Source organism: Lolium rigidum, chromosome 2 (assembly GCF_022539505.1).
Source record: "Lolium rigidum isolate FL_2022 chromosome 2, APGP_CSIRO_Lrig_0.1, whole genome shotgun sequence".
NCBI classification, from domain to species: Eukaryota; Viridiplantae; Streptophyta; class Magnoliopsida; order Poales; family Poaceae; genus Lolium; species Lolium rigidum.
In genome coordinates, this window is record NC_061509.1 from 183,452,014 (window position 1) to 183,523,704 (window position 71,691).

The 71,691-nt window shown below is 46.4% G+C and overlaps 4 protein-coding genes and 1 pseudogene across 8 annotated transcripts in view; 2 read left to right on the forward strand and 3 right to left on the reverse strand.

Moving 5' to 3' along the window:
- Positions 1–10,524: 10,524 nt before the first annotated feature.
- Positions 10,525–16,920, reverse strand: LOC124692686. Of its 5 annotated transcripts, none has more exons than XM_047226110.1 (8): positions 16,472–16,920; positions 15,495–15,594; positions 14,938–15,014; positions 12,949–13,071; positions 12,557–12,867; positions 12,396–12,471; positions 11,708–12,292; positions 10,525–10,774 (listed from the first exon to the last, which is right to left on the reverse strand). In XM_047226110.1, the coding sequence occupies exons 4-7, from the start codon at positions 13,067–13,069 to the stop codon at positions 11,709–11,711; spliced, it is 1,092 nt and encodes a 363-aa protein (XP_047082066.1). In that variant the 5' UTR covers positions 13,070–13,071; positions 14,938–15,014; positions 15,495–15,594; positions 16,472–16,920; the 3' UTR covers positions 10,525–10,774; position 11,708. The 5 variants fall into 5 exon arrangements, with proteins under 5 accessions (XP_047082066.1, XP_047082065.1, XP_047082067.1 ...); XM_047226109.1 differs by having other exon boundaries at positions 14,938–15,020; XM_047226111.1 differs by lacking the exons at positions 15,495–15,594; positions 16,472–16,920 and having other exon boundaries at positions 14,938–15,488.
- A 99-nt stretch (positions 16,921–17,019) lies between these two features.
- Positions 17,020–19,212, forward strand: LOC124690365 (leucine-rich repeat receptor-like protein FASCIATED EAR2). Its single transcript, XM_047223754.1, has one exon. The coding sequence runs from the start codon at positions 17,020–17,022 to the stop codon at positions 18,850–18,852; it is 1,833 nt and encodes a 610-aa protein (XP_047079710.1). The 3' UTR covers positions 18,853–19,212.
- A 1,965-nt stretch (positions 19,213–21,177) lies between these two features.
- LOC124687810 lies at positions 21,178–48,644 on the forward strand (annotated as a pseudogene).
- Positions 48,645–49,516: 872 nt separating this feature from the next.
- Positions 49,517–50,527, reverse strand: LOC124690366 (putative cyclin-dependent kinase F-2). The gene has a single exon (XM_047223756.1). The coding sequence runs from the start codon at positions 50,525–50,527 to the stop codon at positions 49,517–49,519; it is 1,011 nt and encodes a 336-aa protein (XP_047079712.1).
- A 17,326-nt stretch (positions 50,528–67,853) lies between these two features.
- The window catches only part of LOC124687811 (vesicle transport protein GOT1-like), a 7,247-nt gene continuing 3,409 nt past the window's right edge, over positions 67,854–71,691 (reverse strand). Inside the window, exons 3-7 of the mRNA XM_047221549.1 lie at positions 69,210–69,301; positions 69,032–69,112; positions 68,388–68,485; positions 68,237–68,312; positions 67,854–68,066 (exon numbers count right to left, since the gene is read on the reverse strand). Of these exons, the coding sequence (XP_047077505.1) occupies positions 68,037–68,066; positions 68,237–68,312; positions 68,388–68,485; positions 69,032–69,112; positions 69,210–69,301 (377 nt within the window). The 3' untranslated portion in view covers positions 67,854–68,036. The remainder of the gene's footprint in view (positions 68,067–68,236; positions 68,313–68,387; positions 68,486–69,031; positions 69,113–69,209; positions 69,302–71,691) is intronic.

Consider the following 71,691-nt stretch of genomic DNA (forward strand, 5'->3'; position numbering starts at 1 on the left):
GAAGAACTCACCCTGAGCCAGCGCACCCACCTCGAACAGGCTGTCTCTGATCCCCATCAGCATGCCCCCAGAACGACCAGAGGCAGGAGTCCAATGCCAGACGAACTGTTCCCCCTCAACCAGATTCCTCAGTTCCTGATCTGTAAAGTCCTGGCGCATAGTTTCCTGCAAGAAGATGATGTCGATCTTTTCTTTCTTAATGTATTCTTTAAGCTGGGTTTTTCGGCCACTCCGGCCAAAACCCCGAAAATTCCAACCAAGAGCCTTCATTTGGACACCCCAGCAGAGGCCCGTGCTTGGCGAGCTGGTGTATCCCTCAGATTAGGGCGAGGACCAGCGAAGGCCTCCCCTTTCTTCCTCCTCGTGGCTCTTGAGGAGTTGGCAATATCTGCGAGGGTGATCCGCTCCGGGTCAGTCCCTGTCGTGTTTGCAGAGCCATCCGTGGTCAGATCCTGAGCAGCACTTGCTGGATTGGCCACGTTTTCCGCTAGCTTTTGTTTCTGCCCTTCTTCCTCTTTTGACTTAGCCTTCACAGAAGCTTCGGAAAGCCGGGCTTGGGCTAGCTCCTTGGCACGGATCAGAGATAAAAGAGGGGAAAGCGAACCAGCAGAGACATCCAACCCCAAACCCGCATCCCGCGCAACCCCCCAAAGATGTGTGTCTGAGACCGAGGGAAGAACCAAGAAGGGGTCGATAGTCGATGGAGCGATAGGCGTACCTTGATCTTTTTCAGCCGCGCGCTTGGAGGCCGAAAGCAGCACATGCTCCGGATTGGCGCCCTTGCCCCTGGTGCTGCGGCGGGTCGCAGTGATTGGCGAGGAAGTCACTACGGCACGCTTGGGCTTGACGCCAGGCTTCTTCTTGTTGCGTGACGGAGGGTTGTCCACCTCGCCATCTTGTTTGCGCTTGAGCTTGGCAATCTTCTCCGCGAGAGTCTCCTGGTCGTTTTCCCAGTCCTCCGGGCTCTCCCACCCCACCTCCATCCTGACCTCCTCCGACAACTTCTGGCGCTTAAGAATGTCAGGAGAGATGGGCTCCTCCGACTTTGACTCACTGGAGGTTTGTGCCAGATTCTCCGATGGTGGCTCTTCGTCTTGAGGGACCGGGGAAAGGCACGCCTTAGCAGTGGGGAACAGCTCCGATTCAGTCAAGTTAGAGCCATATTGGTTGAACGGGATCGGCTTCAGGTTGGACTTGGGCGGGGCAGATGCAGGTTTCGTGGCGGAGTGGTCCTTGAGCGAGGGGAGAGGAACGCTGCTGCTGCCGACCGAAGACTTGGAGCCAGGGGGCTTGGAGGCAAAAGCCAGTGACTGGAAGAGCAGGGGTTTCTGTGGCTGTTCTTTCAGGGGCGGGCTCTTGTCAGCAAACCCATCCTTGCCTACATCAGCTCCGCCAGCTTTGCTGCTTGTAACATCGCGCATTGGCCCCTTGTCCTTGCCCTTCATGTTGCTCCTCTTCCAGTGGGGAGCAGAGCGGCTCTGATCCTCCGTCTCCTCTTCTTCCTCATCATCCTCTCCATTGCTCGGGCCTGGTGGCGGAGGCTTGGGGTCACTGGCGCTGGCCTTGGAACACTCCACCGATACCCCCAGCCGGAAACCTTGCATGTTGACGAAGACCAGGATCGAAGGAGGGATCTTGTCCGGGGCGTGGGAGTGGAAGAGCATCCTTACTGGGCCATCCAGGACCGCCAGAGAGTCCTCGTCCACCACGCGCGGGCGACCCAGCATCTTGGTGCCCTCCAGCAGTAGATCAACAGAGCGTAGCACCTCGGGGACTCCGGAGAGGTGGACCCAGATCTTGGTGAGAGCCAAAGAGGCCTGAGGAGTCGCAGTGGCGTCCGCAAATAGCACCGAAATCTTGCTGACCGGGAGGGCGATGCCCCCAGCGTTCTTGCATAAGTTCTTGCAGAGGTTGAGGCTCGCCTTGGTTGGGAAAACCACTGCGAAGTCTGTATCACTGATGCGCCTGACCCTCCAATCCCAGTTGTCTTCAACCAGTGCCTTCAGATCTTGAGTCAGCAGATCGCAGGTCATGGTGTTCTCCACTGCAATGACCAGAGCCGCATGGTCAGTGCCACCGCCAGCTCCCACCGGCAGCGCCTCCTCGTCCACCTCCAGGCAGTGGAAGCCAACTCCATCAATCGCATACCCATACCACTGCAAGGAGGCCTTCTTGGAGTTCTTGGGGCACATGCCCGTGGTGTGCCCGTCCAGATCACAGACGCCGCAGTGCGCTGGGAAGTGGCAGCCTGACTGGTAGTGGCCATCTCTACTGCAGTTGAAGCACTTGATGTTTGCCTTCTTTCCGGCCGGCACCACCTCAGCCGCATCAGAGAGGGTGACCGGCGGCGGTGTCGGAGCCGATGGCGCCTGCGGCGTCGAGTGCGACACCGATTTGGCCTTGGGCGGTTGGACCCCCTGCCGGTTGTTCCCCCACTTCTTCTTCTGCTGTTCCCGCACGCCGGACGACCCCGCGGCGGGCCGGTCCTCCTCCTCGCGCCACCGACCACCGTCCCTCCGCCACTCTGGCTCTCGGGCACAGTCACGGACCCAGTCACGGTCGCGGTCACGGCGGCGGCCCTCGTCCGCAAAGCTCCTCCTTTCACGAACCTCCCGCTCGTAGCCGCGCCCCTCCTCGGAGTTGAACTCATCAAAGCTTCTCTTGTTACTCCCCACCCTTGAATCACCACGCCCACGCTCCATATCTACCGACGGCGACCCTACGACAGAGGCGGAGGGGAGGCGGCGGGGGATTTGGCCGGTGGATCTGGTGGATCTGAGCCAGTTGCGCACGTCCGAGAGAGTGGCGGCGTGGCTGAGAGTGAGATCTAGGGTTCCCACGGGAATCCAACACCACTTAAGTAGTGGAGCGGGTCCGCCGTCCACTCTTGGGCTGGGCTGAGTAGCTGGGCTGGGCCTTTGGGAGGCCACAAGCCCTGCCTGTCCACGGCCCACCTCCAGGAGAGAGACGTCTACGGGCCCACGAACGGCCCCAGCGCCAGAAACATTGGGAGTGGGGACAATGGGGTCCACCAGTCTCGGGCCCGCCACGCTGGCGACCAACGGCACTGACCCACCCTCACCGTTGACTGGAGGCCCTGACGGCGCCGCCCGCTCCTCGCCGGCGCACGCCGATGACAGATCAGCCGCGCCTGGTGCCACACCGGAGATCCCCACAGGCTGCGACTGGATCTGCGGATCCTTGGCCACCTCCGTGCCGCCCCGAATCCCTGGAGGTCGAGCGGTAGCTGCTCCGGCCGCCGCCCGGAACCGCGAGCCGCGGCCGCCCGGCGCCCACGCTCTGCGGCGACCTCCCCGCAGCCTCGCGCTACCCACCCTGGTCCACGCGGAGTCAAGAAAATCACCTAGGCACGCCGAAGTTGGGCCAGATCTGGAGGGCACTGGCGACTCCGGCACCTCCAGCTGCGCCAGACCTTCCTCCTCCTCGTCGGAACTTTCCCCTGCCAAGGCCCAGAACCGCGACCGACCTTGGGGCGCCGCCGCCGACGGCGGGGAACACACAGGGGGGCCTCGCCGGCGCTCGGCGAGGGAGGGGGCCGCGAAATCGCCCGCCGCGTCGCCCTTCCAGTCGAAGGAGCTCGTTCCAACGGTCATTTTTCAGCTCTGTATCCTCTCACAATCAATCCTCTAACTTTGATTCTCAGTATGGAATGAACCCAAATCTCCGTTGGTTAGTCCAGCAACGATCCAGGGAGGCGAGCCAGGCAAAGACCTTGCACTTAAGAGGTGCCCAGCAGTCCCAAATCGTGCTGTGGTGGGGTGAGGTCACAGTTCCTTCGAAGAGATCTCTGTAAGCAGATTTGGAAGAGTATTCTCCAGAAGCAGATAGGTGCCAGACCATCTCATCATCGTTGTCTGAACTGAGTTGCTGGGCTTCAAGCAGATCGACCAAGTGTAGGAACTGAATGACGCCGTCGGCAGAAAGGGCGCCAGAGATGTCTTGGATCGAAGCATTTCCAGGGAGGGCAGTAGCGACCTTGCGGGTTTTGAGGGCACGTAGGTTGACAGCAGCGAGGACCTCAGGTGCAATCCCGGAGATGCTTTGCCTTGCAATCCATCTGTCAGACCAGAACAGGGCCCTGTTGCCATTGCCAACGTTCACTGAAGTTGCAGCGTGAACCAGGGAGTCTATGAACCAGGGAGTGTATTAGTTATAAGTAACCAACTCAACCTTGGACTAGGGTAGCAACTATTTTGACTTCAAATCTTTCCTACAACTTCCTTGTCACTGTTATGATGTTACTGACACGTTGCACCTTGTTGTACCCTAGTTACTCTTTTAACTCTCAAATTTAAGGAAAATAAAAATAGTTACCAAATACAGTATTGAAAAAAATGAACACGTTTAGAGCTATCCCAAAAATAAAAACTCAGCAATATCTGGCGATTAAAAAAGAAAGAGACAAGATATTCATGTTATCGCAAACTTTCCCTCATGAACATTGTATGGACAATAGATCTCGATTCTCATATTTCAGAATCTTTATGCCTATTGATCTAATAAAAGTGAGGCATACCTCACAATTTCTTGAAAAGCAGGAACACAAAAAGAGCACTAGAGTGGTGAGAAGGCACATGCTTCACTCGTGCTTGAATAGGATGCTTACAATGCTGACACTACCCTTATCTTTATAATCACAATAATATTCCAATAAACTTTATGTCAACTGCATTCCAATAACAAATACCATTTGTCATAGAAAGTAACAAATAAATAGAAACTACAAACCTGTTGATAGAAAAGGTGTTCCTAATATTTGCTAGTGGATAGTCATGAAAGAAATGCCACCCACTAGAGCACCGGTCGGTACAACAATACTGAAGGCCTACCAAAACAACTATTTATGTGTATCACTAGCCACACCATAAGCTGGGATGCACCGGATACAGACTTGTTAACACCAAATGCAGCAGGCATGCAAATCCAGTTCCTAGCATGCAACTGGCATGGGAAAGCGAAAACCTGAGGCAACTCAACACACATTTTGGACCGACAACACAACACCAAACCCCTGAACTTAGGAGCAATTTGTGTGTACTATTGAAGTGGGGACTAAGTTAGAACCTCTAATGGTCATGAGAAGATTGAATACATTAAACAACATATAAAATGCATCTAAACTGCAAACACTGTCTGAATTCCATGTACCATTGAGAACCAAAAGACAAATTTGAATTTGCTACTACACGTAGAGGGGTCTGCCTTGTTTCTTCCACGACTTAGGGACCGAAATTGGATTTATTATTATTTGGAGAAGTTTTGATTGGTACATAGCCTTATTTCCCATTGTTATCAGTGTGGAATTGCTTTATTTAGCGGTTTGACTTTGTGCTGAATAATCCCCCAGGTAGGGCTATGTACCATAGGCTGTGACCTCTCAGTGTGTTTGTCCTGTTCCAAGCATGTGTGCTCATGATCCTGCAACAGCAGTCTCGGTCTCATTATCTGAGTGGCATCCCTTGCCCTTGCTCCCATCCCCATATCACAATCAGGCTGCTAGTTTCACAGAGCAATTAGCACAAGATGCAGAGAATAGCTTGAAAATTAGAACTGGTCCAGATTTAGGTAACTCCTCCACTTCAGAAGCTACGTAACATATTGCTAATTTACGTAGATTATTGTGAATATAAGACTAACATATATCTTTATGGGCCAGGACTGGACATCAATGCTACACAACGAGGGGCTTGCTAAACCAATAGGTATCAAGGTCAAGTAGAAGACTGTCGAGAAGATCAAGAAGACCCGTTGGTGGCTTCGAGAAAGCAATGAGAAGGGAAGAAAAGGAGCACATATGCTACAGCACCACAACATCCTCAAAGCACCTCAACGGTATAAAACTGTCTCGCTTGTTTCGCACAGAAAGTTTAATTATACTAAGTTACTAACATTTATATATCATGTTTACAGGGTCATTTGGAGTATATGAAAAATCAAATGGCACATATCAAATGGAGTAGAACCCGTTCATAAATGCTTCTACGAAGCCATCGCTAGGTGATACCATTTCTATGTTACCACCGAACCAAAGAATGTTGGTAGGATTCCAACCATATAATAGACTAATGGTATGAGTATTCTAAATTGCGAAGTTCTATCATTTTGAAACTTCAGTGACATTGAACTTTGCCATTTTGCTATATAGGGTCATCCGACAAACAACTCAGCTCTAAATTGCTCGCAGCAACAGCTGGGACCTCTACCTCTACTATGATGACAGGACAAAATCAAGGCTTCTTCCATCAACTGAAGCCAGCTTACTCAATGTTATATAGAATTTTGTCATGTACCAAAGCAAATCTTAATCAACTTGTTATATAGAGCTGTATGTCAAGTAACAAAGGCACCTTGATAAATTTGTTATATAGAGCTTCATGTCATGTACCGAATCAAACTTAACAAAATTGTTATATGGAGGTTTATGTGATGTACCGAAGCTAACGCAATCAATTTCATAGCTACAAGTAAAGTTTATTATAACTTGGAGCTACTGATCATGGATTGAATTGGCCTGCCATATCAATCAAATTAGCCCAAGCATACTACTTAGTCCTTTTCAGCAAGGAAGAAATCGAAGCTCAGCGAAAGCAACACAAGAACTTTACCTGTGCACGCCTATGCAGGTGGAGCCGAACTGCAACGGTCGCCGAGCAGCTCACTTGCTGCCGGAGGAAGGCACCGCGCGACATATCCATGCGCGTCTGAAACCTTCAGATCAGCCGCCTCCGGGCTCCGGCTACAGGCTGCCGCCCTCGAGCCGGTGGAATTGGTTGCGCCACCCGTGATCTGCCGCCGGCACGCTGCGGACGAGCCAGTCGAAGGAGCGGCGCCACCAAGCACCGCCTCCTCCAGGACCAGGAGTCCAGGTCCGGGCTTTCGCGCTGTACCCACACGGGAAGGGCATGCCTGGGCCTGGCTCGGCGACTATACTCTTACGACCTGTACCCGAAAATTGAGTATGGGCCTCTTCGGACCTGCTCGGCACGGAAATCCGGGAGCTGCTTTACACCGACCACCGACCACCCCGCAGGTTTTTGTTGGGTCGGCCCACGATTTGCTGAGACTGGTTTGCTGTGGATTCGGTGCGACGAGCCGGCCCAAGTTTATTTTTCTTTTTTCCTTTCTCATTTTTTCTCGGTTTTAAATCTAAACGGTTTCAAATTTGAACAAAATTCGAATTGAATGATTTCGAATTTGAACAAATTTCAAAAATTGAACGATTTTTCGAAGTTGAACAAATTTTGAAATTGAACGATTTTCGAATTTGAACGAATTTCGAAAATTGAACGATTTTTCGAATTTGAATAAATTTTGAAATTGAACGATTTTCAAATTTGAATAAATTTCAAAAATTGAACGATTTTCGAATTTGAACAAATTTCGAAAATTTAACGATTTTTGAATTTGCACAAATTTCGAATTTGAACAATTTTCGAATTTGAACATTTTCGAATTTGCACACTTTTTGACTTTGAACATTTTTTTAATTTGAAAATTTTCAGTTTGAACAAAAAGAAGAAAGAAAAACAAAATAAGAAAGAAAACAGAAAAGAAAAAGGAAAAATATGAAAAACGAAAAAAGAAACAGAAAACCGAAAAGATACAGCGAACTGGGCCTGGCCCATACCCGACCAGGGGGTGTGCGGTGGCCGGCATCCACCGACCTAGTCGGTGTATAGGTTTCCCCCGGAAATCCTATACACCGACCAGGTCGGTGCCTACCACGCACCGCACAGCCTGGTCGGGTATTGGGCCGGACCCAGTTTCACTTTTTCTTTATTTTTTCGTTTTCTGTTCTGTTTCTATTTCTGTTTTTTTCTTTCTATTTTATTTTTTGTTTCCTTTTATTTTTCTTTTCTATTTATTTTTATTTTTGTTCAAAACCGAAAAAGTTCAAATTTGAAAATAGTTCAAATTCGAAAAAATTCAAATTTTGAAAAGTGTTCAAAACGAAAAATTGTCCAAAGCTAAAAATTGTTCATATACAAAAAAACATTCATAATCGAAAAATGTTCACATTTAAAATATGTTCATTTTCGAAAAATGTTCAAATTTTGAAAAAATCGATTTTTTGTAAAAATGTTCAAAATTTATTCAAATTTAAAATTTGTTCCAATTTGAAAATTGTTCCAATCTGAAAAATGTTCCAATCTGAAAAATGTTCAAATTTTGAAAAACTCAAGTTTGAAAAAAGATCAGAATTTAAAAATATTCAAAACTTAAAAACACGAAGAAGCAGAAAAGAAACAGCAGGAAAAAAAACGAAAATTCAAAATAGGCAAAAAAAATCGTTGGGCCCGCCCAATACCTACCAAAGGCTATGCGGCAACCGGTATCCACCGATCGGGTCGGTGTACAACACCTCCCTGCTCGGCCGACGTGGGAAGGGCACGCCTGGGCCTGGCTCCGCGAGTATGGGCCAGGCTGTATACTCTTAGCTATTGTCCTAAATAAATAAAAAAACCTTAGAAAAAATGAAAGATTTAATATTTCACCAACTTCATATAAAAATATCAAAATATTTGACACCAAATTAGTATATTCAAGATGCAGTGATACTAATTTAGACTAATATCATAAATATTGCTATTTTTCTTAGAAGTTGGTCAAATGTAATTAAAATATAACTTAGAACAAAAGTTAGCATATACTCCGTACTTTTTCCTAGATTGATGTAGTATGTGAATTCCTACAATCAAGAAAGCAGGTGAATTTTAAAGCTTAAATCATATCACGATGTTATAAATGAAATTACAACAAATTTAGCATGAAAAGTTAATTTGGTGGTCAATCGCTCTGCCACTGCATACGTCTATGCAATCACCCCTCCACGCTGCAGCTAGGCATGGGCAGCCCGGCCCGGCCCCAGGTCGGGCCAACATTGTATGTTGGGCCGTGCTTGGACCAAGATTTTAAGCCCGATGGTCGGGCCAGACCGGGCTTTAGGCGTAGGGAAAACACGATTTTAGCCGTAGCTGGCCGGGCCAAGATTTTGAGCCTGATGGTCGGACCAGGCCGGGCTTCAGACGTAGGGAAAACACGATTTTAGCCGTAGTCGGGCCGGGCCACTCAGGCCAAGTATACTACACGCATATCCTACCCTATGAGCACCTTCGAGAGCTTAAGTCCGGAGAGCTGATTCGGCGGGTCTTAAAATCACCATAGACGCCTCACTGTCAACGAAACACTTACTCCCACTGAAAAATATTCCATCTTTATGAGATACTAAAGTGATAAAACTAGGTTTTGAACTCTGGTTTGGCTAGTGACAGGAAGAGTGGATTAGTGACGGTGAGGCGATTGCCGACATGTCATGCATGATACTACTTATAATAATACCATTTAATCATATCCTATGCTTAGTTTTTCACATGCCATTTATTTGCACATGAGACTAATTTGACTAGAAATGCATGTACAATGAGGTAACGTCAACCTTCACTTAACCTAGGCACGTAGGATTTTTACTTAGTTGGAGGAGAGAGAAATAAAAAAGAGAAGGATGCATTCTCTTAGCTACGAGGTCATCTCTTTAAAAAATAAGAGAATGCTATTTTATGCGTTGTACGATATGTCTTCCCTTAGCAAGTTAATATCTTACTAAAAATTAATTATATATTATTAATTGTTAAAGATGACAATAAGAGATAATGCATTGCATGACTTATCTCTATGGCTCTCTCTAAATGACCCGAAGACTAAGAGAAAGAATGCCTTCTCTACCATTATACATGCGTCGACCAGTTTTGCAGAATTTTTAGTTTTTTATTTAAAAAATTGCGGAAATATTTTACTCAACGCTGAAAGTATCCCCGCATCCGAGCCACACACATTGGCCGATCACCCTCCCCCTCCCGTATACCTGACCATGTGTCGGGCCGGGCCGAGGAAAGCCCGACGCTGAAAAATCGGGTGTAGGCCCGTCCCGGCCCGACCAAATACCTACCAAACATGTTGGAACGCAGGCCGGACCGTAGTGTTAAACTGCGTTTTCGGGCTACCCAGACCCGGCAGTTGGGCCAACAATTCTCGGCTCAGGCCCGAGTTTTTTGGGCTGGGCTTCAGGCCGGGCTGCCCATGACCAGGTATCTCCCGTGCAGCCCGCGGACGAGCCGTCCATTCCGTCTCGAGAAAACCACGAAATTGACTTCGTCTCCGTCGCCACCAATTACCGCACGCACAAGCACAATCACCTGCGCTGCGCAGCTTCCTCCTCGCTCCACTCTCAGGCCTTGTTTGGTAGTGGAGTATTAGTGGGGATTAGTGGGGATAATCCCCTAGGGGATTGGGTTAATCCCCACCTGTCACTCAATCCCCACAAGGCCTTGTTTGGTAGTGGAGTATTAGTGGGGATAATCCCCTAGGGGATTGGGTTAATCCCCACCTGTCACTCAATCCCCACAAATATTATCCCCTGCCAATCCCCAATCCCCTGTTTTGAAAAACACGCATTTGGTACTCAGGGTTTGTGCAATTCAGGGTTTGTGCACAAGCTCAAGCTCATAACAGCAAGACAAGAAACAATGAAGATATTTCAGCGTAAGTTACAAAAGATTCAATTTTTATGGCAACAATTTAACCCAAGTCTGTATAGTAAACATCCAACATGCATCAGGAATTAAAACACAAATTTTCAGTCATGTAATGCGCAACGGTTCGGCATAAATTAGGAGACTCTGTTCATTTTGGAAACTCTTGGAAACTCTGTTCATTTTGTTCATGTGATCTTCAAAAAACATCCATGTATCGTCAGCTGAAATAGCAAAAACAGTGAAGCGGAATTAGATCAATCCAACAGCAAGATCAAGAAGACAGCTGCTGTATAAAACTTGAAAATAGAAAAAATAATGAAACACTGGCTTCAAGTTTCACTAGCAGCAACTGGTTTTACATTGAAGTGCAGGATAAACACATGGCAAGCTCAGTCATAGAAAAGAAGATGCATATGCGTTAAACAAATTGAGCAAGCTACTCTATGCGTGCTTGTTTGGACATCAAAATCACAGGTTATAGCGCCCAAAAAGATCTGCAGATTTACTACTCGGCATATCGTGCTAATTTCTTAGCCAATGCAGTCTTATCGTGCCTCCGCAGCGAGAACTAGGCAAACAACAGACCGGTTTCTGCAGCGAAAACAATAGATGCTGAATATACCACTGCCTTGTCTACGTGCCATCAGAGTTACTGAATATACCACTGCCTTGTCTACGCAATGTTGGACAGAAGACACACATGCACTTACTATAAACCATTGGCACTTTCAGGTCTTTCTATGAAACAAAATTTCATGGATGCAGTCTCCACTGATTTTGCACACAATTTTCATCATAAAACTATTTTAGGAACGGTAAATACTCCAGGAAAGTGAGCTACATACTCCAGGAATAAAAGGACCATGTATTGTGATTAAAATGACCATGTATTGTGACTTCCCATCATTCTAAGCATCCAGTATGGTTATAGTACAACAGCAAAGCATGCATTTTTCTGGTACCGTGAAGTAGCAATGTTAGTTGTTGACTAGCAGGAGAAATTAAAAACAACATACTAGGGCGACATATATATAAACACTGGTTCCAACATGTATACTCAAAAGTCTCAAGATGCCTAGCAATGAAATGAGAATAAAGCTATTGAATTGTTAAGTGCCTTTGTAATAAAGGGAGAGAGACAATGAGGCTATTACCTCATGGTAACATGGCCATCTCACCATTAAGCCAAGCTAGTGCACTGCCATCATTATCCTCGACGGAGCTGAGAAATATCTCGCGATTATCGACACTTTTGAAGACCACAAAGGCTTTTGGTTTTTTAGCAGGATCAAAACCTTCCAAGGTTCTCAAGGCAGCGATGCATTTGCTTATGGTGAATTGTTGAGCAGCTTCATTGTTGACTTCTTTCTCTTTGATGTTGACAAACCGGTCAATGACTCCAACTAATGCATCTCCGGTACTCTTAGGTTTCATCTTGGGGCTGCTCTTGCGTTTTCTTGGCTTGTTTGTTGAGGGACCAGCACCATTTCTTTGATTCGCCTCTACACTTGTCACACTAGCTTGTGTTTGAGTAGCCAGTACATGCTCCAACCCAGCCTCCAACCCAACCTGTCTTTGGTTGACCTGATTATCCTGTACATGCTCCACATGTGGTTGCTCTAAGATCTCGAAATCAGCATCCCTATTTTCATCATCATCATCAGAATCAGTTTCGATATCCATGTGTGGTTTTTGGTCAGCGGTAGAGGTAAAGTTGAAGTTTCCCTCAGCGGTGTGTTCTGTAAATCCATCAAAAAGAAAATGATGTTAGTTTGCAAAATATCAAGAGGACAAAGGAAAAGCAACAGAGAAGAAACCGACAGGAAAGAGGAAAGGGCTTACTATGGTAGAGATTTGCAAGTGTCTCATAAAGAGGAAAGGGCTTTTTCTTAAACTTCAAGATTCTTGGACCAAATGACTGCAATATATAAATGAAGCATTAAACTTGGACCAAAATATTGCAAGTAGAATTCTAGTAGAACAACAATTGCACAATAACTTACAATTGCCAGATTATCCCATAGATGAGGTTCAGCATCCAACATGAACTTGCTCTCATTCCACCCAACTCCACTTTGCCCAAGGGCATCTTTCAGCATTCTATAATCCCTTTTGAGCTCCTTCTCCTTGTCATGAACCTGGGACTTGTCAAACCTCACATGTGGATTTCGTCGGTGGAACATATCCACCATTGCTGACCATGATTCACCGCTCCAACCATTCTGGCCTCTATGATACGGAGTGTCATGCTCATGGAGTATCTCAACAAGTGACTTCTCAAGCAAAATATTCCATTGTGCTCTTGGCTTTGCACCTGCACAAACATACACAAAATGATCTATCAGTAAGCCATGAATGAAGCCATGAATGGTCAGTAGAAATATATTTTTACTACCTTGTGGAGATTTCATTTTTCTTTGCTTAGGAGACTTCTTTTTCCCTTGCTTAGGAGATTTCCTTTTCTTACACACCGTGCTGGAGCTGGACTGAACCGTGTTGGACCCTTTTGTTTCCATATCTAGTTTAGGTAAAGTATAAAAAATTGAATACACAAAACTGAATACAAAATATGTTATAAAAAAAAGCGTATCACCAAGTTCATTATTAGAAGAAATTAAACACAAATAGTGCACCATTACAACATAAGACTAGAACATGAATAGTGTATCATTACAACACAAGACTAGAAGATTAAGAAACACACAACTAGCTATTCCACATTTGCATTGTTTCCTGCTTGGTAGTCATTCCACATTTGCATAGCGATCTGATCCCTCAAATTGTTGCCTAACACGTGGTTGCCCGGGAGCTGTACAACATCTTCCTGTTGTACCTCATCATCACCGTCAGGGAGATCCACAAAATTTTCTGGGTTTATGTTATCCTCTTGGTCTTCAAGCCAGTCTTCATCACCATTGTGTTGTCTGATGATATTGTGGAATATGGCTGCAGCGGCTGGTATCCTAACTTGATTCCATATTTTGTGGAATGTACCAACTTTAAGGATAGGAAAACGTTTTTTCAGAATTCCCAAAAGCCTCTCAATACAGTTTCTAAGGACAGCATGGCGATGGTTAAACAACTCCATATAGTTTTGTGGACGCCGACGACCACGTCCAAATTCCTTCAGATGGTACCTAACCCCTCGGTAAGGTGCAAGAAAGAATTGGGTGTTGCCATAGCCACCATCAACTAGATAAAATTTTCCAGCAGGGACAGTGAAACCTCTTTGAATGGCAGAATTCAGCACCCTAGCATCACTAGCCGACCCTTCCCAGCCGCAGGAAATATAGGTTACATTGAGGTCAAAGTCACATGTGAACATTGAATTCTGGCTGAGGGTGCCTTTTCTATTTCTCCATGGAGAAGCACGGCTAGGTGTTCTTGTAACTGGCACATGGGACCCATCGATAGCACCAATGCAATTCTGCATATGGGAAGTTTGGGAAAAACATAAGAAATAGATAAGAGAAAAGCTTTGGTAGAAAAATAAGGTTTCAAGTCTAGACCTGGAAGTATGGGAAGAAGCGGCGGTCTGTAGCTATCCTTGGATGAGTTTCATAGAGATTGAGAGGCTTGACGATTCTTGTTGTCAAGGTTGGAATAATATCGAAAAACTCCGTGACATACTTGCTGAAACTCCAACCACTATGCTTAAACTCTAATTGCATTTTTTCATATGAAGCATTGTGGGAGAGCATGTACAAGAAAAACGCGAGCTTCTCTTCCACCTTGATCCTAGAATCTAAAATCAATCCCTCCTCTCTAAGATATGATGCCAACCACATGAAAATGTTCGGCTCCATCCTAAAGGCAGCTAAGCAGTTCTTGAGGTGTCCTCCAAGCAATTCTCTGACATGCTCCTTGCCATATACAAACGAAAGGTGTCTTTGCTGTCTTTGATTTTGCCATGTCAAGTGGAAGTACAATGCAGGCAAAATGACAAACATAAACTCTTCATCTTCGTTTTTCCTCTTCCTAACACGTTCTACACTCCGCAAGTCCATGACAACCTATATTAATACACAGAAAATACACTTCGCAAGTTAACTGAGTTGTCATGGTTTAGTTTAAAGGAATTCCTTATGTTCCAGGGAGTAACAATAGTACATTATTCAAAACAGGGAGCAAAAGCATCTACTTTGCACATACATTATTCAAAACAGGGAGCAAATGGCATACAATAAATATTAAATGGAGCAGCTCGATAGTGAACCAGAGCAATACATCAGATACAAACTGAGATAACTTATATACCGAGAGATGAAAATTGAGGAAACATGAATAAACAGAAAATTATTTAACAAACCAGCAAGCACTCAAACCAGCACTCAAAACAGTTAAACTAAATCCAATAATAGAGTACTACTTAGCAGGTACATACCGAATTTTGGTGTTGTTACACGATCCCAAGAAGGTGGGAGCTCTCCACTGAATGAATTAGTCGGAGAGAATGCCAGACTGTTCCTGTCAATAATAAGGAGGTGATTAATCTATTGCGGTTAAGCATTGCTCATGTAAATGAGAAATGCAGCTAACTAGTTGCAGTTTAGCATATTAGATTAGCAAAGCTAGTACGGATAATATTTAGGGGCATATAGTACCTGTTAGTCAAGTTCATTTTCTTGACATACTGTAGCTAGATTTAGTAACTGAGGTAACTATCATGTTAATTTCTATGTACAGAACTGCAACTAACTTGCAACTAACTAGTCAGAAAACTGGAAAATGTTACTGCTACATATTTGGAGTAGCTACATACAGTCAACATTGAATCACATATCTGGAGCAGCTACATACAGTCAACATTAATACTGCAATGATAAATACATACTAATTAATTCAGTGCTCATGACTTCCAATCTTACAACACCGTGATGATGATAATTAGTTGCCTCGCCGTAACAAGCGAGAAAATAACAGCATGGAGGTAGAGAAGACCTGTCTCGAACCAGGTGCGTGCTCCTGTCGCCCAGCTCAAGCCCAACCCTTGCTCGAGACGGTGGCGCCAACTCCAAACCCAAGCTTGCTGACCTGCTCCCTGCACATCACCACCAGTGTTGTGACTAATTTTACTACATGAAGATGAAAATGTCTTATAATTAATATCAAGACTGACAAAGGGTGTTTTGTGTATTTGAAATACATGAAGTAGGAATAATGACAAATATAACAGTTACAATAACCAGTATTTTAGAATAAATTGAGTGCAAAAGCACAAGGATTATAAAGTAGTGTAGACAGTGAAAAGCCATTGAAGCACCTAGAAGCTAAAGTTCACAGTTATACTGAGTTGCTATGAAGCAATGATACATCTTCAAACAAATATAATTCCGGGAGTTCGATTAAGTAAGCTGGTACGGCAGGTTCAGTATGGAATGTGGCACTAATCGTTACAGAAATTCAGTTGTTTGGTGCTTATTATTGGGGAAAGAATTGTGTGTCGATTCCTGTGAGACGTCTCAGTTTTACAGTTCAGAATGGTTGAGACTCATCAGCTTTGGTGCAGCTCCAAGCGAAGTACTGCAGCAAGAGCATCTGGTCTAATCTTGGCATGGAGGTTTTGAAAAGATTATCAAAGTGTTCGTAAAATGGTGCATTATACTCCGTATATGACATAGAAACCTGCAAAATTTCTTTAAAAAATACTATCAGTTTGCCTGTGCATTTTCTTCAGTCAGTTTCGACTCTGAACTCCCGCGTGCTGTGCTACAGACTACAGCGTCAGGTCAGGAAATATGGCTCACGACGAGGCGGAAGGAGCGAACGGCTACAGACACTCAGATCGGGAGCCGGCCTGGCTGTGCCGCGCGTAGACCACGCCATAACGCACACCAGGCCTCTACAATGGCGAACGGCTACAGGCACTCAGATCGGGAGCCATGGAAGAAAAAAGAGCGAGAGAGAAGGGGGCTTACCGGAGATCGAAACAGCAGTAGTGGCGGCGCCGGTCAGACTGCAAGAACGGCGGCGACCTGATGTGGGAGCGGCTAGGCGGGATCCATCCTCTCCCGCCGCGAAGATGCTCCGCCCCTCTCGCCGGCAAGATGCTCCGCCTCTCCCGCAGCGGCTCCGCTCGCCTCCGGTCGCTCGCCGCCGGTCGCTTGCCTCCGGTCGCTCGCCGCCGGTCGTTCGATAGGGTTTGGAGACGAAGACTTGGAGTCGGGGACGGGGATAATACGCGAGGTCCAGGTCCGGGATTCGGCCCAAGGCAAAAAATAGGTCGGGGACGGGGTTAATCGGGGATAGGCGGGGATTTTTCGGCCCAAAACTCCTCTACCAAATGGGCTTTCGGGGATTAGCGGGGTTTGGGAAATGGGCCGGGATAATACTCTCCCATCCCTGCAAATACCCTGGTACCAAACAAGGCCTCACTCGGACATCCACTCTCCCTTCCACACTCCCTACCCACCACCTCCCACGCCGGCCGCGCCCAAACCCCGCAAAACCCTAGCCGCCCACCACCATGCCGCCCCTCCTCGCCCTCTTCCTCCTGCTCCTCGCCGCCGCCGCGCCGCGCCCCGCGGCATCCGCCTCCACCGACCGCGCGGCGCTCCTCGCCTTCCGCGCGGCCCTCCCGCCGCCCTCCCGCGCCGCGCTCTCCTCCTGGCACGGCCCGCTCTCCGCGTCCTGGCTCGGCGTCTCGCTCCACCCACCCGCCGCAGCCGCCGGCCCGCCCTCCGTCGCGGCGCTCGCTCTCCCGGGCCTCAACCTCACCGGCCCGCTCCCATCCCCGCCGCTCTCCCTCCTGCGCCGCCTCCACGAGCTCGACCTCTCCGCCAACGCCCTCTCCGGCTCGCTCCCCTGCACGCTCCCGCGCTCGCTCCTCACCCTCGACCTCTCCCGCAACGCGCTCTCGGGGGCCGTCCCGACCTGCCTCCCGGCCTCGCTCCAGTCCCTCCGCGCCCTCAACCTCTCCGCCAACTCCCTCCGCGCCCCGCTCTCCCCGTGGTTCTCCTTCTCCGCACACCTCACCACCCTCGACCTCTCCCGCAACGCCCTCTCCGGCGCCATCCCTCCCCTCATCATCGCCGACGCCACCACATCCGGCCTCCTCCTGCTCGACCTCTCCCACAACCGCTTCTCCGGCGAGATCCCCGCGGGCTTAACCGCGCTACGCACCCTGCAGGGCCTCTTCCTCGCGGGCAACCGCCTCTCGGGTGAGATCCCGTGCGGGATCGGGAACCTCACCTACCTGCAGGCGCTGGATCTGTCCAACAACCGGCTCTCCGGCGCGGTGCCCGCGGGGCTCGCCGGCTGCTTCCAGCTCCTGTACCTGCGCCTCGGGGGCAACCGGCTCTCCGGGGCGCTGCGGCCGGAGCTCGACGCGCTCGACAGCCTCAAGGTGCTGGATTTGTCCGACAACCGGATATCCGGCGACATCCCGCTGCCGCTGGCTGGGTGCCGGTCTCTCGAGGTCGTCATCTTGTCGGGAAACCAGATCGCCGGGGAGCTCAGCGGGGCTGTGGCGAAGTGGCAGAGCCTGCGGTCCCTGTCGCTGGCGCATAACCAGCTCTCCGGCCAGCTCCCGGACTGGATGTTCTCCTTCCCGCTTCTCCAGTGGCTTGATTTGTCTGGCAACAGGTTTGAGGGCTTCATCCCTGATGGCGGTTTCAATGCGAGCTCAGTGCTTAATGGCGCAGGAGGTGTTCCTCAGGGGATTCCATCGGGTGGTGTGATTTCACCTCAGTTGTTTGTGTCAGCCTCTGTAGATGCCACGGGCCAGCAGCTGGAGCTGGGTTATGATCTTCGGGCAGCTCCTGGGATTGATTTGTCCACAAACATGCTCCGTGGAGAGATACCTGAAGGGCTGGTTGCAATGAAGGGACTGGAGTATTTGAACCTCTCTTGCAATTACTTAGCTGGGCAGATCCCTGCAGGTCTTGGGGGGATGGGGAGGCTGCGGACGCTGGACTTCTCACACAATGGGCTGTCAGGGGAGGTGCCTCCTGCAATTGCTGCCATGACCGAGCTCGAGGCGCTTAACCTCTCTTACAATAGCCTATCTGGGCCTATGCCGACAACCGGTGGGCTGCGGAAATTCCCAGGAGCACTGGCAGGAAACCCTGGAATATGCAATGGGGAAGGGTGCGCTGCAGATGCAGGAACGACGGAAGGGGAAATGTCAGGTGGTAATCGTCATGGCTGGCTCGGTGGCTGGCATGGAGAGGATGGATGGGTGTCACCTGGGGCATTCTGTATCAGCACGATGACCAGCTTCTTTGTCTCGTTGGTAACCTTGCTATCCTCCCCCAAGGCTAGGAGCTTCGTGTTTCGGCCTGTGAGGATAGAGTATTAACATTTGGAGGGAGGTTCGTGCAATAAGTTATGTAAATACCACAATCTGTGTTAAGTTTGAGTGGTTTAGTGTGCAGCTAATCTTGACTGAAGGACGTTTGCTAGCTTGTTCTACTGATCAGGCATTACGTCGAGTGTTGGCCTAGTGTTGTTGTGTAGGGGCATCTAAATCTGTTTTCAGTGTATTTGCATCCTTGGGAAGCATTTGCTGGCTGTAATCTTGCCATTTCAGAGGGTTGGGTGCCAGTTTCTAGTCGAGATCAACAAGTCCTGTTATGGAGGATGTACATGATTAGGTGGTGACAGCCACAAATGGAAGAATGTTGTCCATAATCAGTTTCAGATGTAAATACCATGTATTGATTTTCTCATGTCCGGTGCAGCTCTGAGTAGTAAATTATGAATTCCTGTCCAGATCATAATTGCTCTTTACTTTAATCTTGTGGCAACCTTTATATGCTTCGTCAATTTGACTGCAGATCATTGATATATATGTATCTGTCGACCTTAGACCTGAATGCATTGTACAGTAGTAGTATTTGTATTTTGACTATCATGTGATAGTTACCAGGGAGGCAGCAACCATTCTATATCAGCTGGCATGGTAAGCGATCCTACTTTTAGAGCAATAGAGGTAAAAGCAAATTAACTTGACTGTGTATCTGCAATTGCAGCTTATGGATTATTACTGCAGTCGTCACTCGGATTCTTCATTCTTAAAGGAGCAGAATCCTGGAATCAGCATCATCCACCTTTTCTAAAGAATGAGAAAAATCCTGGATAGAGTCAATAAGTGCTTGTATGGAATCAGGTTCTTTTTTCATCCACATCTACTTTGGCTGAACTTGCTGCCACCACTGTCGCAGTGTAAACCACAGAATTTTCTTGTGGTGCGACCTTTCCTTGCAAATTCTTCATTCATTGCTTCTTATACACACCTGGACTGGGATGTATACCTGGAATAAAAAGAGGTATGTGGTTTTTGTACTCTTACTTTTTGTTCCTTTTGGTAGAATTCTTCAGGGCTCATGCAACCGTTAAAACATGCACGGTTTCATCTTTCAAGTCCCGTTTTCTCATCCTAGTATTGTGTGACACTGACAATTGCTGTTCTGATATCTGAACAATTATTCGCGCTATTAGCACCACTTGCCATGAGCCAGTTCTGATGCCGCTTTTTCCTTTTTTCTGTGAAAAAAATTCTTTACCTGAAGAAATAAGCAACGCACAGCAATCTATATATTCTTGCGCTTGAAAACTGATTACAGCTTCTGTTCATGATTTGTTGCAGATTGCTAAGCTTGTTTATCAACTGATGTAGGGATCGTAAAATAGACCGGCTGTGGCTGCTCTGATTTCTGAACATACTATGTTTTCGCCGCAACTGATTTCTGAATTATTGACCCGACGCTGTGATGAACCAATGCTGATTCTTGCTCGCGTCCGGGGGGTCGGAACCAGCAAACAGCAGCCATCCACTTGCCACTTGCGCCGACGAGATTGTGCTGAAATAGGTTTGGGAAGAATCCAGTTCGAAACTAGCTTTGAGGAAGCCCCTTGGAAAGAACAGAGTGGATATCAGCAAATTGAGTCGATGATGGGTTTCACAAATTAGGTATACAAAGGTGTTTGCACACGGGCAGGGCATGCCGCGTTGCTCTTTACTGACGCAGACGGAAGAAAGGAGGGTGGTGGTGGTGGCTAATTTTGGAGGAGTTGGCGGCCACAGGCCGGTGTGGCGGGCAAAAACAACGCCAAAGTTTTCTGGTAAGAAAATGTGGCGGGAGGGCGGCAAGGCTATTGCGAGCCAATCCTCTTTCTTAATGATCCAAACACTTGCCAAATGACCTATGGCGAGCCAAATTTTGGCTTGGCAATCTATGGCTGGGAACCAAACAGCCCCCTACATCGTTCACTATAGTATGAGCTTGGGTAAAAAGGAGTAGTTCATGACAGATAGTTCATCACTGTAATATTTATCTTCACTGTTGTGAACATCTGAGTTGATGTCGGGCTGGCCGGCCGGCGAAGCACAGATCACGCGTGACCGAGCGGGCCGCGCTGGCGTGTTCTGCTTGCCACCTCGTACGGAAGGGAGGACGCTCGGAGATAGAGCTCCGAAAGCGATCAGAAATCTTCATCAGGGTCTCATCGCTCATGAACTGAAGCTACGGATTTTCTAGAGGGTACGCCACACGGCCACAGCACTGATCTTGTTTAACTGCAGAAGCGCAAACCCGGACACTAACATCTCCGTCGCGTCGCGCCCCTGTCCCATGAATGCCCACGCTTCTTGATTCAGCTCTGCTCCTCGCCGCCGACTGCCATGGTGAGCACGGCGCCCTTGCCCTCCCCACTGGCACCGCAGCTGAGCCTGCCAGACCTCAAGGCCCTCTCGGTACTTGGCCACGGCGCCAGAGGCGTGGTCTTCGACGTCGTGCCCGTCGCCTCAGCCACGGGCAAGGGCTGCTCTGGCGACCAGCACATGGCACTCAAGGTGATGTCCCGCGCCGGCGGCGACGGCCTCCGGAGGGTCTGCTTCGAGCACGACGTTCTGCTCGCGCTCTGCCACCCGCTCCTCCCCTCGCTCCGCGGCGTCGTGGCCACCGACGCCGTCATTGGCTTCGCCATCGACTGCTGCGCCGGCGGGGACCTGAACTCCCTTTACCGGCGCCAGTCCGGGCAGGCGTTCTCCGACCTTGCCATCCGCTTCTATGCAGCCGAGCTGGTGTTGGTTCTCGAGCACCTCCATGGCCTCGGTGTCGTGTACCGCGACGTCAAACCGGACAACGTCCCCATCCAGGGCTCTGGCCACATCATGCTCGTTGACTTCGACCTCCACCAGCCTCACCCGCCACCCCATGACACTGCTTCTCCATCTCCCGCTAGCTCGCTTTTGCCCAATTCCTCACACCGCTGAAAGCACAAGAACAACAGCCCACGGGTCATCGAACACTTGATCTCCTCCTGCTGCGTAGCCTCGCTGGAGTCATCCCCTCCACCTCTAGGAGGGCCTCTCCCGCCTCGTCGTCCTCCTGCTGCTCGTCTCCTGGTCCCGGCGTGCGAACGACGATGTGCCATGTACCTAGCCCAAGACATTGACAATCCAAGCCCAGAACGAAGAAAGGCCCAGCTGAAGCCCAGGTGTCTCCAGCTCGTGACGGAAGGATGCGGTACTAAGCGAGTAGAGAGAGACGAGGGGAATATGCTGAATGACTATTGTAAACTCGAACACGGCTTTTGCCTGTGCTCTTCTCTTCTTCCTCCCAACTCTAGCCAGATCTTGAATCTGTAGATTATCCGACGTTTCTACGCTATCTGGTGTGGTGCCATTAGCTAGGTTCCATCTGGTATCAGAGCCGTTCGTTCCAGCGGATCGGTGATATTCTCCACAAAAACTCCACAGAAATTTTTCTATCAAATTGGGTGTGTTGAGGATTTGGAGGCGAATCAAGTCATCGGCAGGCAGGTCGGGATCTCTCAGTAATCCCTGTCTGTACGAGTGAATTGCGACGGTGGTGTGCGGTTGCTACCTCTTGAGCAGCGCGGGTGGCGTTCGTCTTCGGAGGAGGGGAAATTCGGCCACGGATCCAGTGAAATCGGAGGTTGCCGCGCCATACTCTGGGCCGGTGGTCAAATCCCTGTCGATTGCTGGTTCGGCGTGGTTCAGGAGGCGTGTACTGGTTGATTGCAGAGGAAAGCCTTTGGCTAGTACTCGTCGACCACGGTGGCGGTAGACCAAGGTGCAGCAACGGCGAGAGGATCTACTCTCACGGTACAGATGGGGTCTGTTGAGCAAGGCGTCGCTAATCAGGCCAAGGCGATCGCGGACCATGAGGCGCAACTGCGCCAACTGGTGATTGGCCTTACCAAATCGGCAGAGACGGCCGCGCGGAACACAGAATCCTGTCAGGCCCTTTCAGTCACCACGGAGAGGCTACTCAAGCAACAGGATGTGATCAACAACAAAATTGATGCAGTTGATTCACATGTGGAAAGCATCAACAAGCGCCTTGCTTCCTTGGAGGAGACGATCCACACAACGCTCGAGCACTCCTCCGGCCCAGATGGGCACCGTGAAGAATTAGAAACCCAGGGTGCTGCTGCAAAGCGTACACTGGAAAATGGTCAGTATTCGACTATCAAATCTCGTTATGATGCTGGTCCATCTCGTGATAATTCTCCCAGGCGTAGTAGATACCCTAGAGATACTAGCAACAATGAGTTTCCTATGCCTAAAACTAATTTCCCTAGATTTGATGGCACACACCCAAAAATGTGGAAGGAGCAAGCCGAGAAATACTTCCACATGTTCCATGTACCAGAGGAGTACAAAGTAGATAATGCCACTCTCCATTTTAAGGGCAATGCTGCCTTATGGTTACAGACATATGAGGCACAACATGACATAGATAGTTGGGCTCAGTTGTGTGTAGCTATATGTCACAAATTTGCTAAGGATCTTTATTATACTGATATGAGCAGAGCTTTAGACATAAGGCAAACTAGTGATGTAGCTACCTATCAGTAAGAATTTGAGAATCTTATGCATCAATTGTTAGCACATAACTCTGCAATAGATGAAACCTTCTTTGTAGCCAAATTTGTTAAAGGGCTCAAGCGTGATATTAGAGCTGTAGTAGTTATACATCAGCCTAGAACTGTTGATGCTGCGATATCCTTGGCATTATTACAGGAAGCTCAATTGCAAGATGATAGAAGGGGTCGTTATGAAGTAAAGAAATGGCATAACAGAGCCGGTCCTGGCCAGTTGGGTGTTCATCCAGCAGAGAAGGAAGCACCACCAGACAAACCAGCTGCAGCTCCTGTGCCTAATAAGTTTGCTGAATTAAGAAGACAAATGAGAGAAATGAATGAATGTTTTAAGTGTGGAGGAAAATTTGTTCCAGGTCACAAGTGTCCTAAGCAAGTGGAATTATCTGTAATTGCTGAAATCTGTGAAGCTCTTGATGTCAGCAGCGACTACGAATCTGAGGGAACGGATACTTCTTCTGAATCAAGCGGGGACACAAGCCCTTGTGAAGCTATGAGTCTTTCTCCTGCAGCCATTCACGAAACTACTAGTAAGAGAACCATGAGGTTGTTGGGTCACATTGGAAAACAACAAATTCTTATACTTATTGATTCTGGCAGCTCAGGCAATTTCATCAGCCAAGAATTAGTGAACTCTCTCCAGCTACCAGTTCAAGAGGCTTCTCCAGTGCAAGTCACTATTGCTGATGGAAAGCAATTGCTCAGCAATCAGGGTTTACCTCAACTGAAGTGGGGAGTGCAGCAACATAAGTTCACAACTCCTGTAAGAGTTTTACTATTGAAGTGCTACGACATGATACTGGGGATGGAATGGTTGGAATCTTGTAATAAGGGCAAGATGTTTGTGGACTGGACAAGAAAGAAAATGCGTTTCAAGCATGAAGGACAGAGAATTACCTTGAGAGGGATAAATGCCAACAACAACTACTGCCCTACAATTTCCTCAGCTGAATTACATCAGATGGTTCAAAGTGGTGCAGTGGCTCAGTTGATAGCCTTGGACATGCTCTCTGATCCAGTGGTACAACAAGAACTTCGTGCACAAGTCAAGCAATTGTTGGAAGATAATGCGCAGTTGTTCCAAGAATCAACATAATTACCTCCCTCAAGGTCATTTGATCATGCAATTCCGTTGGTGCCTGGAGCTGTTCCGGTGCAGAAGAAACCATAGAGATATGCGCCATCACAGAAAGATGAATTGGAGAAACAAATCAATGAAATGATCAGGAAAGGAGTAATTCAACCTAGTCACAGTCCCTTTGCTTCTCCAGTTATTCTTGTAAAATAGAAAGATGGTGGATGGAGGATGTGTGTGGACTATCGATACTTGAATGCATTGACAGTAAAGAACAAATATCCCCTACCTATAGTGGATGAACTATTAGATGAGTTGGCAGGGGCTCAGTTCTTTACAAAGCTGGATTTGCGAAGTGGCTATCATCAAATAAGATTGGTGGAAGGTGAAGAGTATAAGACTGCCTTCAAGACACATAATGGTCACTGGGAATTCAAAGTGATGCCATTTGGGCTAACAAATGCACCTGCAACCTTTCAAGCAGCGATGAATACCTTATTTGCATCCTTGCTAAGGAAAGGGGTGTTAATTTTCATGGATGACATTCTGATTTACACACCAACTTTGGATGAACATATCCGGCTGTTACAGCAAGTGTTTACAATATTGCAACAACACAAGTTGTTTGTCAAGCAGTCTAAATGCTCATTTGCTCAGTCACAACTAGAGTATTTAGGGCATGTGATCAGTGCTAAAGGAGTCGCCACGGACCCATCAAAAATCCAAGCTATCAAGAATTGGTCGATACCAAAAACAGTCAAGCAAGTTCGGGCATTTCTGGGAATTGCGGGTTATTACAGGAAATTCATTGAGCACTATGGTAGTATCAGTAAGCCATTGACCGAGTTGTTGAAAAAGGATGTTCAGTTTGTTTGGTCCTCTGTTGCACAAACAGCTTTTGACACATTGAAGCAGGCCTTGATAGCAGCCCCAGTTTTGGCTTTACCTAATTTCAAATTACCGTTTGAAGTTCACACTGATGCATCTGGGGTGGGTATTGGAGCAGTGTTGAGTCAGCAAGGGCACCCTATTGCCTACTTAAGCAAAGCATTAAGCTCAATGGCAAAGGCTTTATCAACATATGAGAAAGAGTGTTTGGCACTAATTCTAGCAGTGGAGAAATGGAAGTCTTACTTGTAGCATAAGGAGTTCATTATATACACTGACCATAAAAGCCTCACTCATCTCGAATCTCAACATCTCACCAACTCTATTCAACACAAACCCTTCTGCAAGTTGTTGGGTCTAAATTACAAGGTGAAATACAAAGAGGGAACCAGCAACAAAGTGGCCGATGCATTGTCTCGCTGTGTAGAGACAGCTGAAGTTGCAGCCATGTTTGTGAATAAACCAAGGTGGTTGGAAATTATTGTGGAAAGTTACAATACAGACCCTCAAGCCAAAGAACTATTGACACAGCTCAGTGTTAGCAGTCCAAATGCTCATGGCTATGCACTCTACGATGGAGTTATCAAGTATAACAACAGGATTTGGCTAGGAAACCATAAAGAAGCCAAAGATGCTATTATGTTAGCACTACATAACAGTGGAATTGGGGGCCACAGTGGGTTCACAGCAACATATAACAAGATTCGTGCTCTGTTTGCTTGGAACCATATGAAACAGGACATCAAGACATATGTGGCACATTGTACAGTTTGTCAGCAAGCAAAATCTGAACATGTTGGCAGCCCAGGACTGCTACAGCCTCTCCCAATACCACACAAGGCATGGGAGATCATTAGCCTTGACTTTGTGGAAGGGTTGCCCAAGTCCAGCAAGTATGACACAATTCTTGTGATAATTGATAAATTTACAAAATATGGTCACTTCATTCCTCTATCTCACCCGTACACAGCTCTCAGAGTGGCTCAAGCATATGTTGACCATGTTTACAAGTTGCATGGGTTACCAAAAGTCATCATATCAGATAGAGATAAGGTTTTCACAAGTTTGTTCTGGCAGCAACTATTCAAGATCACTGACACCACATTAAACATGAGCTCCAGCTACCATCCGCAAACGGATGGACAAACCGAGAGGTTAAATCAATGCATGGAGACTTACCTGCGGTGCATGACTCAAGCTTGTCCACAGAAATGGGCCAAGTGGCTACCATTAGCCGAGTTTTGGTATAACACAACGTTTCATTCAGCTCACGGGAAATCGCCTTTTGAAGTGTTATACGGCTATAAACCAACACACTTTGGGTTGCAAGATATATCTGTGCATGATGCAACAGTGGTACCTGATCTAGAATCTTGGCTCAAGGACAGGGATGATATGCAACGTCTAGTACAGAAAAATTTGCTTCGTGCTCAGCAGAGAATGAAAAGTCAGGCTGACAAACACAGGGTGGAAAGACAATTCAAAGAAGGTGATCAAGTTTACCTCAAACTGCAGCCGTATGTGCAGACATCCTTGGGCAACAGGTCAAATCAAAAGCTGAGTTATAAATACTTTGGGCCGTACACTGTATTACAGCGAGTTGGAGCTGTTGCCTATAAACTGCAATTACCTGTTGGCAGCAAAATACACCCAGTGGTGCATGTGTCACTACTGAAGCAAGCCCTACCCAGTAACACAGTGGTTTAACCGGATTTGCCGTCTCAGTGTCATTCAATGAGTGAAAAAACCACACCGCTTCAGGTACTGGATACTAACATCATAACATCTGGGCATAAACAAGTATGTTTGGTGCAGGTTCAGTGGTCAGGATTTCCAACTTCCTGGGCGACCTGGGAGAATGAACAGCGGCTTCACCAAGAGTATCCAAATGCACCTGCCTGGGGACAAGCAGGTCCTAAGGAGGGGGGAATGCCATGTACCTAGCCCAAGACATTGACAAGCCAAGCCCCGAACGAAGAAAGGCCCAGCTGAAGCCCAGGCACTAGTGGAAAACAGGGCTTCCGTGGGAGCCTTTTGTCGCGGGCGCGCCTGCACCCGCGACAAATGGCCTGGCCACGTCGCCCCGAAACCATGTGGAGCGGGCAGGGCCTTTTGTCGCGCCCTTTTGTCGCGGGCCGTATTACGACCCGCGACAAAAGGGGTCCGAGGGCTGGCGCCTCCTCGTCGGCACCCCTTTTGTCGCGGGTCGTAATACGGCCCGCGACAAAAGGGCCATGCCTATATATATAGAAGCAGCCAGCCACCCCCCACCTCATTTTTTCCTTGGTGGTGAAGGTGGAGATGTATGCTAGCTCATTTTTTCTACATGTGCACAAGAGGTGTTTGATGGAATGCTTGTGAGAGGGATGCCACTTGGTTTTATTTGATAAGATTTCTCCTCTTTTTGATCCTAAAAGGTTAGCAACTATTTTCTCGACTATATATATATGCATAGTCCGTACAATACTAATTTTAGCAAGGTGATTGCATCCGATACATATATAATTGTACTTATGATGCGAGATGAGTCATCCATGGATGTACGGTAACCGATGTGCTCCCGCTTTCAGAGAGGGCGTGAATTCTTTCCTGCTTGTGGCCGAGGCCAACAAGTCGAAGCAAGGTTTTATGTGCTGTCCATGTCTAAAATGTAAGAACGAGAAGGATGTCTCTTGCTCAAGAGACATTAACAGCCACCTGCTTCGGTTTGGATTCATGTCCAGCTATAATGTTTGGACCAAGCACGGAGAAGAAGGGGTTATGATGGAAGACGGCGATGAGGAAGAAGATAATGATGACCAGTACCGATCTATGTTCTCTCGAATGCTTTGATACCGCAATGGACGACAATGAAGAAGAAGGAGGTGAAGAACGAGGCATCGGATGATCCCGTTGATGATGATCTTCGTCGGGCCATTTCTAATGCAAGAAGAGAGCTGTGGCACGGATAAGGAGAGGTTGCGGTTCGACAAGATGTTAGAGGACCACCACAAATTGTTGTACCCGAGGTTGTGAAGATGGGCATAGAAAGCGCGGTAGCATATTGGAATTGCTGAAATGGAAGGCGAGAGGTCGGTGTGACTGACTCGGGATTTGAGAAATTGATGATAATATTAAGGAAGTCTGTTTCCAAGAAATAATGAATTGCCCGTCGGTACATATGAAGCAAAGAAGCTTGTCCGCCCTCTAGGATTAGATGTGCGGAAGATACATGCATGCATTAATGATCGTATCCTCTACCGCGGTGAGAAGTACGAGAATTTGAATAAATGTCCGATATGTGGTGCATTACGGTATAAGATCAGAAAAGATGACCCTGGTGATGTTGAGGGCGAGGCACCCAGGAAGAGGGTTCCTGCGAAGGTGATGTGGTATGCTCCAATAATACCACGGTTGAAACGTTTGTTCGGAAACAAAGATCATGCCAAGTTGTTGCGATGGCACATGGAAGAACGTAAGAAAGACGCGATGTTGAGGCACCCCGCTGATGATCGGCAGTGGAGAAACATCGGGAGAGAGTTCCCGGATTTTGCAGGTGAGGCAAGGAACTTATACTTTGGTCTAAGTACAGATGACATGAATCCTTTTGGGGAGCAGAGCTGCAGCCACGGCACCCGGCTCGTGACTCTATGTATCTACAACCTTCCTCCTTGGTTGTGCATGAAGCGGAAGTTCATTATGATGCCGAGTGCTTATCCAAGGCCCAAAGCAACCGGGCAACGACATTGATGTGTACCTAAGGCCATTAGTCGATGAACTTTTGGAGTTGTGGGCCAAACCAGGTGTACGTGTGTGGGATGAGCACACGGAGCAAGAATTTGACCTACGAGCGTTGCTATTCGTAACCATCAATGATTGGCCTCGCTCTCGGTAACATTTTAGGACAGACGAACAAAGGTTACAATGCATGCACACACTGTTTAGATGAGACCGAAAGTAAATATTTGGGAAAAAGCGAGAAAAGTTGTGTACCCGTTCAATCGTCGTTTCTTTCCGCGCAAGCATCCCTTAAGGAAAAAAGGCAAGCATTTCGATGGCGAGGCGGACCGCCGTCCGAAGCTTCGTCCCCGTAGTGGTGCTGATATATTTGACATGGTCAAGGATTTAAATGTTATCTTTGGAAAGGGTCCAGGCAGTCGACCTGTTCCGAAAGACGATGACGGACACGCGCCCATGTGGAAGAAGAAATCTATTTTTTGGGAGCTAGAATATTGGAAAGTCCTGGAAGTCCGCTCCGCAATCGACGTGATGCACCCGACCAAGAATCTTTGTGTGAATATTCTAGGTTTTCCGGGCGTGTATGGAAAGACAAAAGATACACAGAAGCACGGGAGGACCAGGAACTTCATAAAGGACGAAACGGCAATCATCCAGGGCAGTTTGTAGGGCCTGCCAGCTACGCTCTTACCAAACATGAGAAGGAGATCTTTTTTGAAGCCCTATTCAGTATCAAGGTTCCGTCTGGTTTCTCGTCGAATATAAAGGGGATAGTAAATATGAAGGAGAAAAAATTCCAGAACCTGAAGTCCCATGACTGTCACGTGCTTATGACACAATTGCTTCCGATTGCATTGAGGGGACTTCTACCAGAAAATGTTCGACTAGCCATTGTGAAGATATGTGCATTCCTCAACGCAATTTCTCAGAAGGTAATTGATCCAGAAACTTTGTCAGGATTACAGGAAGATGTGGTCCAATGTCTTGTCAGCTTCGAGTTGTTGTTCCCACCATCCTTCTTCAATATTATGACGCACCTCCTCGTTCACCTAGTTGAAGAGATTAGAATTCTCGGTCCGTATTTCTACACAATATGTTCCCCTTCGAGAGGTTCATGGGAGTCTTAAAGAAATATGTTCATAACCGAGCTAGGCCGGAAGGAAGTATCTCAAAGGGCTACGGAACTGAGGAGGTCATTGAGTTTTGTGTTGACTTTCTTCCTGACCTTAAGCCGATTGGTGTTCCTGAATCTCGGTATGAGGGAGGCTGACTGGAAAAGGCACACTAGGAAGGAAAGCAACGGTGTGGAGGGACAAGATTTCTTTCAATCAAGCACACTACACAGTTCTATACAATTCCAGCTTGGTGGCTCCGTACATCGAGAAACATAAGAATGTTTTACGAGAAATAAACCCGGGCCAGCCCGAGTCCTTGATTACACGTCAACACATGAATACCTTCGGCAGTTGGTTGCAAAGACATCTCATTAATGACCCATCTGTTGTGGAGCAGCTGTACTTGTTGGCCAGGTTACCATCTTCAAACATATGTACATTCCAAGGGTACGAGATAAATGGGAATACATTTTACACGATCGACCAAGATAAAAAGAGCACCAACCAAAACAGCGGTGTCCGCTTCGATGCAAAAGACGAGAATGGGCGGACCACCACATATTATGGATACATAGAGGAGATATGGGAACTTGACTATGGTCCCACTTTTAAGGCCCCTTTGTTTCGGTGCAAATGGGTGAAGCTCAGCGCTATACATATTGACGATAAGTACGGTATGATAACAAGTGGATCCCAACAATCTTGCGTACTGGACGAGCCTTTTGTCCTAGCCAGCGAGGTGGCTCAAGTTTTCTACGTGAAGGACATGTCTAGCAAATCAAGAAAAAGAAATCAACAAAAGAATACATCAACCGAGGAGCCAAAGCGCCACATAGTTCTTTCGGGGAAAAGAAACATCGTGGGAGTGGATGACAAGACAGACATGTCGGAAGATTATAATAAGTTTAAAGAAATTCCGCCCTTCACGGTGAAAATTGACCCAAGCATCTTGCTAAATGATGAAGATTCTCCATGGCTACGGCGTAGAAGATCACAACACTAGATGGCGATGTAATAATGTATTCTTCATATATAGTTCCCAAGACAATCTCTACATTTATGTAATAATGAGAACCCTTTCCCCAACACTCGTTAGAGGAGACGGAGTCTTTCACGGGCTTGCATGGAAATTTTTCGAGGAGCAGCTTCCGAAGATGCCGTAGGGCGTGTGCACCAACGACATCTTCGAGAAGCTGCGCCACGGGAGGTTTCCCAACCCTTTCCTTCATCCATGGGAATGAAACTGTTCTTGGCTTGTTGATCCGCTTGGCAAGGCGTATCGATGCTCCTTTTATAGGAACGGCACCGCTTCTACTTTGTCTTATTCCTTCGACAGGCCGTCGTGCGCTACATGCTTTATCTCATCGAGCAGTGCATCCACCCACGCATCCTTATCCTGCCGACACCTTTAGTCGCGGTTGCAGCCACCAACCGTGACAAAAGGTTACTGACACATCCTTATCCTGCCGACACCTTTAGTCGCGGTTGCAGCCACCAGCCGTGACAAAAGGTTACCGACACATCCTTATCCTGCCGACAGCTTTAGTCGCGGCTGCAGCCACCAACCGTGACAAAAGGCCCTCCTAGATAAGCCTCCCCCAGTCTTTTGTCGCGGTTTGAGCCTCCACCCGGGATGAAAGTTTCGCGCGCCACTTCGTTCCCGCCTATTTTCTTCCCGCATTCCCGCCATTTTTCCACTATATATATGTAGGCTTGGACTCATATCCGCAAACCTCATCACTCTCTCCCATGGCTTCCATCGTATGTCTAACACCCCGGGAGGCGGAGGCGCTTTGCGCCTCGAACTACCCCCGCCCGCCCGGCTACCGCGTCCCGACCGGCTGGTTGCTTGAGCGTCGGAGGCGTACCGGTCCCTCCTATCCCTCTTGGTGTGCCACGCGAGATGGCCATCATGAACCACTACTATTTCGAGCTCACGCCCGAGCAGGCGGAGGAATCCCCGGTGGCATCCCGACTACAGCCCGACTTGGGACAGCTTCTTCATCAATCGGCGTGAGAGGGCGGTTGCCGAGTACGAGGAGGACGGCCCGCCTCCTTCGAACTTCAACGAGGCCGGCCGTCGGATGTGGTGGCGCAGCCGGACTCTCCGAGCGTCCCGGCCTATCGTGGCCCCCGCCTGCGCTACCCTCAATCCCAGCCCCACGCGTGCTCACCCGCCGAGGTTGGACAACCGCGACCCCGATGCTAGCGACGATGACGTCGGCGACTATGATGACTACAGTGGCGAGTATTATAGGGCTAGGCACGACTATGATTGAATGGCTCCAACATTCGAATCTGGCCATGTATCTTAATTTTCAGTTGAGCTCTGTAGTTTAATTTCAGTTCAATCGTAATAAATTTCGTGTCAACCACTTTATTGAACAAAACCAACCGACATCGACTTTATAAACTAAATTTAAACTAATAGAACCGACAACGACTTTATTGAAATTACAATAAAATAGATAAATTACTAGTCTAGTCTCTACTCGTCGTCGGAGGTTGTCTCCGTCCAAATGTCCTCCCACCGAGGGTCGTTTTCGGTCCAAGTTGTATTCGAGTTCTCGAGCTCGAAGGCGGCGACGGCCCGACGGTGGCGCCTGTCGGACCTGCGTTGTGCCATAAGGTTAGCAAAGAACGCGTCGGTGTTGTCGGCATCGTTGGGGAACTGCGCCCTCCACTGGCGCATCAACTGCTCGTCGCGCTCGGCGATGGCGATCATGCGCTGCACCTGGCGGTGCCGGCGACGGTCCTCGTCGTCGACGAGGCACGGCGGCGGCGCGAGGAACTCCGCCTCCTCTAGCGATTCAACATCCGGGAAGTTCATGTCTCGCCCTGGCCGCCGAAAGCGCCACGCCGCCGCGTCGTAAGCACGCGCCGCCAGCTCCGGCGTGTTGTACGTGCCGAGGGTGAGGCGGAAGCCAGCGGCGCGTATCTCGGCGGTGAACCTACCGCTCGGACGCACTCGAACGCCACGGAAACCGGACGCCCCTCAACGACGTGGAGGCATGCTGGAGATAAATGAGCGGAGGCGGTGGAGACGTGTGGTTGCGCCCGCACTCGTCGCTCTATATAGCGCACGCGGGCAGCGACGGGGCGAGGCACGTGGAAGCGGCGGCGACACGTGGCGAGGCACGTGTAAGCTACGGCTACACACGTCGCACGCGGGCAGCGACGGGGCGAGGCACGTGGAAGCGGTGGCGACACGTGGAGAGGCACGTGTAAGCCACGGCTACACACGTCCCACGCCGGCAGCGACGGGGCGAGGCGCGTGGAAGAGGCGGCGACACGTGGCGAGGTGAAACCTTACTCGGTGTCACTCCGCATATCATTAGGGGTGAAACATACACGACTATGTTCATTGTGAGATGCAACTAGTTATATGGATGTCATATTCATGTTCATTGTATTTTTCTGACAAATTTTCATATATAACACTTTTCTATTTGATTTACCATTTAAAAGTTATTGAAATAAGAAAAAACAAAAAAGAAAAAAAGAAAAAAGAAAAAAAAACAGAGCTGATCCGTGTCCAACGGCTCCAGGCCGTTGGATTCAAACGGCCGGAGCCGTTGGATGCGGAGTGCCACGGATCGGCCAAAGGGCCTTTTGTCGCGGGCGGTGGCTCAACCCGCAACAAAAGACCCCCCTTTTGTCGCGGGTTGAGCCACCGCCCGCGACAAAAGACCCCCCCAGTATATAACCTCCGCGCGTCGCGGGCCAAGCCAGAACCCGCGACGACCAGGAGGCCAAACCCTAAGTGCGCGCCGCCAGGCTGCCGGATTGCGCCGCCGCCGCCGCCGACGCCCTCAGCCGCCGTTCGCGCGCTCCTCCGCCGACGCTCCATCGCCGCCGACGCCTGCGCGCTCCTCCGCCTCCTCTGCCGCCTCGACTCCAGCGCCGCGGCCAACTGTGCCGCCGACGCTCCACCGCCTCGACCGCGCGCCGCCGCCCATACGCGCCGCCGCCGACGCTCCACCGCTGCAAGGTAGCGCGCCGGCACCCCCGCTGCCTCTCTGCCGCCGCCGCCGTTTTTTTTTTTGTATAGTTTTTTTGTATATAGTTAATTATTAGTATCGTTTAGTTAGTTTGTATATAATTAACTATATAGTTTAGTTAGTTTGTACATAGTTTAATTAGTTAGTTAGTTAGTATAGTTTAGTTAGTTTTTTTGTATATAGTTGGGAGTGGTGTTTTGGAACATGGGAGCATATGCTCCCTATATTTTGAAATGCATCTTACACATATTTTAAATTTCAAAAAAATTGAAACAAAAAATTCGCACGTACATCTTCACGTGCTACGCGCTCACAAAGTCGTTTCATAAAAAATGAACTTATCATTTGACATGTGTAAAAAAGACAAAATTCAGTGCTGAAAACAATGCTTTTCACAGGATAAGTTTTCTCTTTTTTACATAGGCCACAAAAAATATTATTTTTTCGTGAAACTCGACGCATACACATATATTATGGAGATGTACATGTAGAATTTTTCGTCAAAATTTTTCCACACTTCAAAATATGTTTTATTGGTAGAGGGAGCATACGCACCCGGGAGCCGAATTGAATTTCCGGTTTAGTTAGTTTGTATATAGTTAATTAGGTTTTATTTCATTTGTTTTATGTAATTAGTAGTTAGTTAGTATATGTATTTAGTTTAGTTTTTTAGTATATGTATTTAGTTAGTTATTTAGTGTATTTAGTTATAGTTAGTTTAAAATTAATCGCCCTCGACTCCCTCTCGCGAACACCCCCGACGCCGACACCGGCCCTCTCCTCTCCCTCTCGCGTAATCGCCCTCGTCCCGTGCTCCCTCTCCCTCTCGCGATCACTCGACGCCGCAACTCCCCTCTCTCTCCCTCTCCTCTACCTCTCGCGAACACCCGAGCCTCTCGCAAACCCCCGACGCCGACACTGGCCCTCTCCTCTCCCTCTCGCGTAATCACCCTCGTCCCGTGCTCCCTCTCCCTCTCACGATCACTCGACGCCGCAACTCCCCTCTCTCTCCCTCTCCTCTACCTCTCGCGAACACCCGAGCCTCTCGCAAACACTCGTCGCCGACACCCTGATGGCGTGTATTTCACACGTTCGTTGGGCAACCCCAAGAGGAAGGTATGATGCGCACAGCAGCAAGTTTTCCCTCAGAAAAGAAACCAAGGTTTATCGAACCGGGAGGAGCCAAGAAGCACGTTGAAGGTTGATGGCGGCGGGATGTAGTGCGGCGCAACACCAGGGATTCCGGCGCCAACGTGGAACCTGCACAACACAACCAAAGTACTTTGCCCCAACGAAATAGTGAGGTTGTCAATCTCACCGGCTTGCTGTAACAAAGGATTAACCGAATTGTGTGGAAGATGATTGTTTGCAAGAGAAAACAGTAAAAACAAGTATTGCAGCAGATTTGTATTTCGAGTATTAAAGAATGGACCGGGGTCCACAGTTCACTAGAGGTGTCTCTCCCATAAGATAAAAGCATGTTGGGTGAACAAATTACAGTCGGGCAATTGACAAATAGAGAGGGCATAACAATGCACTACATGGCATGATAAGTATAGTGAGATTTAATTGGGCATTACGACAAAGTACATAGACCGCCATCCAACTGCATTTATGCCTAAAAAGTCCACCTTCAGGTTATCGTCCGAACTCCTTCCGGTATTAAGTTGCAAAGCAACGGACAATTGCATTAAGTATGGTGCGTAATGTAATCAACAACTACATCCTCGGACATAGCGCCAATGTTTTATCCCTAGTGGCAACGACACAGCACAACCTTAGAACTTTACGTCATTGTCCCGGTGTCAATGCGAGGCATGAACCCACTATCGAGCATAAATACTCCCTCTTGGAGTTAAAAGCAAAAACTTGGCCAGAGCCTCTACTAGTAACGGAGAGCATGCAAGATCATAAACAACACATATGTAATAACTTGATAATTAACATAACATGGTATTCTCTATCCATCGGATCCCGACAAACACAACATAGAGTATTACGGATAGATGATCTTGATCATGTTAGGCAGCTCACAAGATCCAACAATGAAGCACAATGAGGAGAAGACAACCATCTAGCTACTGCTATGGACCCATAGTCCGGGGGTGAACTACTCACTCATCACTCCGGAGGCGACCATGGCGGTGTAGAGTCCTCCGGGAGATGAATCCCCTCTCCGGCAGGGTGCCGGAGGAGATCTCCAGAATCCCCCGAGATGGGATCGGCGGCGGCGGCGTCTCAGTAAGGTTTTCCGTATCGTGGTTTTTCTCCTCAGGGGTTTCGCGACGGAGGCTTTAAGTAGGCGGAAGGGCAGAGTCGGGGGGCTAACGAGGGGCCCACACCACAGGGCGGCGCGGGCCCCCCCTTGGCCGCGCCGCCTTGTGGTTTGGCCACCTCGTGGCCCCACTTCGTATGCTCTTCGGTCTTTTGAAGGTTCGTGGCGAAATAGGCCCCTGGGTCTTTGTTTCGTCCAATTCCGAGAATATTTCGTTACTAGGATTTCTGAAACCAAAAACAGCGAGAAAACGAGAGCGGCACTTCGGCATCTTGTTAATAGGTTAGTTCCGGAAAATGCACGAATATGACATAAAGTGTGCATAAAACATGTAGGTATCATCAATAATATGGCATAGAACATAAGAAATTATCGATACGTCGGAGACGTATCAAGCATCCCCAAGCTTAGTTCTGCTCGTCCCGAGCGGGTAAAACGATAACAAAGATAATTTCTGAAGTGATATGCCATCATAACCTTGATCATACTATTTGTAAACATATGTAGTGGATGCAGCGATCAAAACAATGGTAATGACATGAGTAAACAACTGAATCATAAAGCAAAGACTTTTCATGAATAGTACTTCAAGACAAGTATTAATAAGTCTTGCATAAGAGTTAACTCATAAAGCAATAAATCAAAGTAAAGGTATTGAAGCAACACAAAGGAAGATAAATTTCAGCGGTCGCTTTCAACTTGTAACATGTATATCTCATGGATAATTGTCAACATAGAGTAATATAACAAGTGCAATATGCAAATATGTAGGAATCAATGCACGGTTCACACAAGTGTTTGCTTCTTGAGGTGGAGAGAGATAGGTGAACTGACTCAACATAAAAGTAAAAGAATGGTCCTTCAAAGAGGAAAGCATCGATTTCTATATTTGTGCTAGAGCTTTTATTTTGAAAACATGAAACAATTTTGTCAACGGTAGTAATAAAGCATATGAGTTATGCACATTATATCTTACAAGTTGCAAGCCTCATGCATAGTATACTAATAGTGCCCGCACCTTGTCCTAATTAGCTTGGACTACCGGATCTTTGCAATGCACATGTTTTAACCAAGTGTCACAATGGGTTACCTCCATGCCGCTTGTACAAAGGTCTAAGGAGAAAGCTCGCATTTTGGATTTCTCGCTTTTGATTATTCTCAACTTAGACATCCATACCGGGACAACATGGACAACAGATAATGGACTCCTCTTTAATGCATAAGCATGTGGCAACAATTATTATTCTCATATGAGATTGAGGATATATGTCCAAGACTGAAACTTCCACCATGATTCATGGCTTTAGTTAGCGGCCCAATGTTCTTCTCTAACAATATGCATGCTCCAACCATAAAGGTGGTAGATCTCTCTTACTTCAGACAAGACGGACATGCATAGCAACTCACATGATATTCAACAAAGAATAGTTGATGGCGTCCCCGAAGCATGGTTATCGCACAACAAGCAACTTAATAAGAGATAAAGTGCATAAGTACATATTCAATACCACAATAGTTTTTAAGCTATTTGTCCCATGAGCTATATATTGCAAAGGTGAATGATGGAATTTTAAAGGTAGCACTCAAGCAATTTACTTTGGAATGGCGGAAAAATACCATGTAGTAGGTAGGTATGGTGGACACAAATGGCATAGTGGTTGGCTCAAGTATTTTGGATGCATGAGAAGTATTCCCTCTCGATACAAGGTTTAGGCTAGCAAGGTTATTTGAAACAAACACAAGGATGAACGGTACAGCAAAACTCATATAAAAGACATATTGTAAACATTATAAGACTCCATACCGTCTTCCTTGTTGTTCAAAACTCAATACTAGATGTTATCTAGACTCTAGAGAAACCAAATATGCAAACCAAATTAGCAAGCTCTAAGTGTTTCTTCATTAATAGGTGCAAAGTATATGATGCAAGAGCTTAAACATGAGCACAACAATTACCAAGTATCAAATTATCCAAGACATTTTAGAGTTACTACATGTAGCATTTTCCAATTCCAACCATATAACAATTTAACGAAGAAGAAACTTCGCCATGAATACTATGAGTAGAGCCTAAGGACATATTTGTCCATATGCTACAGCGGAGCGTGTCTCTCTCCCACAAAGTGAATGCTAGGATCCATTTTATTCAAACAAAACAAAAACAAAAACAAACCGACGCTCCAAGCAAAGTACATAAGATGTGACGGAATAAAAATATAGTTTCGGGGGAGGAACCTGATAATGTTGTCGATGAAGAAGGGGATGCCTTGGGCATCCCCAAGCTTAGACGCTTGAGTCTTCTTATAATATGCAGGGGTGAACCACCGGGGCATCCCCAAGCTTAGAGCTTTCACTCTCCTTGATCATATTGCATCATACTCCTCTCTTGATCCTTGAAAACTTCCTCCACACCAAACTCAAAACAACTCATTAGAGGGTTAGTGCATAATAAAAATTCACATGTTCAGAGGTGACACAATCATTCTTAACACTTCTGGACATTGCATAAAGCTACTGGACATTAATGGATCAAAGAAATTCATCCAACATAGCCAAAGAGGCAATGCGAAATAAAAGACAGAATCTGTCAAAACAGAACAGTCCGTAAATATGGATTTTATTAGGCCACCAGACTTGCTCAAATGAAAATGCTCAAATTGAATGAAAGTTGCGTACATATCTGAGGATCATGCACGTAAATTGGCTTAATTTTCTGAGCTACCTACAGGGAGGTAGACCCAGATTCGTGACAGCAAAGAAATCTGGAACTGCGCAGTAATCCAAATCTAGTACTTACTTTTCTATCAAAGACTTTACTTGGCACAACAAAACTCAAAACTAAGATAAGGAGAGGTTGCTACAGTAGTAAACAACTTCCAACACACAAATATAAAACAAAAATACTGTAGTAAAAACATGGGTTGTCTCCCATAAGCGCTTTTCTTTAACGCCTTTCAGCTAGGCGCAGAAAGTGTAACTCAAGTAACATCGAGAGATGAATCATCAACATCATAATTTGTTCTAATAATAGACATAATGTAACTTCATTCTCTTTCTAGGGAAGTGTTCCATACCTTTCTTGAGAGGAAATTGATATTTAATATTACCTTCCTTCATATCAATAGTAGCACCAACGGTTCGAAGAAAAGGTCTTCCCAATATAGTGGGGCAAGATGCATTGCATTCAATATCCAAGACAACAAAATCAACGGGGACAAGGTTATTGTTAACCATAATATGAACATTATCAACTCTCCCCAAAGGTTTCTTTTAGCATTATCAGCGAGATTAACATCCAAATAACAATTCTTCAATGGTGGCAAGTCAAGCATATCATATACTTTTTTAGGCATAACAGAAATACTTGCACCAAGATCACATAAAGCATTACAATCAAAATCTTTGACTCTCATTTTAATGATGGGCTCCCAACCATCCTCTAGCTTTCTAGGAACAGAAGTTTCAAGTTTTAGTTTCTCTTCTCTAGCTTTTATGAGAGCATTTGTAATATGTTTTGTGAAAGCCAAGTTTATAGCACTAGCATTAGGACTTTTAGCAAGTTTTTGTAAGAACTTTATAACTTCAGAGATGTGGCAATCATCAAAATCTAAATCATTACAATCTAAAGCAATGGGATTATCATCCCCAAGGTTGGAAAAAATTTCAGCAGTTTTATCACAAGCGGTTTCAGCAGTTTTAGCGGTTTCGAGGTAATTTTGCGCGCTTTGCACTAGGAGTAGAAGCATTGCTAACACCAATTATTTTACCATTAATAGTAGGAGGTGCAGCAACATGTGAATCATTAGCATTGCTAGTGGTGGTAATAGTCCAAACTTTAGCTACATTTTCCTCTTTAGCTAGTTTTTCATTTTCTTCTCTATCCCACCTAGCACGCAGTTCAGCCATTAATCTTATATTCTCATTAATTCTAACTTGGATGGCATTTGCCGTAGTAACACTTTTATTTTCAATATCCCTATTAGGCATAACTTTCGATTTCAAAAGATCAACATCAGAGGCAAGACTATCAACTCTAGAAACAAGAATATCAATTTTATTGAGCTTTTCCTCAACAGATTTGTTAAAAGCGGTTTGTGTACTAATAAATTCTTTAAGCATGGCTTCAAGTCCAGGGGTGTATTCCTATTATTGTTGTAAGAATTCCCATAAGAATTAGCATAACCATTACCATTATTATAAGGATATGGCCTATAGTTATTACTAGAATTGTTCAGATAAGCATTGTTGTTGAAATTATTATTTTTAATGAAGTTTACATCAACATGTTCTTCTTGAGCAACCAATGAAGCTAATGGAACATTATTAGGATCAACATTAGTCCTATCATTCGCAAGCATAGACATAATAGCATCAACCTTATCATTCAAGGAAGAGGATTCTTCAACAGAATTTACCTTCTTACCTTGTGGAGCTCTTTCTGTGTGCCATTCAGAGTAATTAACCATCATGTTATCAAGGAGCTTTGTTGCTTCACCAAGAGTGATGGACATAAAGGTACCTCCAGCAGCTGAATCCAATAAATTCCGCGAAGAAAAATTTAGTCCTGCATAGAAGGTTTGGATGATCATCCAAGTAGTCGATCCATGGGTTGGGCAATTTTTAACCAAAGATTTCATTCTTTCCCAAGCTTGAGCAACATGTTCATTATCCAATTGTTTAAAATTCATTATGCTACTCCTCAAAGATATAATTTTAGCAGGGGGATAATATCTACCAATAAAAGCATCCTTGCATTTAGTCCATGAATCAATACTATTCTTAGGCAGAGATAGCAACCAATCTTTACCTCTTCCTCTTAATGAGAAAGGAAACAATTTTAATTTTATAATGTCACCATCTACATCTTTATACTTTTGCATTTCACACAATTCAACAAAATTATTAAGATGGGCAGCAGCATCATCAGAACTAACACCGGAAAATTGCTCTCTCATAACAAGATTCGAGTAAAGCGAGGTTTAATTTCAAAGAATTCTCGCTGTGTAGCAGGTGGAGCAATAGGTGTGCATAGGAAATCATTATTATTTGTGCTAGTGAAGTCACACAACTTAGTATTTTCGGGGTAGCCATTTTAGCGAGTAGTAAATAAAGCAAACTAGATAAAGTAAATGCAAGTAAACTAAATTTTTTGTGTTTTTGATATAGAGTGCAAGACAGTAAATAAAGTAAAACTAGCAACTAATTTTTTTGTGTTTTGATATAATGCAGCAAACAAAATAAAGCAAGACAAAAACAAAGTAAAGAGATTGAGAAGTGGAGACTCCCCTTGCAGCATGTCTTGATCTCCCCGGCAACGGCGCCAGAAAAAGAGCTTGATGGCGTGTATTTCACACGTTCGTTGGGCAACCCCAAGAGGAAGGTATGATGCGCACGGCAGCAAGTTTTCCCTCGAAAAGAAACCAAGGTTTATCGAACCGGGAGGAGCCAAGAAGCACGTTGAAGGTTGATGGCGGCGGGATGTAGTGCGGCGCAACACCGGGGATTCCGGCGCCAACGTGGAACCTGCACAACGCAACCAAAGTACTTTTCCCCAACGAAACAGTGAGGTTGTCAATCTCACCGACTTGCTGTAACAAAGGATTAACCGAATTGTGTGGAAGATGATTGTTTGCGAGAGAAAACAGTAAAAACAAGTATTGCGGCAGATTTGTATTTCGGTATTAAAGAATGGACCGGGGTCCACGAGTTCACTAGAGGTGTCTCTCCCATAAGATAAAAGCATGTTGGGTGAACAAATTACGGTCCGGCAATTGACAAATAGAGAGGGCATAACAATGCACATACATGGCATGATAAGTATAGTGAGATTTAATTGGGCATTACGACAAAGTACATAGACCGCCATCCAAGCTGCCTCTATGCCTAAAAAGTCCACCTTCGGGTTATCGTCCGAACCCCTTCCGGTATTAAGTTGCAAAGCAACGAGACAATTGCATTAAGTATGGTGCGTAATGTAATCAACAACTACATCCTTGGACATAGCGCCAATGTTTTATCCCTAGTGGCAACAACACAGCACAACCTTAGAACTTTACATCAGCTGTCCCAGGTGTCAATGCGGGCATGAACCCACTATCGAGCATAAATACTCCCTCTTGGAGTTAAAAGCAAAAACTTGGCGGAGCCTCTACTAGTAACGGAGAGCATGCAAGATCATAAACAACACATATGTAATAACTTGATAATTAACATAACATGGTATTCTCTATCCATCGGATCCCGACAAACACAACATAGAGTATTACGGATAGATGATCTTGATCATGTTAGGCAGCTCACAAGATCCAACAATGAAGCACAATGAGGAGAAGACAACCATCTAGCTACTGCTATGGACCCATAGTCCAGGGGTGAACTACTCACTCATCACTCCGGAGGCGACCATGGCGGTGTAGAGTCCTCCCGGGAGATGAATCCCCTCTCCGGCGGGGTGCCGGAGGAGATCTCCAGAATCCCCGAGATGGGATCGGCGGCGGCGGCGTCTCGGTAAGGTTTTCCGTATCGTGGTTTTTCTCCTCGGGGGTTTCGCGACGGAGGCTTTAAGTAGGCGGAAGGGCAGAGTCGGGGGGCTAACGAGGGGCCCACACCACGGGCGGCGCGGGCCCCCTTGGCGCGCCGCCTTGTGGTTTGGCCACCTCGTGGCCCCACTTCGTATGCTCTTCGGTCTTACGGAAGGTTCGTGGCGAAATAGGCCCCTGGGTCTTTGTTTCGTCCAATTCCGAGAATATTTCGTTACTAGGATTTACTGAAACCAAAAACAGCGAGAAAACGAGGAGCGGCACTTCGGCATCTTGTTAATAGGTTAGTTCCAGAAAATGCACGAATATGACATAAAGTGTGCATAAAACATGTAGGTATCATCAATAATATGGCATAGAACATAAGAAATTATCGATACGTCGGAGACGTATCACACCCTCTCCCTCTCGCAAACACGTGTCGCCGATTAGGGTTAGGGTTTGGTTTGTGTTTGATTAGGGTTAGGGTTTGGTTTGTGTTTGATTAGGGTTAGGGTTAGAACATGTACTTATCGATTTAATTCTTTTGCGAAACAATGGATCAATTCGAACGGGACTTGGAACAGGAAGACATATTCGCGGACATAATCCGCGATGGTACGAAGCCGACCGAGAAGACCGCGACTCCGGTGATGGAGAAGCCCGCGGCTCCGGTCATGGAGAAGCCGACGGCTCCGGTCATGGAGAAGCCGATGGCTCCGGTGACGGAGAAGCCGACGGCTCCGGTGACGGAGAAGCCGACGGCTCCGGTCATGACGAGGTATTAATGGAATTCTATATGTACATATGTATTGAGGCATTAGTATAGAGGCGTTAATGCAATTCTATATGTATTCTCTTAGGCCTCCGAAGATAAGATAGAGAAACGAGGCCCGACAAAGAAGTTGACCAAAAAAGACCAGTTCACAATTGAAGCTATATCACCGGAAGGCCAACCGGTGGTACCCGCGAATGTCGGAGTGACATTCAAAAATCAGTGCGGAGTTGTGGTTAGAGATCGTATCCCGATCACTGTCAGAGAATGGAACAAGACCAAGAATGTGACCGAAAATCAGGTTGCCGATAGGTACAAAGACACACTTTTCGAGCGACCTCATGGCACATTTCACTTTGCCAGATTTGGGATCGGAGTATGAGAATGCTAAGCAGCGGGCGCTAGTGAAGAAATGGGCTCTTAAGAAGATGGGGGAACTTTTCCGGGCGTATAAGAACCGGTTATGGAAAAATTATAAGAAAGACAAGAAGCCTCCATTATTCGAGAACTACCTAGCGAAGCGGAGCATAAGCTGGGAAGAATTTGTGAGGTACAAAGAATCAGAGGAGGCTGTGAACCTGTCAACGAAAAACAAGAAGAATGCAAGCGAAAAGAAATATCACCATCATACGGGGCGAGGGGGCTACGGAGTAGCCATGCCTAAGTGGGATGCACAAGAGGCTGAGATGGAGCTGAACGGGATCACTCCAGAACCCACACGAGAAGGATGGGACACTAGGGCTCGAAATTGGTTCCTCGCGCATGGCTGTGAGTATGACATGAAGACAGGGAACATTGTTGAAAGTGACACCAGGGTTAGGGTACCCGGGCAAAAATGGATTGAAGTGACGACGAGATATAAAGGCGGGAAAACTAAAGTTTGCTCCCGATAGAGAGAAAGACTTGCTGACGCTTGTCCTCGGTAATCCCGAGAAGGGAGGACGAACAAGAGGCTTCGGCCCTAGTGTTCCATGGTCGCTTGGGTTTCCGGCCGACGCGGAGACTTATAGAAGCCGAGCGAGAGCTAAACAACGCCAGCTGGAGGTGCAGAATGACCAGATGGCCGAGTTCCAACGCCCGACTTGACCGGCAGCGGCGGGAGCTTCAGCAGCGGCAGCGGGAGATAAATGAACTAAAAGGACAGCGCCCGCCGGATAATACCGCTGACATATCTCGGCGACGAGACGACGAGCGTGGCCGACTCGGAGGCCCCTTCTACACGGATGATGATAGATGCCGGTCTGGCGACCCCTTGGATGGAATCAAGGAGCAAACACCTTGTGATCTCCATGAGGTGTTCGGGAAGGTTTACGTTAAGGTGGCGGTCGGCTATGTCGACCGGCATTTGGACCTGAAGGTGAGCCGGCAACATGGCATGGCAATCCGATTCCAGCTGGCTATGCTCGTGTCGGGGTGGATTCGGTTGTCCCGTCGTGGGGGACATTGGAGCTCGATATCCCTGGAGGTGATGGGGGGCTTACACTCGGAGAGGTGCTTTGGGAGAAATCATTCTGCTGGGAAAAGAAGAACATCGAGGCTGCCGGGCTGGGTAGCACCTAGTACCGGTCGTCCCGAGCAGGTCACCATCACCTCCTCCGGGTGATCGCAGGCCACCATCACCTCCTCCCTACCGATCACATGTCGCCACCATCACCCCGTGGGTACGACGTCGACCACGACATCGGTAGTCCATCTCCATCTCCAGCGCCGCCGCCTCCGCCCAAAAGACTCGGAATGCACCCAGCCGGAAGCGTTTCAAGAGTCCTGTCCGCAAGATGTCGCCCCTCCCAAAAGTACCAAAGGTTCCCCCCCCGTCCTTACGATCGTACCCCGGAGGAAAATGATGCCATTGTTAAGAAAATCAATTATGATTTTTTCATAAGCCAAAACCTCCTGCGCCGAGCCATACACGAGAGAAGCAAATAGAATATGCTACTAGTTTTCTGAACACACCATCGCAGTATGAGTTACACGAGAAGAAGGATGACTATACACGCACTCTTGCGAAGGTAATTGACCAAAAGAAGGCTGAAAAGGCTAAGGAGAAGGACATTGCTGGCACGAGCAAATCATCAGCTAGAAGTGCAGCTGAGAATAAGTCAACTTCAACAAGTGCACCCCTCAAGGCCAAGCCAACGACAAAAGGCAAAAAGAGAAAGGAAGTTCCCCCCTCGGTGCTCAGCCCAAACAATCGATCCCGAGCACTCAAAGTGCTTAATGTTCCCAAGGTGTACCAGGAACATGGTGGTATCGATATGGAAGAAGCTGCAAGGCTAGCGGCTTCATGTTCGGTTACCGTGGAGGAATTGCTACTTGCAGCGAGATGCTGCACTACCCATTGCTGATATAGCTCCTAAATTTGTCTACGGGGCCGACTTGGTCAGCGAGAGAGCAGCTGCATAAACTGCCAACACATATGCGGAATTTGCATCGGTGGTACCTTGATGCATGCAAGGAGAACATAATGTACATCGTGGCGAGTATACCATGGGAATATTACTACCGAAAGGAGGAGATCCATATTGAGATGAATGAACTCCGGCGGTTATTCAATCTAGATGCCCTCGACAAATCTCTCATGAGTTGCTATTGCTTGTAAGTTGTTAACTACATATAAGTTCATTTTCATTCAGTTCATGTTCGTTTTCATTGCATATATATACTCATTATATCTTATGTGTTCTCTTATGCGGACGAAGATCGGTGAATGCAAAAGTAATAATATTATCAATGTTGGGTTTATTGACCCGGATAAAATACATGTTGAAACGGTGAAGCATAAACGCGAAGAAACGGGGGAAACCTACTAAGGTTTTTGAGGGAGCAATATTTCTGTGATTCAATATTGTTTCCTTACAACTACGAGTGAGATTCTTAATGATCTTTTATGCACATTCAATTTTTCTTACTCGATGTTAAGTGTAATTCCTGACGTATATGCATAACATGTGCAGCTTCCTTTGGATTCTACTAGACATTCAACCTGATAAGGGAATAGTTGAAGTAAAAGACCCACTGAGTAGAGGCGTGGACGGGTTCCAGGACTTGCAGAAGTTGCTCCAAGTGTAATTTCCTTCATCGCCGCGCTTTATCTTTCGTGAGATATCAATTAATTATCCACTCATTCAATCATTCTTTTGCCTGGCAGGGCTTGGCAAGCTTTGAAGAATCATCATAAGGAGATTACCTTTGCAAAGAAGCTAACATTTACTCCTGTACCGTGCCCCCAGCAGCCACAAGGGACGAATCTATGTGGATACTACGTTTGCGAGTCCATTCGCATGTTAACCACTGAGAAGCAGAACAAAAATAAATTCGACGTAAGCAATAACATTCACAAATTTATTTATTATCATCAATATTTCGTTATCAAGACTGATATAGTCATACTCATCTCATTTTCGTATATAGGTCGACTTCATGCGGGACGAGACTCCAACCAAAGGAACACGCACTAGGAATCGCGGAGGAGCGGCGGGACTTTTGGTTAGAGAAGTAATAAACAACAAAGGCTTGTTTAGTCCAAATATATGCTCTACCTCCAAATAGACGGTCGTTAGTACCGCTTGTCGATCGTGACCTCCATGTATATATGTAGGGAATCTACGAATATGTGTAAGGGGAATCGACTTTTGCTTCCAATATTTGTTTGATCGATCTATATATATATATATATTATATTGAATGAACGTGTACAACTTCTAGTAGCGTACAAATATATGCAACTTTTATTTTCGAACGAAAAAAATGAAATAACAGGCGGTCGGTGGCGGGGGAGGGGTGATGCACCCCTCAAACCCTAAAGCGACGGCGTTGTGCGCGCGCCACGTATAGGGCCTTTTGTCGCGGGTGGTAATACCGCCCGCGACAAAAGGGCCTGTGCCGTGCGCGCCCCGCAGCTGCCACGTGGTGGACCTTATGTCGCGGATCGTAAGCGACCCGCGACAAAAGGTGGACCCTTTTGTCGCGCCTCCGTTGTCGCGGCTGGCCGCCCGCGACAAAAGACCCTTACCACCCGGAACAAAAGGCCTGTTATCTACTAGTGAGGTGTCTCCAGCTCGTGACGGAAGGATGCGGTACTAAGCGAGTAGACAGAGACGAGGGGAATATGCTGAATGACTATTGTAAACTCGAACACGGCTTTTGCCTGTGCTCTTCTCTTCTTCCTCCCAACAACTCTAGCCAGATCTTGAATCTGTGGATTATCCGACGTTTGTACGCTATCTGGTGTGTTGCCATTAGCTAGGTTCGTCACACGATGCTTGCGAAGTCGAACTCGTTCGTCGGGATGGAGTACTATGTGGCGCCTGAGGTCGTGTCCGAGAGTGGGCACGACTACGCGGTGGACTGGTGGGGCCTTGGGGTGGTGGTCTATGAGATGTTGTATGGGTGCACGCCGTTCCGGGGCAGGAGCCGGCGGGAGACGTCCTGCCGCGTGCTCACCGCCCGGCCCGAGCTGCCGGGCCCGCCGACGCCGCTGCGCAACCTCATCACGGGGCTCCTGGAGAAGGACCCCGGCAAGCGGCTCGGCGCCCGCGGCGTGAGGCGGCACGCCTTCTTCCGTGGCGTGCGCTGGGACCGCGTGCTCGACGTGGCACGACCTCCGTTCATCCCGACGTCGGACGACGGCGGTGCAGGCTCGGGGCAAAAGGCCGAGATGCTCAACATCGAGAAGGTCGTGTGTGAGGCGTTCGCCTCGAGTGCCCTCGGCGGGACCGTGCCAGAGGAACAAAAGCCTGACGGCAGCGACAACGATTTCTCCACGTTTTTCTGAGTTTTTGTTTCGGATGATCAACTGTGCAGCCGTACAAACCAACATGTATGTCCGTCTAATTGTATTTTGAACCATTCAAAAAGAATTGTACTATTTTGTTACGGTTTGAACCATGCATTTTAGAGATTAAATTTAAAATTTTATGTTGTACTTTGAATCAGATCTCAGAATTCTATTTGAACCACATTGAAAAATGAGGCCAACTAGGACTAGCCTTGTTCGCATATCTTCACTTCTACCAACCCCAGCTTCTCGATATAATATACGTTTATATTTTGACATTTTGCAACAATCATACTAACTTGAATAGAAGACATATCAATTGTTTGTGACAAAATTGTTCATCGATGCTAGAAATCAAAATAAATAAAACTCAAAACTCCTTTTAATAAATAAAACTGCATGTGACTGATGTGTCGCACTCTTGAAGCAGCGTGACATATTACTTGTGTTACCACATCGATTGAATGTACTACCCATGTAGAATGTAAGCGAATTTCGTTCTGTGCAATGATTATATAGTTACATTCGGTTGTGTATGAACTTTGCACTGGTCAGCACTCAGATTTCACGACCATTTGAGATGATAATGAAAATGAGTTCCAAAGAAGTTAGGGTTTCCGTAGCAGCATGAGGACTTCGCCAGTTGCAATAAAAGAAACAATCTGGCCTCCTTCAGGCTGGTCATAGTTGTAATAAAAGTTTTTGCTAGTAGAATTCTGCTACTACTTCTTTGAAAAAGTATGGTCGGCTACTGAAAATTACTAGTATTATTTTGTCAACTCCTCGCTGATGAAACGCATGCAATCAGAAACACGGCATATCATGGGAAACAACATACTGATTCATTCATTACATTCATGTACTACAACATTTACAAATCTGATTTAGTCAAATCAGATCCTAAAACACAATTGTGCACTTTACTACAGGCAGGCAGGCAGCAATACATTGTGCACTATTAACCAGTCGATCATCTCCTTGTAATGGTAGAGGTGGCCTCCTTGAACCACCGATGCTGGAGCGCTTGAGCCGCCGTGAGCCTCTTGTCCGGGTTGCATCGCAGAAGGCCGCTCAAGACCTCGAAACCGGCATCCGAGAGCGCCGGCGATCCTCTGATCCTCATGCCCTCCGCTGGAGGGGGGAACTTGATGCGTAGAAAGCTTTCTGGTTGGCTTCCGCCGGGCAGCCGCCGGCCTTCGTAACCTGACCACTCCTTGATGTCTGCCGTGCCAAGAAGGTCTAACATCTCGCTGAGGTGGTCGGCGTCCAAGCTACCATGGAACGGGTGCTTCCCAGCAAGGAGCTCGGCCATCATAACGCCGAGAGCCCAGGAGTCGACCCGCTCGTCGTAGTCCGTGGCCCCGAGGATGATCTCCGGCGCGCGGTATCCTGGTGTCCCGACGGGGTTGGAGTAGGGCGGGCCGTCGGCCATGCTGCACGACAGCCCTAGATCGCATATCTTGAGGCTTCCGCGGGCGTCGACGAGCACGTTCTCCGGCTTGAGGTCCCGGTGCATGAGCCCGAGGCGGTTCATCCGCCTTACGCCGGCGAGGAGCTGCCTCATGAACAGGCGGACCTCCAGCTCCGTGTGTCTCCTCCTGAAGCGATCATGCTTGATGACGTGCTTGAGTGTTGGTCCCACGAACTCCATGGCGAGGAAGGCCTCACCGCCGAGGAGGCCGGAGGCGCGCGGCTGCACGATGGACGGGTGGCCGCTGCACTTCTCGAGGGCGCTGACCTCGCTAGCGAAGGCGGAGAAGTAGTGGCCGGTCGAGGAGTTCGCGCGGAGAGATTTGATGGCCACGATCTCGCCCGTGCGGCGGTCCCGCGCCCGGTAGACGACCCCGAACGTTCCGGCGCCGAGCAGCTCGAGCTGATGGAAGCGGCTTCGTGCGACGGAGTTCTTGCTCAGCTCTGGTGTGGCGGTGGCGACGTCGTCGTCTAGGGCAGGCGAGCATGGCGGTGCCGAAGACCATCCCATCTTCTTTCTTCTTTTTGCTACTCCAGGTAGGAGTGCGTATGATTGATCAAGGAGGTTTAGGCTTGGCTTTTATAACTAGTTGCCGACTATAACAGTCCCTTACAGGCTGCTACTCCTAGATTGCCAAATTCCGTGTCCGATTACAACTAGGGACTAGGACTGCGTACCATTGGATGAAAGTCAAGGTTGCGTGGTTTTTTTTTTTCAATTTTTCCAGAATTTTAGAAACGAATTTGAGATATTAAGGTAAGATATTACTAGTACTGTAGTAGATTAAAATGAGTTGTCCCTCCGTAGACAGTAGACTACCTCACACACGACAAATCATATACGTGTAGCACTGCTCTTTGCTTAGTTTCAAAGCGGGCACACGTTTTGCCACATGCAAGTCCGAACCGGATTCAAGTTGTATTCAACACGGACGACGCACACACATATATACGTCTTGGAGGTGGAAAGATGTAAGTCCGAATTGAATTCATGTACGTCTTTGACAAGGAGTCTGCCGACGGTAACCCTAGCCGTCTCCAGTTCATCCTCCTCTATAGATCGGTTCCGCTTCGCCGGCGTCGGGAGGAGTGGGGACCCCATCTATGCGTGGAGTTTCCAATTAAAGTATTGTTTTCATTAGATTATGTTAAGATTTTGGTGGCCGTCTTCTTGTTGGTTTCGCCTCAATGGAGATATCATCGTCTGCAATAAGTGATCTTCGGCCTTTCGTTCGGTGACGAGATCTTCTTCTCGGCGTCAATGGTGGTGTTAAACGATTACAATTTTCTAGGTATGAGCCTTCAGATCTTACTTCGCCTCAATCTTGGATCTTTTGCCGTTGTTGCCGCAAGAAGTATTATCCTCGCAGTTTTTGTCACGGCTGCTACGTCCTCGACAATGGTGATTCATACTCTCGGCTCTCCATCGACGATGACAAAGCTAGTCGGTTGTTATTCCCTAACATACTGGTGTTGGTACTCTTACCGATGTTGAATGACTGCTTTAATGGTTGTGTGCGTGCACGCAACCTTGGCATTGTGAATCAAAAAATAATGGGAGAACTTTCATCGGTATTTACAGATCTATGGTTTGTTATCTATCTTTAGCTGCCTTCAGAAGAGTACAAGATTGTGTTCTGGAAGAAGAAAGAATTTGAAGACCTCGAAAATTTGTTACCATCTTTTAGACTTTATTTTGTAATCGTTAGAGTTCATGTATCTCTACAATGTACTATTTATTAATATATATGAATATATGTGGTATTGATTGTCAAACAAAAAAGAGTCTGTCGACGGTGAAGCGTTTTTTTAACAGTAGGCTAGTTGGTGCTTCACACGCCATGGTACGTGTGTCCGAATTGAACAAACTCTGGATTAGTAGCTTTTAAGGGCGCTAATGTAAACGCTTGATCTGAAAAAAGTTGATCTCCAATATGAGGCGTTTATTTTTCTCTAACTAACACGAGACGAAGTCTAAATTTGATGAAGCGCCAGGCGCAACCTTTCGCGTCGCCTCTCCTGGACAAGCGCCCATCGCCAGGATCATGCATAACAACTGCCGATTGGCCAGGAGAAAAATCCTGACGCCCGTCACCAAGCGTGTGCGTTGTACATGCTCTAACGAGAGCAAGAGACGGTGCTTCAGTTGGCGTTGCATAATGGGTTGAGGTTTTGAGCGTCATAGTCTGTCGTTGCAGTGCTCAAATAGTACGCCAGACGAGGCCTCCACAAAGTTAAAATCTTAGACATTTAGCACTAACCCCTTGCTAACTTTTGCTTCTCTGTTTTGGTCAAGCCTTTTCTTCTACCTCGACTGAACTGGAGTGAATAGCATAAAACCACCACATTGATGGCCAAATTTATCGTATACTACCAGTTTACGTTTGCAGGTCAAAAAAACCACCACATTTTGCTCGGTTTTTTGCGGAATGCCCTAAACCCGAATTGATCCGAAATTGACACAGTTTGTACCAGTGGGGTCTGCTGTAAGTGATGATGTGGCAGGAATCTGTGAGATGGAGAGGGACCCATCTAATAGTTCAATTAAAAAAAATCCAAAAAAACTGTTGAAAAATCTCCGCTCGCTCGCCCACCCGCTCGTGGCCGTCGGCTGCCCGCCCCCGGCAGCGCCCGCGCCGCCGTGCTTGACCACCGCCGCCGCCCCCTGCAGCGCCCGCGCCGGAGTCCCCTGTAGCGCCCGCCGTCGCCCCGCGGCGGCCGCGCCGCCATGCCCGAGCGGCGCCGCCGGCCCTCGCTCCGCGGCCGTGCGCCGCCGCCTGCTCCGCTCGCGCTGCCGGCCCTCGCTCCGTAGTCGTGCGCCGCCGGCCCCGCTCCGCAGCCGTGCGCCGCCGCCTGCTCCGCTCGCGCTGCCGGCCCCTGCTCCGTAGTCGTGCGCCGCCGGCCCTCGCTCCGCCGGCCGAGCGCCGCCGCCGCTCCGCTCGCGCTGCCGGCCCTGCTCCGTAGTCGTGCGCCGCCGGCCCACGCTACGCAGCCGAGCGCCGCCGGCCCTGCTCCGCAGCTGTGCGCCGCCTACCCCTGCTCCGCAGCCGAGCGCCGCCGGCCCTGCTCCGCAGCCGTGCGCCGCCTGCCCCTGCTCCGCAGCCGAGCGCCGTCGGCCCTGCTCCGCTCGCACCGCCCCACCGCTACGCTGCTGCTCGCGGCCGAAGGCCAGCCCCCTACCTCCACGCCTCCCCTCTCCACGGGCCATGGCACGCCGGCGGGAATGGGGCGGGGGGCCGAGCCGGCGGTGAGCTGAGGCGGACTGGACGGAGAAGCGCGCAGCGGCGGGCTGGCCGGAGATGCGCGCGACGGCAGCCTGGCCGGAGATGCGCGCGGTCGGGATTGGGAAGCAGATGATCTCTCCTTTTTTTATTTTCCATACTTTAATTTTTTTTAATGTTGCCTGACAGGTGGGACCAAGGTCCACATCAGCAGGTTCACTAACTGTGATGCCACCTCAGCCTTGACTAGTCAAATTCCCTATCAATTCGCGTTCAATTCGGGTTTAGGGCATTCCGCAAAAAACCGAGCAAAATGTGGTGGTTTTTTGTCCCGCAAACGTAAACTGGTAGTATACGGTAAATTTGACCATCAATGTGGTGGTTTTATGCTATTCATTCACTGAACTGAGACGCGAACAGCATCGCAAGAAACCATCATGTAGCTTGGCGGTACCAGACGTTTGGTCTCGTCTGAAGCGCAAGACTGTAAAACATGCCTAAAGGTTTGACAAGCGGTAACAAAAAAACTTTGTGAGATGTAGATTGACGGGGCCAGACGTTTTACATGGACAGCATGTTCAACCCGATAAACCACGGTCGCCGAGCAGATAGTCTTGTACTATAGCTTTGGACCTCCACAGCCACGCCTGTGCCGGGAGTGTAGTTTCAACCAACGAGCCAACACCGACAGCATCAAGCAAACAGGCAAACTTAGGCACTTTGTTAGACCAGTGTGCAAACCTGATGATGTAATTGATCACCGGCCGGTGTTGGATCCATCCATGGGAAGCGCGAAAACAAATGGGTTGGCAATATAGTACATCACAGGAAAGAGAGCCCCCTAAACTTGTCATCCGGTTCAGTTTACAACCTCAAACTTTAAGTTGGTTCGAATTTCACCCTTAAACTTCAAAAACCGATCGGATTTACCCCTTCCTTTAATTTAACCCGGTTTTTCCTGGCAATACAGCTTTTATTAATCCCAGAACATAACGTACTGTACATGTGTGTCTCCAGAGCACACGTTCCTTGGCGTACGTCTGTTGTTCGTCTTCGTTGCCGTAGAACGGAGAGGACTACAACATACCAGATCTTGGGCGACGTACTACCAGCCCTAGCGGCAGCAGCCTGGGGAAGGGCGGACGACTGCCTACGTCGACAGCCTGGTAGGAGTGGGCGGCGGCCTAAGCAGGGCGTCCTATACGGCGGACGGCGGCCTTGGTAGGATCCGGCGGCGCCGTGATCTGGCTGGCGTGCCGTGGAGACGGCGGCCCAATCGATACTGGAATCGCGTTAACACAGAAGAGTAGACTAGGGCGATCTCCTCACAGCTTTTCTACCGTATGCATGTACGAGTACAAGGGACGTACGCAAATACATGTACATTTTTTTGAAGAAAAAACCGGGTTAAATTGAAGGAAGGGGTAAATCCGATCGGTTTTTCAAGTTTGAGGGTGAAATTTGAACCAACTTAAAGTTTGGGGTTGTAAACTGAACCGGATGACAAGTTTAGGGGGGTAATATGGACTTCTCTCCACAGGAAAACATGCCTCCCTAATTCTCCCGTCCTTCTGTCCGGACACACAAATCATTATGATTCTCAAACAGCAAAATGCGAACCGAAAAGAAAAACTAACAGCAATTCTATTAAAGAGTAATACTGGATTAACTTTACGGAGGAACAGAGGAGGGATCCAACATAGGTACCCCCTCCGTTCGGTAATGCTTGTCGTGCGATGTATCCAAATTTGCGACAAGAATTATAGAACAGAGAGAATACAAAAGAGAGAAGAAGAAGAATCCGTCATTCTTGCAACAAATGGAATCGTGCATTTTGGCTATACGAAATATATGTATCGGTATTGACTGGTGACGTGGGCCAGGGGGTAGCCACCTGCAGCGAGAATCCTGCCCCCAGAGTAAAGGAAATGCAATTTTGGATTCAAACAAGGTCAAGTTGCCATGTTATGGAAGCCACTCCCTCCATTATTTTAATGTTTTGTCATGTTAATTTGGCTTACCAAAACATCTTATATTTAGAAACAGATAGAGTAGCACAGAATAATTTTGACAACCACCCCTGCAGGTGAAGTGTATAACTGATCGTCAAGAATTTTAGCTTCACTGCTGGGCATTCAACAAGGGTGATGCTACTGAACTGAAATTGTAATGCAGAGTAATAAATAAAATTTTAATATTTGTTTTCTTCTTCATTTTTTTATTTTGCGAGGCGCTAACCACTATTCTGAAGATACTGAGTTCTCATCTAGTATTGAAGGAAAAGCATTGTTCGACTTACAGTGACTGTTTAATAAGGATGAAGAAAATTATAGCAATAGTTGTGGCAATGAGAGGTGAAATGCATGTGCTCCGGTCATACATGTTATTGTTCAACTTGCTCCTTTTTTCAACCTTGATAGATTTAAACAAGCTCAACAACTCAAGTTTACTGAAAGAATTCAAATGTTACAAATTAGAATTGAACTGGAATTGTTTTGGGTCAGAGCACGTACTAGAGCATAGTCACAAATTTCGCATAGTCGATCCACAAACATAGCTCTTATGTGATTGTACAAATAAGAAGGAAAATATCTCTTTAAGACTAAGAAAAAAATCGAAAGAAAATCAAGGCGGAATACGCATTTGGTTTGGTTATGGGTTCTGTTTATTTCATAATTCCTAACACATATACCTATATACTTATAATTACCTCACTATACAGAAGCGTGGAAAATTGACTGGATAATAGTAGTAAGAAACAGTATAATTCCTACCCCCAGCATTCCAAACCCCCACTTGTATTGAAGCACAGCATGGTATTCACAGCAAGCCATTTAGTAAGTTGTTACCTGACATAAGTTCTTCAGAATTTCGTTCTAAACTGGAGAATAATATTGCTGCCCACCCTGTTACCATGCTACAAGCAAAAATAATATTTGGGAAACAAGTATAGGCGCACTGGAATATGATTCGATCAGTACTACCAAACTGGAACCAGTTCCAGGCATGATGGTAGCAACTGAGATTGGCGAAATATCCGCCTTCCATTAATGGTTCCTAATTCCAACCAAGGACTATACTTTGTAGAGAAAGGAACTTATTCCCACTAGCCAAAAGACCACTGGACCACCACCAAGGCACTAATCCACCACACATATTGGAACTACAGAGTAGCCGACAAGTTATACAAAGAATAACTGATCAACAACACACGTCATCAAGATTTCTATTGGTAGAAAAAAATTATAGAGTGAAGCTTAGGTTCCGATACATGTAAATTCCGATATGCTGCAAGAACTAGTAACTGAGCAGCACACATCCACCAAATATCAAATTTGGATCTACTCCCTCCATTTCATATTAGTTGTTGCTGATTTAGTACAGGTTATTTCACGCAAGAACTCTACCGCGATACATCTCCATCTGGTGCCCATAAGCAGACCAAGAAGCAACAGTAGTCACTACCCTCAACAAAAGTGAGAACCGGATACAGAGGTTTATCGATCGATTCCCGCGTTGCAGTAAGCTGTGATTGGGAAGAATAAAACCTATAATGGCCACCCAGGGCCGGCAGCACAAGGCAGGGAACGGATCGATAAACAACTGCGCCCAGGCATCACCCCACCGCTAGATCATAAGCCGGCAAAGAGAAAACGAAGATAAACACAGACATAAAAAAGGTGAGGCCAAACAACGACAATAAGAGCAGAAGAAACCACCTGTGAGATCATCAGATTACGCAGCACTCGGTGTGGGCGTCTGAGTGTGTGATATGTGTGTCATTCAATAGGAAGGCGAAGGGCGAGAGATCTGGATGACTGGATCTAGGGATTTATATGCCACGGCATCGGAGTGGAGAATGTGACGTAAGCGGGGGAATAGAGGTGGGGTGGCAACCGAAGTGGGGCAAGGACTAGGAATCTTTCTGGCGCTGCAAAGGGGAGCTTGGCTTGTTCCCAGGAGAAGAACACAGTGAAGCATGGCTGAATTGGCTCGTCTTTATTTCTACTCGTCTCTCTTTAAACAAACCTCGGAGGGCGGGAGCTCCCGCATTGCATTAAAAGAAAAGAGAAAATGATCCATTTAATAAAGAAAATCGGACCAAAGACTATACATGCACGGTTAATTAAAGTAAAACCGGCGTAAACTGCACACCACACACCCAAAAACGAATCAAGGCACATCGTCTGATCCAGATACAAGAGTCCCTAGGCCCAAGACCATCGGAAACACCTTGTACCTAGCCAAACCAGCACCCGCAACCTCTAGAGCACTCAAGCAATGAGATGGGTGCTCGTGAAAAACCTCATGACCGTGACTAGCCATTTACCTCTACCAACTCTCGAACAGCTTGGGTCGTCACCGGCGTGACAGGCTTCTTACACATCCGCAGATAGGTCTTCATTTTCTCTTGCACCTCTTCCTCGGAGCCTTTCCTTGAGGTTGCTTCCTTTGGAAGATCTCCGAAAGACTCTGCCAACCTATGCTCAGCGCGCTTGGCAATCAGAATTGTGCAATCCTTGTTCTTGTTTTCAAGATGTCCACTACGCCTATTGACACAAGTGGAGTCCCCTTCAAGCTGCACAAGGATCGGTGCATCGAGCAACGATAGCGGCTCAGTGCAGCCGAAATTGCTCAAGTACTCATCAAGCAAGGTAGAAGACGCCAGGGCCGGTGGCACTCCATTTCCAACAAGTGTAGAGTCGGTCTTCTTGGCCAACTCCATGTCATTGCCTAGAGGCACATGGTCAACAACCTTAGCCTGCTTCTCCACTCCTTGGATCACCATATCGGCCTGTAGAACATCCAAGGTCTGCGCCCCCGCATCCAACTCCGACGAACAACCAACCACCACGTTTGCAACTGTCTCCTCACCATCTGGCACACCGAAAGTCCTAGAGTCCTCATGCTCGCCCGGCACCGAGGAATTGGCGAGAATAAGGTTGCCATCAAGTGCTTTCATAAGATCCCAAATTCTTGAGACCTGATCAGTCCACACATGCACAGCAGCAACCAAATCGCGAAGAGGTTGGAAGACCTCCTCCAAACGAGCAGCGAACAACCCCCTGCAGCTCAGCGCTTAGTGCATCCGCCTGAGCTGCAAGGGGAGGTTGGAGCGGCTCCGCAGCATGCACTCTCGGATCAGTTGCAGTCACGCTAGGACCAGCTGCAGAGCCCCCTTGCTGGGTGATGCGCGTAGATGACACGTCCGTTGGGAACCCCAAGAGGAAGGTGTGATGCGCACAGCAGCAAGTTTTTCCTCAGTAAGAAACCAAGGTTATCGAACCAGTAGGAGCCAAGAAGCACGTCGAAGGTTGATGGCGGCGGGATGTAGTGCGGCGCAACACCAGGGATTCCGGCGCCAACGTGGAACCTGCACAACACAACCAAAGTACGCCCCAACGAAACAGTGAGGTTGTCAATCTCACCGGCTTGCTGTAACAAAGGATTATATGTATAGTGTGGATGATGATTGTTTGCAGAAAAAAGTAGAACAAGTATTGCAGTAGATTGTATTCGATGTAAAAGAATGGACCGGGGTCCACAGTTCACTAGAGGTGTCTCTCCCATAAGATAAATAGCATGTTGGGTGAACAAATTACAGTTGGGCAATTGACAAATAGAGAGGGCATAACCATGCACATACATGATATGATGAGTATAGTGAGATTTAATTAGGCATTACGACAAAGTACATAGACCGCTATCCAGCATGCATCTATGCCTAAAAAGTCCACCTTCAGGTTATCATCCGAACCCCTTCCGGTATTAAGTTGCAAACAACAGACAATTGCATTAAGTATGGTGTGTAATGTAATCAATAACTACATCCTCGGACATAGCATCAATGTTTTATCCCTAGTGGAAACTAGCACATCCACAACCTTAGAACTTTCACGTCACTTGTCCCGGATTTAATGGAGGCATGAACCCACTATCGAGCATAAATACTCCCTCTTGGAGTTAAGAGTAAAAACTTGGCCGAGCCTCTACTAATAACGGAGAGCATGCAAGATCATAAACAACACATAGGTAACGGATTGATAATCAACATAACATAATATTCTCTATCCATCGGATCCCAACAAACACAACATATAGCATTACGGATAGATGATCTTGATCATGTTAGGCAGCTCACAAGATCCGACAATGAAGCACATAAGGAGAAGACGACCATCTAGCTACTTGCTATGGACCCATAGTACGGGGGTGAACTACTCACACATCACTCCGGGAGCGACCATGGCGGTGAAGAGTCCTCCGGGAGATGATTTCCCTCTCCGGCAGGGTGCCGGAGGCGATCTCCTGAATCCCCCGAGATGGGATTGGCGGCGGCGGCGGCTCTGGAAGGTTTTCCGTATCGTGGCTCTCGGTACTGGGGGTTTCGCGACGGAGGCTTTAAGTAGGCGGAAGGGCAGGTCAAGAGGCGTCACGGGAGACCCGCACAGTAGGGCCGCGCGGGACCCCCTGGGTCGCGCCGCCCTAGTGTGGCGGCGCCCCGTGGCCCCACTTCGTCTTCTCTTCGGTCTTCTGGAAGCTTCGTGGCAAAATAGGCCCCTGGGCATTGATTTCGTCCAATTCCGAGAATATTTCCTTAGTAGGATTTACTGAAACCAAAAACAGCGAGAAAACGACAGCGGCTCTTCGGCATCTCGTTAATAGGTTAGTGCCGGAAAATGCATAAATATGACATAAAGTATGCATGAAACATGTAGATATCATCAATAATGTGGCATGGAACATAAGAAATTATCGATACGTCGGAGACGTATCGGCATCCCCAAGCTTAGTTCTGCTCGTCCCGAGCGAGTAAACGATAACAAAGAGAATTTACTGGAGTGACATGCCATCATAACCTTGATCATACTATTGTAAGCATATGTAATGAATGCAGCGATCAAAACAATGGTAATGACATGAGTAAACAAATGAATCATAAAGCAAAGACTTTTCATGAATAGTACTTTCAAGACAAGCATCAATAAGTCTTGCATAAGAGTTAACTCATAAAGCAATAAATCAAAGTAAAGGTATCGAAGCAACACAAAGGAAGATTAAGTTTCAGCGGCAACAAGTGTTTGCTTCTTGAGGTGGAGAGAGATAGGTGAACTGACTCAACATAAAAGTAAAAGAAAGGCCCTTCGCAGAGGGAAGCATTGATTGCTATATTTGTGCTAGAGCTTTGGTTTTGAAAACAAGAAACAATTTTGTCAACGGTAGTAATAAAGCATATGTATCATGTAAATTATATCTTACAAGTTGCAAGCCTCATGCATAGTATACTAATAGTGCCCGCACCTTGTCCTAATTAGCTTGGATTACCGGGATTATCATCGCAATACACATGTTTTAACCAAGTGTCACAAAGGGGTACCTCTATGCCGCCTGTACAAAGGTCTAAGGAGAAAGCTCGCATTGGAGTTCTCGCTTTTGATTATTCTCAACTTAGACATCTATACCGGGACAACATAGACAACAGATAATGGACTCCTCTTTAATGCATAAGCATGTAGCAACAATTAATGTTCTCATATGAGATTGAGGATATATGTCCAAAACTGAAACTTCCACCATGGATCATGGCTTTAGTTAGCGTCCCAATGTTCTTCTCTAACATTATGCATGCTCTAACCATTAAATGAGTGGTAAATCTCCCTTACTTCAGACAAGACGAACATGCATAGAAACTCACATGATATTCAACAAAGAGTAGTTGATGGCGTCCCCGGGAACATGGTTATCGCACAACAAACAACTTAATAAGAGATAAAGTGCATAAGTACATATTCAATACCACAATAGTTTTTAAGCTATTTGTCCCATGAGCTATATATTGCAAAGGTAAAGAATGGAAATTTTAAAGGTAGCACTCAAGCAATTTACTTTGGAATGGCGGAGAAATACCATGTAGTAGGTAGGTATGGTGGACACAAATGGCATAGTGGTTGGCTCAAGGATTTTGGATGCATGAGAAGTATTCCCTCTCGATACAAGGTTTAGGCTAGCAAGGTTATTTGAAACAAACACAAGGATGAACCGGTGCAGCAAAACTCACATAAAAGACATATTGTAAACATTATAAGACTCTACAACGTCTTCCTTGTTGTTCAAACTCAATACTAGAAATTATCTAGACTTTAGAGAGACCAATTATGCAAACCAAATTTTAGCAAGCTCTATGTGTTTCTTCATTAATAGGTGCAAAGTATATGATGCAAGAGCTTAAACATGAGCACAACAATTGCCAAGTATCAAATTATTCAAGACATTTTAGAATTACTACATGTAGCATTTCCCGATTCCAACCATATAACAATTTAACGAAGAAGATTTAACCTTCGCCATGAATACTATGAGTAAAGCCTAAGGACATATTTGTCCATATGCAACAGCGGAGCGTGTCTCTCTCCCACACAATGAATGCTAGGATCCATTTTATTCAAACAAAACAAAAACAAAAACAAACCGACGCTCCAAGCAAAGCACATAAGATGTGATGGAATAAAAATATAGTTTCAGCGGAGGAACCTGATAATGTTGTCGATGAAGAAGGGGATGCCTTGGGCATCCCCAAGCTTAGACGCTTGAGCCTTCTTAAAATATGCAGGGGTGAACCACCGGGGCATCCCCAAGCTTAGAGCTTTCACTCTCCTTGATCATATTGTATCATCTCCCTCTCTTGATCCTTGAAAACTTCCTCCACACCAAACTCAAAACAACTCATTAGAGGGTTAGTGCACAATTAAAATTTACATGTTCAGAGGTGACATAATCATTCTTAACACTTCTGTACATGGCACAAATCTACTGAAAGTCAACGGAATAGAAAAATCCATCAAGCATAGCAAAACAGGCAATGCGAAATAAAAGGCAGAATCTGTCAAAACAGAACAGTTCGTAAAGACGAATTTTATTGAGGCACCAGAATTGCTCAGATGAAAATGCTCAAATTGAATGAAAGTTGCGTACATATCTGAGGATCACTCACGTAAATTGGCATAATTTTCTGAGTTACCTACAGAGAATTAGGCCCAGATTTGTGACAGACAAAGAAATGCTGTTTCTGCGCAGTAATCCAAATCTAGTATGAACCTTACTATCAAAGACTTTACTTGGCACAACAATGCACAAAACTAAGATAAGGAGAGGTTGCTACAGTAGTAACAACTTCCAAGACTCAAATATAAAGTAAAAGTACTGTAGTAAAAACATGGGTTGTCTCCCATAAGCGCTTTTCTTTAACGCCTTTCAGCTAGGCGCGGAAAGTGTATATCAAGTGTTATCAAGAGACGAAGTATCAACATCATAATTTGTTCTAATAATAGAATCAAAAGGTAACTTCATTCTCTTTCTAGGGAAGTGTTCCATACCTTCCTTGAGAGGAAATTGATATTTAATATTACCTTCCTTCATATCAATGATAGCTCCAACAGTTCGAAGAAAAGGTCTTCCCAATATAATGGGACAAGATGCATTGCATTCAATATCCAAGACAACAAAATCAACGGGGACAAGGTTATTGTTAACCATAATGCGAACATTATCAATCCTCCCCAAAGGTTTCTTTGTAGAATGATCAGCAAGATTAACATCCAAATAACAATTTTTCAATGGTGGCAAGTCAAGCATATTGTAGATTTTCTTAGGCATAACAGAAATACTTGCACCAAGATCACATAAAGCATTACAATCAAATTCATTGACCTTCATCTTAATGATGGGCTCCCAACCATCCTCTATCTTCCTAGGAATAGAAGCTTCACGTTCTAGTTTCTCTTCTCTAGCTTTTATGAGAGCATTTGTAATATGTTTTGTGAAAGCCAAGTTTATAGCACTAGCATTAGGACTCTTAGCAAGTTTTTGTAAGAACTTTATAACTTCAGAGATGTGGCAATCATCAAAATCCAAACCATTATAATCTAAAGCAATGGGATCATCATCCCCAATGTTTGAAAAAATTTCAGCAGTTTTATCATAGGCAGTTTCAGCAGTTTTAGCAGTTTTCGGCAGTTTTGCAGGCTTTGCATTAGAAGTGGAAACATTGCCAACACCAATTCTTTTACCATTATTAGTAGGAGGTGCAGCAACATGTGGAGCATTAGCATTGCTAGTGGTGGTAATAGTCCAAACTTTAGCTATATTATCTTCTTTAGCATTTTCTTCTTTCTCCCACCTAGCACGCAATTCGGCCATCAATCTTATATTCTCATTAATTCTAACTTGGATGGCATTTGCTGTAGTAACAATTTTATTATTATGATTTTCATTAGGCATAACTTTCGATTTCAAAAGATCAATATCAGCGAGCAAGACTATCGACTTTAGAAGCAAGTATATCAATTTTCCCAAGCTTTTCTTCAACAGATTTGTTAAAAGCAGTTTGTGTACTAATAAATTCTTTAAGCATAGCTTCAACTCCAGGGGGTGTGTTCCTATTATTGTTGTAAGAATTCCCATAAGAATTCCCATAACCGTTACCATTATTATAAGGATATGGCCTATAGTTGTTACTAGAATTGTTCCGATAAGCATTGTTGTTGAAATTATTATTTTTAATGAAGTTTACATCAACATGTTCTTCTTGAGCAACCAATGAAGCTAAAGGAACATTATTAGGATCAACATTAGATCTACCATTCACAAGCATAGACATAATAGTATCAATCTTATCACTCAAGGAGGAGGTTTCTTCAACAGAATTTACCTTCTTACCTTGTGGAGCTCTTTCCGTGTGCCATTCAGAGTAATTAATCATCACATTATCAAGAAGCTTTGTTGCTTCACCAAGAGTGATGGACATAAAGGTACCTCCAGCAGCTGCATCCAATAGGTTCCGCGAAGAAAAATTCAATCCTGCATAGAAGGTTTGGATGATCATTCAAGTAGTCAGTCCATGGGTTGGGCAATTCTTTACCAAAGATTTCATTCTCTCCCATGCTTGAGCAACATGTTCATTATCTAATTGCTTGAAATTCATTATGCTACTTCTCAAAGATATAATTTTAGCGGGAGGATAATATCTACCAGTAAAAGCATCCTTGCATTTAGTCCAAGAACCAATACTATTTCTAGGCAAAGATAGCAACCAATCTTTAGCTCTTCCTCTTAAGGAGAAAGGAAATAATTTTAATTTTATAATGTCACCATCTACATCTTTATACTTTTGCATTTCACACAATTCAACAAAATTATTGAGATGGGCAAGCAAGCATCATCGAACTAACACCCGGAAAATTGCTCTCTCATAACAAGATTCGATGAAAGCGAGGTTTAATTTCAAAGAATTCTGCTCGTAGTAGCAGGTGGAGCAATAGGTGTGCATAGGAAATCATTATTATTTGTGGTTGTGAAATCACACAACTTAGTATTTTCAGGAGTACCCATTTTAGCAGTAGTAAATAAAGCAAACTAGATAAAATAAATGCAAGTAACTAATTTTTTTGTGTTTTTGATATAGAGTGCAAGACAGTAAATAAAGTAAAGCTAACAACTATTTTTTTTGTTTTGATATAATGCAGCAAACAAGAATAAAATAAAGCAAGACAAAAACAAAGTAAAGAGATTGGATTGTGGAGACTCCCCTTGCAGCGTGTCTTGATCTCCCCGGCAACGGCGCCAGAAAACAGTCTTGATGCGCGTAGATGACACGTCCGTTGGGAACCCCAAGAGGAAGGTGTGATGCGCACAGCGAGCAAGTTTTCCCTCGATAAGAAACCAAGGTTATCGAACCGAGTAGGAGCCAAGAAGCACGTCGAAGGTTGATGGCGGCGGGATGTAGTGCGGCGCAACACCAGGGATTCCGGCGCCAACGTGGAACCTGCACAACACAACCAAAGTACTTTGCCCCAACGAAACAGTGAGATTGTCAATCTCACAGGCTTGCTGTAACAAAGGATTAGATGTATAGTGTGGATGATGATTGTTTGCAAAGAACAGTAAAGAACAATAGCAGCAGTAGATTGTATTTCAGATGTAAAGAATGGACCGGGGTCCACAGTTCACTAGAGGTGTCTCTCCCATAAGATAAATAGCATGTTGGGTGAACAAATTACAGTCGGGCAATTGACAAATAGAGAGGGCATAACCATGCACATACATGATATGATGAGTATAGTGAGATTTAATTGGGCATTACGACAAAGTACATAGACCGCTATCCAGCATGCATCTATGCCTAAAAAGTCCACCTTCAGGTTATCATCCGAACCCCTTCCGGTATTAAGTTGCAAACAACGAGACAATTGCATTAAGTATGGTGCGTAATGTAATCAATAACTACATCCTCGGACATAGCATCAATGTTTTATCCCTAGTGGCAACAGCACATCCACAACCTTAGAACTTTCCGTCACTTGTCCTGCAGTTTAATGGAGGCATGAACCCACTATCGAGCATAAATACTCCCTCTTGGAGTTAAGAGTAAAAACTTGGCCAGAGCCTCTACTAATAACGGAGAGCATGCAAGATCATAAACAACACATAGGTAATAGATTGATAATCAACATAACATAATATTCTCTATCCATCGGATCCCAAGAAACACAACATATAGCATTACAGATAGATGATCTTGATCATGTTAGGCAGCTCACAAGATCCGACAATGAAGCACATAAGGAGAAGACGACCATCTAGCTACTGCTATGGATCCATAATCCAGGGGTGAACTACTCACACATCACTCCGGAGGCGACCATGGCGGTGAAGAGTCCTCCGGGAGATGATTCCCCTCTCCGGCAGGGTGCCGGAGGCGATCTCCTGAATCCCCCGAGATGGGATTGGCGGCGGCGGCGTCTCTGGAAGGTTTTCCGTATCGTGGCTCTCGGTACTGGGGGTTTCGCGACGGAGGCTTTAAGTAGGCGGAAGGGCAGGTCAAGAGGCGTCACGGGGGACCCACACAGTAGGGCCGCGCCGCCCTAGTGTGGCGGCGCCCCGTGGCCCCACTTCGTCTTCTCTTCGGTCTTCTGGAAGCTTCGTGGCAAAATAGGCCCCTGGGCGTTGATTTCGTCCAATTCCGAGAATATTTCTTTACTAGGATTTCGAAACCAAAAACAGCAGAAAACAACGAATCGGCTCTTCGGCATCTCGTTAATAGGTTAGTGCCGGAAAATGCATAAATATGACATAAAGTATGCATGAAACATGTAGATATCATCAATAATGTGGCATGGAACATAAGAAATTATCGATATGTCGGAGTAGGCTACGATGGCAGCCCACGTCGCACGTTTCGAGTCGGTTACAGCGACCCGAACCGACTAACCGCGACGCGTCCGTCGAGGACTCTGTTCGTTTTCCTGAGCTGCAAAAAGTAAGGAAAGTCTCGGCTCGAGGCTCAATCCACTCGTCGCGTCGAGACGAGCAAGGAGGAGGAGGAGCGCGCGCGTGTAGCACTCCTATTCTCACTCACTTACTAGTGGTGGAACAACCCACCTTATAAGGTGGTCTAACTTCCTCCCAACTTTCCATGTGGGACTAAACATCCCACCTTTTGCCACTCCCTAGTGAGCTGCCACCAACTTGGGCTCAAACTCACAAGGCTGCCACTAAGTGGGCTTTGAGATTTATAGGGAAAATCTGAAATCTAGTATGGGCCACCAAATGTGGGCCCAATATTTCAACAACTAATGGGTTGGGGTGTGATACGATAAGGTGCTGGGGATAAAAATAAAAACCCTATAGGAACCGTTCTCATCCTAGTACGCAACAATGCACCGAAATCGTACGCCATGTTTATTCATAAGGAGGAAGAAGAAACATGCATAGGAGCGAAGGACGGTACATTGATCCCTTTAGCAATTTTGAGAATTGAAGTGGGATAGTTTCTGAGTATGGCGACTAAAGTGAAATGATTTTTGAGTTTGAGGACTAGGTTGCAGCTTCTCTGCAAGTTTGATGGCTCCATGTCATTACATTTTCATGTACTCCATCCGATCCATAATAAGTTGTCGGTTGGTATAACTTTGTGGATTGGAGGAAGTATATTACATTTTTATCACCAACACCGATTATAGATTTGAGAAAGTATTACAATTTTAAACATCATTTAACAATAAAATCAATGACAATCCGTGAATAATGTTCTCTCTTTCACTGGACGGCTTCAATAGTCCTACTATCATGACTTCTATCTCTAGAAAACAACTTAATCTAAATTTTGATAAATCTAAAACATCTATTTATGGCCAGAGATAGTAAAAAAAATGATGACTGAGATCTTTTTTTTTTTCAATAAACCCGGAGCCGCTGCTCCACCTTTTGATGCCGTCAAACACCAAACGGCCTGAGGATATGTGACAACGTGCATGCTTTGTGAGGCGATCACCATGCTTTGTTAAATCCGATCCACTGTTTATGAATTATGACACGGCTGAATGCATTTCCCTTTTTGATCCACTGTCTCATGATTTAGTACAAGTTAATTTGAAACCTCAAGCATGAGACGAACTGCATCAAAAAACAGAAACAAACACATCAAGCAACAGTTTCCTACATAGTGTGTTGGGGTGATGAGATAACGAGGGTCAGCGTCTCTTAGTAAAAGCAAGAATCCAATCACATGATTTGAAACCTCTGCCATGAACATTGAAGATCAAACTACTGCCCAGTGCATGCTGATTGAAGAGCAAAGACGCCAGCACAACTAGAAGGTTAGGAAGCCCATAGTTTGCAGATACACACGAGTATTTAAGAGCATCGTAGCAGAAGGTAGATGCTACAGCAATTTTTCATATTGACAATCTGACACCACGCAGTATGCTATTTCTCCCATGAATTAATTCACACCAAAAGCCATCAAGCACGCTTACGCCTCAAACCAAACAGCTGCAGAAATAGAGAAGATGGAAACTGAAGCATCAGTTATACGTATAATCTACAGTGAATACCACAGAATTTAGTGCTCCAGAAAAGTGCAGATTGAGAATATCAGCAAATGTGTTAGGCAGCAGTTAAGTGTAATGCCATATATGCAAGACAAATGTTGAAGAGTTCACCTGAAAGGGATATTGCAGAATCCATCCAATGATTGGAATCTGATATATGAAGGCTTGGATAGGAGCCCCATAACCACTGCAGAATGAAAGCAAAACTCAGTATCATCCAAAAATGAGTATTACAAAGAATTGGGTTGATGTAGGCGATGACCTGAAGAGGACAAAAGATCCATACAGCTCCATAATCATACCAGCAACAGGCCATCGGACAAACAGGAGAAACAGACCAAGGAAGAAAGGTATAGATCCCTGCAGAAAATTTAGCATCATCTCTTTAACATGTAGAACTGGGAGACGCATGAATGTGGTCAGCATTTCGCTGTCTAATGAACAAGACTAATAAAGAGCAGCATGCTATAGCATTGTTGCAAAGGAGACTTGAATTTTCCTGATGGATATAGTTGTCTCAGAGAATGCGATATGCAATCAGTATTCTATGTATTATATACTGTCCATCCATGGTTAATCTACGAACGTTAGCAATTTTGCAGCACATAACCAGACTCGCAATCAACACCTTTAGTATCCTTTGCAAAACAGAAAATATAACACCTACGTAATCAACTGCTTGCTTAACCATGCAAGAGAGCCATGTCATAGTCATACACATTCAAGAAGAAATCTGGCTTCAGTAAGCAACGAATAGAAGATAATATAATGTAGCATTGCATTTAACTAAGTATAGTTTTGAGCTTTGATGAAGCATGTTACGCCATATATCTATCTAAGTTTCAAGTAAAAAAAAGTATCCGTCTAAGATTCCAGAAAATATGTGTCTATGCAAGTGTTGACTACCTTAATATTTGCCTTCTTTGTAAATAGCTGCCACATAGAGTGCCAACCTAGTAACAGGCCTACTCCAGTCAAGAAGAAAATCTGGAAGAAACAAGGTAGACAAGAATAAAGTGGCATTATTATCTCATTTGATAAGGATCTATAAAACAAGAAGATTCTGTGAATTGGTGTGTCATACATTACCAAGAGCCAACAAACCCCTGTCAAAGAAAAGGATAACGCCTAGGAATGAGAATAGGATGCCAAAGCCCACCAAACCTATGCCAATTTCTACATTGAAATATGATCATTAGTACTTCAATTTACATCTGAAAAGAAGAAAATATAAACATGTGCCAACTTTCTGTAACTTGAACTTGATTACTCTCGATCATATTACTATTCTTAAAGCCCCTGTGCAAGTGATAACTTCAATCTGAGCTCAGGCTCACACGAAGGCAGCGATTTAGAACAATTCGCTTGCTACTAAGATTTCTAAGAAAAACATATATAACCAGGCATTATGTGCATTCGGCATTTTCGTGACCTATGCTGGAAAACAATGGTCAGGATAATGATGCTTTTTAGCCCCCTCATTCTTGTCCTTTTAGCCATAATTTCCGGCTGCTGAATTATGTTATGAATTGCTAACTGTGTTGCACTAAAATTGTTTTATAGTATAGTGTAACAAAGTAGCTATGAGAGCAGGAATAAGTTGGTTAACCAAACGGCAAAAGCTGGCTGCGAAAACAGGGATGTCATAATCCACCAGAATGCCAAATGCAGTCGTAGTGCAGGCAACAAATGAACCCAATTTTTCATGAAACATTTCAGAGACATAATGTATTGTAACATGTACATGTGAGATTATTTTACAAAATTTAGAACTTCAAAACACCTGTAAAACATCTTGGAATAAGAAGAGCACATGTACTCAGGAGTATAAAGTACAAAAGATTGCCATTATACCGGTTCGTCTCTTATCTTCGCTTGCGTTTGGCTGGGATTCCTGGGAACAAGGAGAGGCGGGGTCTGCGACGAGCGGGCGTAGCACTACTTGCCGTATGTCATACAAACTCTTGAACCGAATCCATCAGGAACCCTACCATGGATAGCTTCAATAAAGTCGGCACGGACGGCTCGCCTAAATCCTCTTCCAGCCGCCATCGCCCACAACCTCATGTTCTCGATTCCTCGCCGCCATCGACCGCTATCCTGTGCTCGATTCCTCAACGCCGTCGACTTAGCGGATAGACGCCTGCAGGGACGCAAAGCGGGTAGTCGGAATTTTGGAACTAGGCGAGTTACGCCGTCGCCGTTCGCCTGTTCCAATCTTTTGGGGGCGCCCAACGAGTAAACGGGTATCTCTGCCGTCTTTCCTTCCTCCCCCCAGTCCCCCACCACGGCCATGAGGCCCATGACCGGGCCTCTACAGTGGCGGAACTCCCAGCCGAAGCATCTTCCCTCCAAGAAGAGTTCCTCCACGCCATCGGCCCTCCCAGCCAGCCGATGTCCTTCAGTTGATGAGGATCTGGCGAGCGGCAGCTCGAAGGAGACGGACGGGAGAGGAGAATCAGGGATCTGCCTTCACGGCTACCATGCCCAAGCTACACAGGCTAGCTGACTACCCGCACGCCGCCGCGCTTGTTAGCCCTGAGCCCCCGACACAGTCCTTGGATCGCATCGTGGCTGCGACGGCGGCCAGAGCTTCCCGGCGCAGCTCCCCACGAGACATCTATTGCGGTGTATGGAGGCGGCCAGCTCCATGCGTGCCTCCGCAATGCCTCGATGCAGCTCCTGTCCGGGTGCAGATCGATCGGAGCTTGGACGAGGCGAGCGGTTTCAGACTACTAGCGATGAACAAAATAAGGCCACCCGAGAAGAAGCCAGCTCAACCGGAGTTTCTCCCAATTTAATTCCAGATACAACAGAAGGGGATATTCAAGGGAGAGGGGATTTCGGAATTCAGTACCGAGGTCTCCAATTGGGGATAATACACTGGTTTTACAATAATGATGATGAATTTTGCACAAAATCGAAGGATCTTTCTAAATATATAGTGTGACGCTCCTGGATTGATTTTTCTGGCCAGTGCTCTTCTTTATATACTATCGGATTGGACGCACGGATCGAGCCACTAATTTCGCCGCAAAGCTCGATGCTTTGATATTGGTAACCTGTTCTTTTTTCTCTTCCAGATAACCTGCTACTTTTGACTAGCAAGAGATGCATACCTGTGTGTCATTCAGTATGTCATGTACTCATGTACGAGCTGCTAATGCAATTTGGTCTAGAGGGGCTGAGCTCTCGGAACCTTTTGGTCAGGAAAGGGATGAATCGCTGCTACTCGAGTAGAGAGATGTTATACACAGTGGCTTGGCTCAGCTGATTTGAGAGAGAAGAGAGATGGAATGAGATTTATTGGTATTTATAATTAAAAGTTACGGATGGTGCTTTGCTACTGATTACTGTTAGAGCAATTCCAATAGTATAGCCAACTGTTGGCTATAATAAGATGTTATATCATTTGTAGTCATCATATAGCTAACATGTACAATAGTTGGCTATAAGAATGTAGTACTTTACTAATATATGGCCCACCTTTCACTCTCACAAGATGCCTAGGAGCACGTGCAAGAGCTGGCTATTGCATAGTAGCCCACCTCCCTTCTCTCTCCTCT

What these genes read in the sequence shown, in the direction of transcription:
- LOC124692686 (XM_047226108.1), bottom strand. Translation starts at nt 14,560, where the DNA reads ATGGACTTGCGGAGTGTAGAACGTGTTAGGAAGAGGAAAAACGAAGAT. An exon ending in GCTTCTTCCCATACTTCCAG is followed by an intron (nt 13,981 to 14,062) that starts GTCTAGACTTGA and finishes TCCCATATGCAG; the next exon opens with AATTGCATTGGTGCTATCGA.
- LOC124690365 (XM_047223754.1), top strand. Translation starts at nt 17,020, where the DNA reads ATGCCGCCCCTCCTCGCCCTCTTCCTCCTGCTCCTCGCCGCCGCCGCG.
- LOC124690366 (XM_047223756.1), bottom strand. Translation starts at nt 50,527, where the DNA reads ATGGGATGGTCTTCGGCACCGCCATGCTCGCCTGCCCTAGACGACGAC.